At 27.6% G+C, this 60,948-nt stretch overlaps 2 protein-coding genes across 3 annotated transcripts in view; one reads left to right on the top strand and one right to left on the bottom strand.

Moving 5' to 3' along the window:
- The first annotated feature begins 4,460 nt into the window (after positions 1-4,460).
- Positions 4,461-38,397, top strand: LOC107445915 (uncharacterized). Its single transcript, XM_016060407.3, has 2 exons — positions 4,461-4,591; positions 37,628-38,397. Exons 1-2 carry the CDS (start codon positions 4,465-4,467, stop codon positions 38,155-38,157), a joined length of 657 nt encoding a protein of 218 aa, XP_015915893.2. The 5' UTR covers positions 4,461-4,464; the 3' UTR covers positions 38,158-38,397.
- A 12,293-nt stretch (positions 38,398-50,690) lies between these two features.
- LOC107445943 (ninjurin-2) overlaps positions 50,691-60,948 on the bottom strand; it is a 29,621-nt gene continuing 19,363 nt past the window's right edge. The window contains exons 1-3 of one of the 2 annotated variants that reach the window (XM_016060459.3): positions 59,142-59,347; positions 55,475-55,678; positions 50,691-51,101 (exon numbers count right to left, since the gene is read on the bottom strand). In XM_016060459.3, the coding sequence (XP_015915945.1) occupies positions 50,940-51,101; positions 55,475-55,678; positions 59,142-59,216 (441 nt within the window). In that variant the 5' untranslated portion in view covers positions 59,217-59,347 and the 3' untranslated portion in view covers positions 50,691-50,939. Of the gene's footprint in view, positions 51,102-55,474; positions 55,679-59,141; positions 59,348-60,948 lie in introns of those variants that run through there. The other variant, XM_016060458.3, reaches the window with a different exon arrangement.

Raw genomic sequence — 60,948 nt, 5'->3', positions numbered from 1 at the left:
AAATTAAAAAAGTGATTAAAAAAAACTTGACTAACTAAATAATTCTTCAAATAACAACAGCTAGAACCTTGCAATAGGTGTTAGAACTTGAAAACTTATACAATATGATAAAACAGTAAAATATTGACCATTTCAAAACAATCGCTTTTTGCATAGTTATCTAGTTAAAGTATTATATAACTACGATATTATATAAGTTCCCAGCTTAAAAGTCAAATTTGAAACAAAGAATTACGATATTAAATATTAATTATGCAAAAGCATAATTTTATGATAGCTATTTCTGTTAACCTCTCCCAGGTAGGTGACTTAACGTATTTTCGATAATAATGATGTTTAGAGATTTATGTAGACAACCAAAATCATTAACAATATGCATAGAAAACCACTTTTTAAAACTTATATGAATGGAAAGGCGTGTTGTCATGCAGAACTTGTGTATTATTCATTTCTTTATTTCTCTCGCATGCACTATTGCTTGCACCCTTTAGTCCAGGACACATTTTTAAAATGATTTTAAAATGCATTTTTAAATGTATTTATAATTCCTTTTAAGACATTTTAAAATTATAATGCATCGTAATGCATTTTTGAAATTATTTTAAAGCTGCGTGTATTGTTTTGGATCTTTTTATATACTGCTGTACCATACAAAACGTATTAAATTCTCTCAAATCTTCTATGATTAATTTTTTTTCTTCAAAAAATGCGAAATTTGAAATTATTAAGCCATTAATATTTCTAATTTCTGATATTATTATATATATATATTATAATAAATATTATAATAAATATTAGAATTCGAAATAGAAATTTTTGCTTCATTTTGAATAAGGCTGGTCTGCTTTAATATTTTTGGTTTAATCTGATACTTTCCCTTTTCATTACTTATTTTAAAAAATATGAAAAAAATCTAGGAATGTCTTAAAATTTTCTTAAAAATGAATTAAAGTAAATTAATTACAATACAAACACTTCAAATTTCATGCAGTTATCTTTGATAGGTTTAAAAAAATAGAAAAAACCACGAAAAAATTATCATGCCAGGAAAAACTTTCTAGTTTTAGCATCACTTGAAATTCAGTGTGATGAAAAAAGAAATTATGTATGATTTGTTTTACTTTGTAAGTGAGATAAAGATCTAATTTTCCATAGTTTGAGATATAATTTTATAATGTTTTAAGTAGGAAAAAAAGATTTTAAAGATTTCTGTAATCCACACCTAAAAATCATTGAATAGTAATTATTGAAATTGTTCAATCATTGAACCATGTTTGGTAGCAATTGCTCGAGAAGACAGCGACTGTTACGACGCACTTCATATTATTATTAGTTTCTTAAATTTATTTTTATTTATTTATTCATTGTTCTATCATGGATTTGTTGTTGCCATGTTGATAGGATATTTTTAAAAAAGTTATGGGTGATACTAACACTTAGTTTGACTTTCGAATTTAAGTTGTATTACTTAAAATAAGCATCGTATTTTGTTTTACATTAGTTAATATTTACTTGAGATCATAATGGTTTTAACACAAGAGTATCTAAACAATTTCAAATTTGGATTTTAAAAATTTTTAAAAGAAAAAAGTTCATTTAAAATATAGATATTCTCTCTTTCTGACTAGTCCTTAATCAGAGTATATAGTGAATCTCGACGAATTTTACTGTATTTGTATTAGAATTACATTTCCTATCTTCATTTTATTTTCTATATTATTAAGTAGAACTTAATGTGCTGCTGGCGCATTATTATGCCGCAGAAAATTCTTTTAATTGGAGTATAAATGCTACAATTTAGTGCCACTTTCTTTAAAAGATCTTTCTTTTATAGATAACAGTTTCAATAGAATTAGAGTCTTAATTCACACACTTAAATCACTTTCTCTTAATATAACTTCTTAAATAGTAATAAACTGAAAATAGGTTTATTTATTAATAAAAAAGTTTTTAAAAGAAACTAATTTTTTTAAGAAGAAGTATTTATGTTATAAACTCAAATTTAATGAATTATGCGATTCTTTTTTCATTCACATTACAATTGTTATTACTCTTTAATCCTTTAACGCGAAAATTTTATCAAACCTATTTTTAATATTTTTTTCATTAGTTCGTATTAATTTAGGTCAAAATAAGTTAAAAATATTATATTTAGCATTTTATTAAATTATGGTTATGAAATCATGAAATACCGGGTATTTTTTTTTCCTGCGTAAAAGGTGAAATTTTCCAAACAGTTCCAAACAGTTTTTCAAATTTGCAGTTATTTAGATCTAAGAGAAACAGTTATTCATCATTAAAATTTCATTAATTTAGGAAATCAAATATTGGTAAATTTTTGAATACCAATAAAAAAAAATTTACGCTCTACATTTTTTGGATTTTAGTGCAAAGATAATTCCGATCATCTAACAGATTTTTTCAGTAACTATTAGACTGTTTTTGATGTTTAAAAAATTTCAAAATAAATTTGAACCCAATTTGATTTGAATTTTATCCTGCCAAAATATTTGTAATACTTGCAATCTAGCTAAAACAGTCAAAAGTGTAGCCAAGAGTCCGTAAAAAATTTAGGCACTTTAACACTAGTGCCTAACGTTTAGCATTTTAACGTTAGGCACTGAAATTAGCTTTAAATTTGAATTTTAAAAGTAAAAAAAGTTCATAAACATTATTTTCTTTAAAAAAATATCTATTGAGTACTTGAGAATGTGATTCGCTTAAATTATTAGAAAAAAATTTAATTTCAGTTGCGAATTCGGTGCCAAGAAGGCACAGAATTCGCAAACGTGGTTTCGAGTAAAAATTATTTTAATGTTTGGAATAATGATTGGAATAAATGATTTTAATGTTTGGATAACCAATGTATTACATTTGTTCTTTTTAAAGAGCTGCATCAGCTGCGAAATTCTAAAAATGATTATCGATTCTTATTCTTAGGTGTTAAACTTTTCAGTAAATTCTAAACACGCTTTCTTTGCCAGTCCTAAAAACTACCATGCCTCATTAAAACTCATTGAACGGGGGAAGTTCTTGTGCGAGAATTCTATTTTTTTTACTCTAAATTCTTTTTTTCTAAAAACTATTTTGAAACGAACGTTTAATTTTTAAGCAACTTACAAACACTAAATAAAATCCTTTGCAATCCAATTATTTACAATATAGTAAATACATTTAATACAATAAATAAATTTAATGCAATAAATAAATTTAATAAAATAAATAAATTATGCAAATAACAACTTATACTTAAAATATAATAATTTATGCAAACACAAAAATTTTAAATTTAGAAAACGATTACAAATTGTGCCATTTATAAAATCGTTTGCTCATATTATTGTGTTTTTTTCCCAGTTTTAGATCATTATTTTTAGACCATCAAATTGGCAGAAATCATATTACTTACATTTAATTTTAAATTGGTAAACAGAGGAAGTTTTAATTAACGAATTTTTGTTTAAATTTTGGATCTTTATTTGTCTGGAAAAACAACTTGATACTGTTTTGTTTCTCAAAACATCTATCATAGTGTTTATCAATATGTTGTAATATACAAATATAATATTACATAATCTTACATATACAGCAATATTTTGTATTTTACGTTTAAACAAAGCATTCTGAATTTAAATAATTTTAGCTCTATTATTACCAATATTGATTAATTTATCTGCGAGTTTCAGTTATTTAAATTACTTTATTTTTCTCAAGATCTATTCATTTTTAGTACGAAAAAGACATTAATGTACTGTATTTTAATAATTATTTACTAATTACAAGAATTTTTTATACGATTCTATCAATTTTATTGAGAGTCAATTAACAGTTCATCTTAGTACGGACAAGTCTTTTTTAGGTAGAAGTTATTGTTAAAATACTCAGTTGTAATAGTTCTTTAAATTTCACTTAGAAAAAAAAATCGAGAGAATTTTCTTCCATCCATTAAATATTTGCCAAATGGTAATTATGATATATATTTTTGAATTTTTTAGTTTGTCTTTAACTTTGTTGAATTTAAATCAATGATAATTCTAGAAATTTTTTTTCATTTGTCTGAAATATTTGGATGGATGACTTTTGGAGATTTCTAAGTATTGCGTGGGACATATACCCAGCCCCCCCTGCAATTGACACCCGAGCTAAAAGCTATAATAAACCATTTTCTGAAATTATTCGATTTAAACATCAAAAAGCTGTTAATAAACAAGAAAATAATGGTTCGCAGTTTTAAAAGCTAACAAAATGATGCCATAATTGCTCCGATATCTGATATTCAATATTTTTTTTACGCAGCAAATTCGAACACTTTGCGAATACTTTTTTTTCGAGAAAAGTTTTAATAATATTTCAGAGAGTATTTTACTTCATGTTTCGCATCACCATCCGAAGCGGAGCACCTGAAAAATAAGGGACGAATCAGATGTTAGAGGGTAGGTGACGTCATAGAAGACGGGGGCTCGTATGAATCTAAAAGATGATTTCTTAACTTGCATTTCGTTTACCAAAGCTATAGTTGTCAACCTGTGGATCACAATGGTTGTACTACATTTGTTATACATTCATCTTCTTCTAGCAGCTTTTGTCTATGGTGAGAATATTCATTTTATTAATATTATTTCCTCTTAAATAAAATGAATTTGAGAAGATTTTTCACTTTTTAATGAACATTAAAAATTAACTTTTAAAAGAAAAACGTTTCGAAACATTTCTGGCATAACAATTCATTAGAATTTTTTAATAATTTATACTTTGACTTTTTTCCAAGTTATAATTTTTATTTTTAATTCAAAACTTGTATATTTGCCTAAATATATCTGTTAATAATGTATCATAATATGAGCAATATGAAATGGATAAAATAACATTATATAATCTCTAAGACTTGTAAAGTATAATGGATAAATCTTCAAAGAAAAAAATCATTTTCAGTTTAAAACGTGTATATTTGGTAAAATATATATGTGAGTAATGTATATAATAACATGAACAATATGAAATGGAAAAAATAATATTATATAATCTCCAATAGTTGTAAGCATAATGGATAAATCTTCGAAGGAAAAAATAAATAAGCAGAATTAGTAAAGGAGGACAGGAAATTAAGAAATTCTTAAAAATCTAAATAATTAATCACTGAAACTTACCTTCAAGATTTCTTATTTAATTTTAAATGATTGAAAAAAGCATTCACTCAATTTAAATAATCATCGCAGTAACTTCTATATTCTTTATCCTGAACGATGTTAACATGAATTTAAAAAAATAATTAAAAACATTATATACTTTTCATTATTATATTTTAAAGGGAGCAAGTTTGCTTGTTATTTATTTTTAAATATTAATGCACATTAAATGTTTGAAATATTACTTTTATCCAACTTACAAAATAAGCTTATCGAAGAAATATATGTATTAAAAACTTTGACAAAATTTTATTGAAACAATTTATTCTTTCTAAGGTCATTTCTATCTTATTTATATATCGACTCAATTTAATTACAGGTCAATACAGTTTGATTAAAAAAAATTTGTGCTATTGTTTTTAAATTAAGTTGGAAAAAAGTTTAAAAAAATATATACTAGGAATTCGAAGTTAAAAATGGATAAACTAGTATAATTAACAAACAATGAAAATATCTTATTAATTAATTTTAAACTGTATATTTTATATTTTATTCTAATATAACCAAATTTTAATAATGTGTAATGTTTAATTTAAACCATGTTAGTGATTTTAATTTCAAAGTCAGCTCAACAAATATGAAATAAATTCCAACTTTTAATTTCAAATCTAACTATTTGTTAATAAAATTCATTAGGTGATATAAATTGATATTAGTTTGAAAACAAAAATTCATAGTAGGAAAATAAAATTTAATCTTTAATATCTGTTTAAACCGTTATGCATCATTGCGCTTTATGAAATAATTAATCTTTATACTTTCCCAGCGGAAAATGAACAGAATCCTTTAGAATTGTATTATATTTTAATTTACAAATCTTGGTTGAACATTGAATAATTATTAATTTTGAATCGCATAAAATAAGTAGCCTCGAAAGTTACATTGTCAATAAGTTTATTATTACTTAAAAAGTCCTTTGAAGTATTACTTTATTTCTTCCTTAAAAGTAATTATAAATTATTTCCTGCTAAAGTAATATTACTTTATTCTCTTTTTATTAGTTTATTCTATGCTTTGAATTTAAACTGCAGTAAAAAGAATAATTTATCTTGTTATTAAATAATAACACTAATTATTATTGACAAAAATTATTTCATATGTATCTAATTCTAGATTTATGATATGTAACTGATTCTTACCAAGTTTTCGTCAGAGAAAATTTTGAAGTGCAAAATTTAAAATATTAATAGTACGCTAAGTTAGAAATAAATTGAATGGGTTTCAAATTATAAAATTCTTTTTAATAACTAGCTAAATGCATACAGGGTGCTCCGTATTCACCGCTTTTATGAATATTTGAGTAAGGGTATTACGGTAAGGATAATATTTACGTAAGGCTATTAAGGGTTAAGAAACGAAAGGTAAAATGTATAATATTTAAGTAAACAAACAAAGCAAAAAAAGAAGCGTTAATAAAATCTGATTGCGAAATACGGGATTCCAAGCATTAAAACCAGTTTAATTGCCAAATGAAACTTTAAAATGCTTCTAATAATCACTTTTCACTTTCTTCAGAAATGAAACAGATTTTAATATTTTTAATTTCATCTTCATTGTTAATGTATGCTATGATTCTTCAGATTTTCATAACATTTCTTTTTCACCCTTTAACATTAATTTGTTAACATTTATTAGTGTGGGCTTTTCCTTTAGCTTTGACAAGAGCGCTGAAAGATATATTAATGGTAGGGATTATGGAACACCTGTATATAAACATTTTGAAGGATAAAATAAGTTATAGGTTGAGTCAAAAAATAAATGTAGGGTAGGGGGGCGCTCCTATCTTAAAGAAGCATATTAATTTAGTTTAGAAGTCTAAAATGTAATTTTTTGGAGAAATGAGCCAAAACACAAAAACTTACATAATTTCACAGCTTCCAAATAAACTCTACAAACGAAATAAGAATTTAATAAAAAAAAACTTTATTTGTTATGTATTCTAAAAAACAAGCAAGCATTCAAAATATGAATTTGAACAAAGCAATTTGTATTAGTTAAATGTTTTATGAATAAACTTTGATTGCCCGATTGTAAGTAATTGAATGTAATTAAGTATCGATAATAAGTAACTGGGATCGAATCTACTTAGGTAATCGTAACATTCAGATCATAAAGGTATTTTCATTTTTAATCTGATTTTATCAACAAATTCTCAAAAACAAGATTCTGCTTTAATAATAATGCAATTTAGTATTCAAACTTAAAATGAATATTTAATAAATTTCTTCTTTTTATAATTTTTACCAAAGATATAAAAATATTTCTTTAAAAATTCACTTGCGCTATTCCCTCACACAGTAGTACTCTTTCGCTTTGTTTTTGAACAAACCAGCATCTGATTCTGAATCGTTAGTGGATTTCATTGATTTATTTTCCTTTACAAGCTTTGCAAGGTTTTTTCCTAATTCCATTCGAAATACGATATTATATATTTCTTGTACAGATAACATAACACACTACGTTTTCGCCGAAATGGTTGTTAAACTAAACCATACTGTTGATAATAAAAAGATTGATGAATCAAAGAAAATTAAATTTTTCATGATTCTTTAACAAAACTACGATTTGACATATTTCTTGCACATATAACATAGAACTCTCCCTTTTAGTAACAATGGAAACCATGATGTCTAAACTAAACTACACTGTTAATAACGAAAAGATTGATGAAACAGCGAAAATTAAAACTTTCATGCTTCTTTAGCAAAACTACTATCTTACATACTTCAGGCACAGATAATATAAAGCGCTCCCTTTTAATAAAAATGTAAACCATGATGGTTAAACTAAACTACACTGTTAATAATAAAAAGATTGATGAAACAACGAAAATTAAAACTTTCATATATCTTTAGAAAAACCAAAGCAACCAACATCACCAACTAACAAAACGCTTCTTTATTACTCGCATAAAATTATTAATTTTATGTAGTCATGCAATACAAAAATTTTATTTAGTATTGTTTTTATTGAAGTTCTCTTATATAGCTGTGCTATGATAGCATATTATTAAAATTGAGAAAGAAAAAAAGAAAAATTAAGCAGCGGTGAAAAAAAAATTTTTTTTTAAAAAGAACAACAGAAACTTTAAATCAGATTTTGATTAGAAAGGTATTTGGATTAAAACGGTATTCGGATTAAAAAATTCTTACAACCGAAGATTTTCATCTTCTGAAAAATATACTTTCAGCTTATTTAGGCTATGGATTTCGATTTGTACAGTTTCAAATTCGATTGCGTGCTTTATGATGTACTTGTAGTTTTTTATAATTCAACATTATGTTTTAAATTTGTTTTAGGATCAAAAATATTCCGAATTGTATCGATTTGTAAGCTATAAGCTGCGAAAGTTTCGGATCAAATTATTGTATTAAATACCGCCACTTTCGGTGCATAATTATTACTGTAAAAATTACGACATATCATATTTTTTGCTTCGTTACATGTTTCAGTAAAAACGGATTTTACTACTTTTTGCCGAAATTTTTTGTTGTGTATAGCATCTAAGCATGTGCACCAAAGTTTCCTTTTGCAACATCAGAGCTAACACATATTATAGTTTCTTAACTCATTAACTCAGCGTCTATTTAAAAGTGTAGCGCTGCTGCTAGATGTCAGTTTGAGATTGCCTCTTTTTTTTTTCTTTTTTTTTTTTCTTTTTTTTTTAAGGCAGTACTTGTCGACTACTTTTTTTTTTAAAGAGGCCATCTCAAACTGACTTCCAAGGCAGAAAGAGAAAGGCAGAGACTCATGAAAAAGAAACTATATTATTTGGCTTTGATACAGCAATGCAGCCAGAAAAAAATTTATCCAAGATTAGTGGTAAAATTTGACTACGGGCTGTATCAAGCTAGTTGTAGTAACATTACAAAAATATGATTTCTGTAAGCAAAAAAGAAAAATGTCGTAGCACAAATGTTTTATTAATCGAATTTATAATGCGAAAACAAGGAAGTTTTATCTGTCATCATATATTAATAATACAAATATTTGTATGTGAATTTTAAATCATAACACAGGAATTAGAAAGAAATATGCACTACCAATTTTTGTTTTCCATTTATAGACCACGTTTCGTGACCGGACATTATTGGGTGAAATATTAAGATTTTGAACAACGCTCATAATCTTAAAATTGCTTTTCTATATCATGAATTTTATCAGTATTATCAATAAATTATTTAAAATGAATGTTTTATTCCCCTGTCTCAGGATTCTGTTCTTAATAGCCACTAATATAATAAATTAAATAATTTAAATTTCGCAACAAGTTTATAAACTCATAGCGAACGAAGTTGCTAATCCTTTAAAATGACAATAAGTTGTGACAATGAAATTGCTAATCATCTTAAATGAGGTCAGCGAGTAACTACTGCCACGAAGGCTTAAGGATTATTTTAATTACTTTGATTCAAGAATTTGAATTTGTAAGAATTCTAAATGATAGATCTTGTTTTAAAATCCCTAACAATTTAGTTTCACTTAAAATAGTAAATTAAAATTGTTACGTGTAGATAAAGTGACATAACTCAAGTTTTTTGCAATTTAATTTTATGTATTATCATTATTTAATATTATGAATGCAATGTTTAAAATAAAAAATGTATTATTCTCAATTTATTTTTTAATATTACAATGCTGATTAAAATGTATAAAACATTAATGAGGATTGAGATTGTATCACAGCTTTATGTTTCCAACATAGGCAACTCTCGCCGGAATCCCTACTGTTTCAGGAACGGTAATGTTTAAAAGTTTTCAACCAGTTTATTACCATTTAAAATACGAAATTTAAAGTGAAAATTATTTGCTTAAAAAGGAAACATTGGGTTTTCAATACAGAGCAGTTTCTTCAACGTCTTTCAAAAGATGTCTGCATCTTTTTAAAGTTATGTATATTGACCACCAAAATATAAAAGAAGTTATACGAAATATTCTGGTTAGAGACTTTTTCACGCTACTAACGGTTTCCATTATACTTTACAAAAGCACAGAGTTGGCATTAAATGTCTCCAGAAATAGTTGGATAATAAGTTCAGTTGTTGTCGGGCATTTAATGTAAGCGATTTTCGTTTCTAAGCATTGAGAGGGAAAGGGAATCGCCCTCAAAAATTCTCCCACAAAAGCAAATTTGTCTTGTGGATGCAGGAGTTTACTTGTCTTTTGAGTGAAATGTAATATCAAAAATACGAAACACACATGAATGCCTAAATTCTAAGGCATAAATTGATTGCCTATTGTGGGTGAAAAATTATTAAGGGAGATTTCGGAATGATTTTTACTAATTTTTTCCCCATGCAATAGTTAAAAACTATTCAGATTTCTCGGACAAATTATAAATCGATAAAAACTGTTTAATTTTATTGTAACTAGATAAAATTTTAATTTTGTATACTACACAATAGTTGTAATAAAAAGAAAAGTAGGTAGGCTTTCAAGATATTACACAGTATTAGATGCTCGGTATTTTTATACTTAATTTTGACCTCAACGTCAACTTGATTTCGATCTCAATCCTTGCAAACCTAAAATTTAGTATTTCATTTCAAGTATCAATGCAAAAGCTTTGAAACTATGCATGATGTTCCGTAAAGACTATCCTTAATGTGTGTTCTTAGAATTCTTATCTAAAAGAAAAACGAAAAATTATTCACGTTGGAGTCCACAAATTAATATTCACGCAAGAAAAAAATTCTATCGAGATCTGACAAATTACAGTAGTGAATGATGTATGTAAGAAACATGAGGCAGGAGGTTGAAATTTGAATCATCTTTCGAATTTGTTCTGTTTTTTTTTTCCGCGAAAAAACCTATCTAGTTGATTAAATCTGCTCTTCTTTACTGTAATTTATCAGATTTTCATAGCGTTTTGTGTTTTTTCCTATGGTAAAATAGTAATTTGTAACCCCACATGTAAATAATTTTTTGTTTGATAATGATTATAAAAATCGTATTCTGGGCGATCATTACGGAAAACCTTGAGTACATACTTATTATTATTATACAATATTTACAACCTTTTTTTACAATATTTACATACTTATGATACAATATTTCCATGACTTATAGAAAAAAAATTTATTTCATTTATATCATTTTGGAAATAAATAAAAAAAATTTCAAACATAATAGCTGGCTGGAATATGTTATTAATTTAATTGAAATATTAATTCTAATTAATTCTGTATTAAAAGTACTTTCCTCTCTAAGAAGAAGCCATATCAGAAGCCTTCCTTATTAGAAGGTCTTCTTACGATTACTAACTAAATCTATTTAAGCTACAGGTTTTGAACATCGTGTTGAATTAAGATCTCATTGCCTGGAAAGTTCTGAAAATCAATATTGTTTATAGCATTTTTTTTAAAAAGCTAAGCATTTGAAGAATATGTGATAATTTTTCAAATTGCAGATTTACGTCACTTAAAAAAGTGCCTCGTTATAAAATTGAATTTGTAGATCTCACATTATAATTTTGAAATTGGAGATTTTCGAACAATTTCAACAAACTCTTACTACATGCTCAAAACTACTTTTTTCGAGAGTATTTGTTCGACTTCTTGGTCTACTGCACATATTTTTGGATATTAAAAAATTATCATATACAAATAAAATTTTGAGTACTGAGGTAAAGCCAAAGTTTGAAATATCTTTGCAAAAAATCGAGAGATATAAAATTTGAACAACCACAATTTCCTATTAAATTATTAATAATACCAAGAAACTGAAGAGGTAGGATAGTACCTGATTAAAAACTTAATTCGTTTCAAAAACATATAAATAGAAAATAACAGTCGACAGGCTTCAAGAGCTCAAAAACAGGTGCCTGTTTTCAAGACTTTGCCAGACATGAGTGAGAAAAATCAAAAGTGATTTGAAATATAAAACGAAAAGTTGCCTACGAAAAATGGAAAAATGAAGTTGAGAAATAAAACAAGAAAAACCACAATGACCGAGAGGGTTAAATCTGTTTCAGTTATGCTTCTCACCTATATTTTTCTTTCTTCGTTGGCAACTTTTCATTTTATATTTCAATTCACTTATGTTTCTTCTCATTTACATTTGGAAAGTCTTGAAAATGGGAGACTGTTTTTAAGAGCTTGAAGCAAGTCGACTGTTATTTCCTTTTCATACATTTTTGTAGCGAGTGAAGTTTTTAATCAGGTACACACCATTTCTGTTCGAAATCAGTTTTTTTTAAAATTGTATTATTACTCTAAAAAAATAGCTTTAATTTTGTGAAAAACTTTCCAGATTGGTAGAGTATCAAGTGATTAAACGCAGCGTCACTTCCTTTTTGTAAGCACACCGACTAATACTTCTTTTTACTTACAAAGAAAAGTAATTTTTAATGCTTGTAAAGTATACTAAATTCAGTTAAAAAAATATCATTAATTCCTTTCTTTAATTTTTTGAATTAAAAAATACGCACTTTTTCCGACTTGCGAATTCATATATCCTTAAAGAAAAACCTAATATTATCTCATAAGTATCCTAAAAAAATAATTGAAAAAAAAAAAACAATAATGCATCAATCATATCTATAAAAATAAATTAAAACTTGCCATGAATATCCCCAACAACTCAGTATTCCAATAAAACTATCGAATCATTTGTTTTAAAAAATAAGCTTTCAGTATTTACATAGTTGCTCAATTTAAATGATCTTCCTTCATACAAGCTCTAAAATCTTTATTTATTTATTTTTAAAAAAAAAGGTTTAGCCTTAGTGTAGAATGCTGTTTTCCATTGCAAAGAATTTCATGAAAGAGATCCTTTTCACTTTTCATGTTTCGGAAATGATATAATTCTATTGTTTGACCCTTTTTACTTAATAATTCAAAATTCCATCTTGTATCTTAATTTAAATAAATACCACCTTTATGGCTTGCTCTTTTTCATTTTCACAGTTAAAAATATCACAAATATTAAATAAATGACCACATTTTAAATGAAAGTCAATACACATAGCAAATTAAGATATGTAGCCCTCATTTTCTAAATGCATGGAATTATTTCTAATTAAGCAATGTTTAGTGCCATTAAGGTTTTAACAGATATCGATTATAATTATTTTTGTTGAAAATACTCAAAAATACAACGAACACAATAAATAGGAAATAAGTATTTTTTTCATTCTTTATTCAGAAAAGAAAATTGCGGAAAAACTTTCAACAAATAAGGAAGTCATAAGTAGAAAATGGGATCTGCAAAACTGTAAAAAAGATAACTTGAGATTTTTTTCATTATTTAAAGCTTCATTCATGTGTAAAAAAATAACTCTTTTAAGAAGTGAAATTGTTTTTACAAGCTTGCTTAACAAATACAAGCTTGTTTGACGGACAAAATTAGATTCGTTAAATAAATATATTCTCATCATTTTTTTTAAAATTGTCCCTGTTGTTTTGATTTTATGTAATTATATATATTTATATATTTATATTATAATAATTATGTGTCTGATTATACATGTGTTATTAGTATGTGTTTGATTAACATTAGTGCATAAATAATTGATTATAATATTTTGGAAATCGGCAAAAAAATTTATTAAATTAATTAGCCAAGTCATTGTTATACCAACCTTTAGAATTAGACGTAAAAGCTGTAGTTTCTCTAATTAGTTACAAAATAAGGTATGTAATTAATTAAAAAAATATCCAAATCCTGCTTTAATAAACATTACTTTAAAATGCTTAATCATCAACGATACCGAACATGAGTAAATGACTTTTTATGACATAGACCATACTGGTTGATCTGCAGTGAAAGTATAGTACAATGATTATATTAAGTGCCAGTACTATATTTCCAATGTTCGTACCACATTTCAAATTCAATACTTGTTCATGGAGAAAAAAATTCTGGTAAAATGACAGTACTATATGTTAATAACGTTACAGGGAAAAAAGAACATAATTCTTTTTATTTTTCTTTTCATATGGTAATGGTTTACCAAAATTTCTAGATTTCAAAATTAATATTCTTATTACCACACATTCAGTAAAAAATACAAAACTGAAAAGTAAATTTACGAGAACCAATGATTTTCATGCCATTCTCTAATGTATTATAATTAAATTACCAAACTTTACCACATTTACCAAATTTCATCGCATATAATAAAACATATTATTGTTCATTTTATCAAAGTAATTACCAAAGTATTTCGGTAAAAATTGTCGAGCTTTCTGGAATTCCCATAGGACCAAAAATACAGTAAATTTTACCATATTTCAGTAGTTACCATACTTTTTCCTCAGTGTATTTACTACCATACTAGATTTACAAAAATAGTTTCTTTTCTTTCTTGTTCGTAAAATGAAAATATTGTTACATCTTGAATAATTATTTAAACTTCAGTAGGTTACTTAAATGTTATGATGTTATTAAATTAATTTTTGCTGCTTAATTATAATTAATAAAATTCTGTGCCCAAAATTTATATTTTCTACAGCTATTGCATAATTGTAGTAAGTAAGGCAATAAAGTGCTACGCCACACTTTTTTCAAAAATTATATGTTTACCCCAAATTGTTTCGTATTATTTTTTCCTGATAGGCACTTTAAAAGTTTCCGAAATTTTCACAAGGTAAAAGCAAAATATACCAGAAAATCTTATAGCTTACTTGGAAATCATGTTGTTTTTAACCAAAAATGATCTTAAAACAAACGTGTGGTTTATCCTTACATTGCTTAAAGCCCTTCAATTTTAATGTACCCAAACATGTGACTTAATATGTGCATTATACATACTATGACCATATATGTAAGAATATCTAATTAGTTATTATAAATAAATACACCATATCCATATAAATAGATAAACTTTGCGTATTATGCATTTTAATAATATTTAGTTGGTAATTTAGTAAATTAAAGAATCGCTATTTATTTTATAAATATCTTTTCAGTTTTACAGTCAAATTTCTGTTTATCTACTACAAAGGCCTTTTAAGAACATAAGAACATTTATAGAAGTTAAACTCGATTAAATTGAGTTCAAATGTTTTATATTATATCATTCTTTAAATTTCGGTTATAATACTCTTCTGATTTTGGAAAATGACACTTTCCCCTTTTTTTAATTTCTTATAATAATAAAATATTTGAATTTATTGTCTTAGTTATAACCTGTAATGATATAATGATAATAATTTAATGACAGTGATTTAATGATAATGTCAATAACATGTAATGATAATTTTTATTTGTCATTTTGTTAGCTCTGAATAAAAATAGAAATTAATGAGATATTAAAAAATAAAATAAACTTCAGCATTTATTCAACTTTTATTTTTTGGTTCAATCTATATATGACTTCAGATTGTTCTAGAAAAAACATATCTTCCATCGTAACTCCTAATTTCCGTAGAAATGGAATCCATTTTAAAAGAGTAATTGAAAAATAATTTAACCGAAAGGAATTTCGTTAGATTACAGTTGAAACGAAATTGAATTTATATGTTGAAATATATAATTCTTTTGAGTAATAAAGTTCAGTAAATATTTTATTATATTCATTTATATAGTTGAATTAAAACTACTTACTTTAAAATATTTTCATTCATTTTTTGCAGTTTATCTACTGTTTGTTTATTCCTAATTACAAACAGGAAATTTAATTTAAGCAAATTGAACTGTAATAATTTCCTTTGTATGAAAGATTTTAGATTGCAATTGAAACGAATTTTGACACTAATTAAAAAACGAAAGTAAATAGAGTTCAAGACGATTAAATATATCTATTGTTTAATTCTCAACTTTAAGACAAAGAAATTCATTAAATACATTATTGAGTAAATAATTAAAGTATTATTTAAAATATGAGTGAAGTGTTTCTGGTAATAATTTTTATTAATTTATAAAAGAACAATAAATGTACAGAGTATTTAATTAAGTACACCATAAATATTAAAAAATAAATCTTAGTGTTACTTCCAAAATCGGTTTCTTTTCACTAAAATTTCTCTCTCTGTATATAGATGTAGATAGATAGATAAATAAATAAATAAAAACTTCTAATTGAAAACACTCGCTTACTCAACTATGTTCTCCAAAATTTTTATAAATGGAATTTTTTATGGTAATTAGTAAGTTATATATTTAGAAATAGTTTATTAACTGTTATTGTTAAACAGTTTTGCTTTTAATAACTTTTTCCACTAGTTTGGATTTACTGAAAGCAACTCCATTTTCTACACTTCCCTATTAACTTCGAAAAACTTCTTATCAACTGCACGTTGATCTTACTTTCTTTATTTACCTCAGACACTTTTACTGAAACCCAATTAATCAAAATATTGACAAAATCAGCTGCCTTTTCTCCAGGCTCAAAGTAAATCAGGATAATATACTACATTACCACATTACCATAATCGTTTCCATTAGCTTTTTATCGACGTGTTAAATATTTAGTTAGATAAATTAAAACTTGCCATGAATATNTATACAATTCAGTAATCATTCTTAAGAACTGGGAGCATACTTCACAGATTTGGCACAATCAATGGTAAATAATACAAATCTGTCAAAAAACATATGGTTATTTTATTCTGAAAAAATACGATTTTGTGTCTGATTTCGTAATTTAAGATATCGTGTGCTCTTATTGATAAGCCTAATTGAGGTTGCTAGTCAGTCCTGTGAACTATTAAACTTGAGTCCTAGTGCGTGAAACCCCAAACATTAGATCAAAAGTCATTCAGGGTGTTACTTTTTATATAAATTTTTATTTATATATTTATTTATTTATATATTTATTTAATTATATAATTATTTATTTATATATATATTATAATAATAATAATAATAATAATAATATTCACAGTCCAATGTGTTTTTGTTACAGCCCTAGAAATGCGACGTGTAGTTTTAACAAAAGCTCTTTTTCCTTTGTGATTATTTTGTCAATTGTCTTTAACTTTTATCGTTTTGGGATTTGCGTTAAATCCAAGCCATTCCTATTTGTCACAATTTTTTATTATTTCAACCCAAAAATAGATTATGCATTTTTTTGTTGTTTTGATTGTAGCATGTGAAAAAAATTTCTTTGAAAAGACTTACAGGTGAGGTGTAAGTTATTTCTGTCAGCTCAGAGCCAAAATAAAGTGGCTATCTTTGATTTTTTTTTGTCTTCAGAAATGTGTAAAAAGAAAGTCTCTCGTTATAATACTAGTTCAGTTTAAAATATTTATATAATTTGCATAAGAGCTAAATTGTTCTTTACAATAAAAGTAGCTTTGAAGCAATGGTTTACATTTGCCTGAAAAAAATTAAATAAGACGGAACACCTAAATAACTTTTGATCAATTTACCGAATTTTCACTTACTAGCATACAATCATAATTATGAAAGAATTGACTATATATATACCTATTAATTAGTGACAACGAAATCAGACATTATTTTTTTTAATCAAATAAATTTTTGTTACTTCAAAAGGGATTTCATGTGCCTTATTATCTTTCTTAAAAACTGAACTTAGCATTTTAAAAATATTTTATTCATTAAATGACTTGCTAAAATAAAAATAAAAATTGCTGCTTTCTACTTTATATCGCATTTAATAAAATAAAGTATATAAAGCTAACGAATAATTTATTACCTGAGATAATAAATCATTTTTCTACAATAGTTTGTGAGTGAATGTGTAAAGCAGAGACTGAGGCATTGCGCTGTCTTAATGAAATGACAACGACCACAACAAACTAAAGAATTTTTAAGAATAATAATGCCTTATTTTTGGTAAACAAAGTATTACATACTGTCTGGGCCGAACTATAGTAGTAGAATAGACTTGAGCATTAATAAATTGTTTGATTAAATTTATAGTAGTTTAAATATTGTTGAATATTTAGAGTGTTTGTCTTCTGCTAATGTATGTAAACAGTAAAGTTTTCATTTCAACTTCAATTTTTAAAAGAAAAGCTTTTTTTCTAGTGCGAGGTCACATTTTTTCTTCATTTTTGTAAGTAAAAGATAGATAGAGCCCCTTCCAATGCAAAAAGTGTTTGCATTATTATAAATTTCTTAAAACAATATAGTTTTTAAGCAGTTGAATTAAAGGTTTTGAAAAAAAATGAGAAATTTATTCTGTACTTATTAAAAGTTAATATTATAAAAAATAATTTGATACCATTTATGTAGTTTACGTTGTACTGAAGAAAAACTTCCTTAAAATCAAGAATTGATATTTAATCATTTAAAAACTTTAAATGGAATTCAAATATCCTACATGTGACGTTAACTATATTACTTGACTATGTTGACGTATGAAATTTGGCATTCTGCAGAATGACTAGTCATAGCAATTGCAAAAAATGCCTAGTCATATAAAGAATGCTTAAGTTGAAAAACAGTTAAGTTGATAAAACAGTTTTTGAACAGTTTAATCAAATTTTCTGGAGAAAAAAAAGAGAAATTTATTTTGCAGTTATTGAAAGTTAATATTACAGATTTTTTTGATAACATTAATGTAGTTTGCGTTATATTGAATTGAAACCTCCTTAAAATCAAGGGTTGATATTCAATCATTTAAAGATTTTAAATGGAATTAAAATATCCTACGTGTATTCAGGAGTTAAGTCACCGTCGGTTAGCGTTATTTCTTTACTGTATTTTTAGAATATGTAAATGTCAATGAGCAAAATCTGGTATTCTTTAGAATGCCGAGTCAGAGTATAGAATGCATAGTCATTATATAAAATGTCTAGAATTATATAAAATGTCTAAGACGATTGGAAAAAATCAAAAGTCTTTTTCTATTTATTGAGTAGGCAAAGTATATGATAATTCTAAAGCATCATTAAAGTAATGACAAATAGTAAGGCAATTTAAGTATTGAAGTGCTGTAAAACTGTAAAGTACAGTAATTTCGGTAAAACTGTAAATTATAGAAAGTACTGTAGAACAGTAAAGTAACGCCAGGTATTCTATGCTATGTATTTTTAGATTGTATTGATTTCATGCATTGATATTAACATATAATGATATTAAATAAAATTTACAAGTAAATCGAATAAGAATTGAGGCTATTATCGAGATTATGAACATTAAAAAAACGATTTAAAAAAATAAGCACTATTTACAGTTTGCATCTTATTTCATACATACGTCAATATAAAATACATTTTTTCTTATTTAGATGAGTTTTAACTGATTCTTTCAAATTTTTTTTAAACTATAATTCAGTCAAATTATGAAAAATAATAAAACCAGTTTTTTTATTAATGATTATTTATTTATTTATGATTAATTATTTATTTATGATTATTTATTTATTTATGATTATTTATTTATTTTTGATTATTTATTTATTTATTGTTTATTTTTCAAATGTTCAGCAATGTTCTCACTTAGGTAGTATGAAGTTAAAAATGAAACTACATATTTGTTGTCAATGCTTGCATATTTAATTCAAAATAACCCTCATTTTATAATTACTTCAATAAATCATTGAATAATTCTATAAACCATCATTAGTGCTTAGATAATATTTCTTCCAAATTTTAAAAGGACCAATTCCTAACATAAAGCACTTAATGGATCTTTATCAAATAATGCGTTGCGAATGATTACGGACGGATTAATTTAAACAACAAATATTTTTCATTCCTAATGTCTAACATTAATCTCACTTTTCTGTAATGAAATTGACTAAGTCGGTATTTTTAATAAATGTAGAAATACATTAAAGTTTTCAATAAATTTCAGTGAAAGAAATTGAAGTTCAAACTATGCACCAGACATAATTTAATTTTCGTATTCAATTCTTATAAAATATATGAACTAGATTTGTGAAATATGTATGCGATTGAAGATGCATGGTCTTAAATTTATTTTGAGACAAGTGGAGTACTGAGAAAATTTATCAAAACGGCCAGAATATAGTAAAATTTAACGTGTTTCCGGCTTTAAGGAAATACGAAAAAACTCAGTAGTTTTGACCGAAGAACTTTGGTAATGATTTTGATAAAATTAACAATAAAATATGGTTTTATAATAAATAATAAAACTTGGTAATTGTGAGAAAATTTAATAATTTTATCATTATACCTTAGAGCATGACATTAAACCATTTATCCCTAATTTACTTTTTAGATTTGTATTTTTCACTTATTGCGTGATAAGAACTATTTTTTGAAAACCAAAATTTCCGGTAAACTATTAGCATATGAAGCGGAAAATTACCAAATTAATGGTTTAAGTATCGTATATTTAGGCTATTATCACCAGAATTATGTTGCTGTTTTTTTAAGCCAGAAATGTCAATACCATGCTGCTCTAGAATAGTTTTCTCTCTGCAAAAAATGAAATAGTTTTAAGGTCTACCAAAAATCTTCATTTTTTAATAAACTACATCTTTTTTAAAACTGTTTTATAACAAATAACTTATAGTTAGAATGGAAGAAATCATTTATTGAAATAATTTGTTGACATAAATAAAAAGATTTAAAATCAAAAACCAAAACGTTCGTTCGTTTTACGTAACTCAAGGGGGTAAAATATGGTTTGATTAGTTTCTGTAAGCTCAATTCCCATACATTTTACGTTCTTGTTAAACATCTTAATTTCAAAATCTAAAAATAGGATATGGTGACTTATTCAAATTTTTTTTTATCACTGCTTTACAAGGTTATTTTAATTTGAATAAAATAATTTTAGCTACCCATAGCCATAAAGTAATTTATGACTGCCCTGCTTATTAGTGAAGAAATACTTTGAATCATAATATAATATAATTTTGGTGGTGTCAAGCTGAAACTTACAAGTTAAGCCTGCTTAAAAGTGATTGCAATGCTACGGTTCATCTCAAAACAGAAACATGGTTCAATTTGTCATCTTATTTGCACGATATTAGTGATAGGGTTAATTTTATGGTTCAACGTAGAACTCACTTTTCTGGAAGTGTAATAGTACTTTATTTGCATCGTCTTGTACTGCACAATGTGCTATTGAAGACTATCTATCAGACTTAAGTCTATCCGAAGACATACCATCACAGTTTTGGGATGACTCCCCGGCTTTTGCAACTCAACGACCTGCTCGTGAGGAAGTGTAGGTATTAGGGGGGAAAAAGGTAACATCGTTTTTTTAATATTAAACTTAAACAAATTATTTATTAATTAGCTTTAAAGATGAAATCAAACTTGTTATCAACGCGAATTTGTTATGTATATAAGTGCGTAAATGATTGAAATCACTTGGTGTTTTTGATTATCATTCAAATTCTTAAATGTTTTGCTCCTTAGAAAACGTTGTAGCAATAGCGCAATATTAAGCGAGGACGGGGCAATACCAACCACTCCAAATCAATATTTTTTTCCTGGTTGGCCTTCCTGATCTGGTTGTTCAGAAATCTACTTTAAAAAAAAAACTATTTGCGGACGTACAATGGACTTGGATAAACATTCTAAAAACTTTTTTTAGCAGCTGTTGCGTTTTGAACTCAAACTCAAAAAACTAAAAATCATACAATGCCAGAGCTATATTGCTTCTGCTATTCATTTCCTCCAAAACTGCAAAAAAAAAATTATAATAGTATAAAAATAAATAAATAAAATAAAATCGACACAAAATGTAAAATAATGGTAGACTTAGTAAAACTTCTGCTACAATTAGTTTCACTATTAATCCTTAGCTTTTCCTCAATAAGAAAAAAAATTAACTGTTAATTGCTAATTTTAGCAAAAAGACAATTATTTATTTAGAAGTAATAATTTATAATTTTTTAATAAAAGCTCTAATTCAATGTTTAATTATTTTTTTACCTAAAAATTCGGAAGAAAAAACTAAAATGATGCGAATTTTATTAATCAAGCAAAATTACCATCTAAAAATGACACACTTAATTTTTCAGTTGTAGCATTTTTGATTCTATTACCAAAAATCTATTTTTGCTTTATACTTACTTAATAAAAAAGTAGGGAAAGTGATGTAAGGGGGGGGGTACGGAATGAATTCGATGCTTGTTGTATCGCAAAGCAAATTCTAATCGTACTTTTGACATTTTTTTTTTTTTTGCAAATAAAAAGCAATGTCAATAAGTGTTTCCCTAAATGCATGCATACAAAAAAAATTTCTTTCTGCTGAGAGTCATTATATAGCATTTTTCCAAAGGCAATCTCAAAAGTAAGCTTTTAAATATTTGAAATATTTTTAAATTTCTGTCTAGATATGCTTTATGCTTGAACCACATTATTCTAACAACGTGGTTTGGAAATTCAGTGGTTTGGAATTCCTTTGGAGTTCTCAGAGTTTTTGGTATTAAGTTGCATACGAGAATAATTTAAATCCACCGATGCTGTTTGGGTGTATTTGCATACATTGTAAAAAATTGCAGATGAAATCTTGACAAAAAGTACCGGCACTCAGAGTGGCATTACTTTTTACCGTAAAATCTATTTTTATCGTCTAGTTTTACAAAACAAAAAATCTAATAATTCGTAATTTTTGCAGTGATATTTACTATTAAATCCCTGAATCACTGTAATTAAATATTACTGTAAAGTTGACAGTAAAAAAAATTACGATAAAAATGGATTTTACAGTAGAATGGATTTTTTGAATGCTACACTCAGGTTGAGAGTACTTTCTACAGTAATTTGATCCGGAATTTTTTACAGTTTTGTGGGGAATAGTACAACATTTTATCTCATTCCTATTTATTTTCTTCAAAGTGCTTCTTTAGAACCCTTTATATTTAAAAATGATAATATTTTTCTCAAATTTAATTAATAAATCTTGAAATAAAATTAACTTAATATTATTTCATGTGATTTTCGTAGATTTCCTAGAATTATCTTCGGATAAACGAATTTTATAATGGCGTGCAAAAATTTTTCAATTCACTTACAAGTTTCTTGAGATATGGTGAAAATTCACAAAAAGTTAAATTAACATTAAGGGAACCAATTTTTGGACCTCTCTCTTGATCCAACTAATGGAACCATATTTCACAGATTGCGACTATCCTTTGTAGTTTAAGGGTCAGAAATCTGAATCCGTCTCCGTCTTAAAAAGGGAATGGTTATTCAGAGAAAGCAAATTTTTATATCTGATTTCGTAATTATTGTTATCTGCATCAATTAATTAGCATATTTGAGGTCACCCTCTTGAGCCATTAAGAACGTGAAGATTCAATTATTAGATCAAAATAAGGTGACCAGCGACAACAGCATAATTTTGCTGTAGGTTTTATCCTCATTTACTGCTAGTCTAAAAAGTAATCAAAAATGAACCCCAACCTATTCCTATTTCCTTCCCTTTCAATGCTCAATTACTCATCCCTAACTGCATATTGATTCTTGATTTGAATTTGCATTTTATAAAATAATTCAATTTATAGTAAATTTGTATTTTTATTTGAAGTTTTTTTACGGGAAAAAATCAATCATTAAAAATTGTGAAATTTTGCCTTTTGCGAAGAATTTCAAAAATTGATGTTGTTGTTGACGTATGCCTGTTAAGGCAGAGGGGTGCTGTTGTTCTTGTTTTCCAGTGGCGCCATCTATGGCCAAGAATTCGACTTCTGCCACACAGATTTGCCACACCCGTTTATAGGGCGGATCCATTCATACATCCATTCATTCATCCACAGATCGTAATTTTGACCTGAATCAGAGAACGATCGATCTCCAATCCAGTACCCCCAGAGGTTTTGATTTGTTATGGGAACATGGAGGACTTTGCGACTTGACAGATTTAACGTGCATCAGTCACCATTTACTACACGGGGAATCTTCGACAGACGGGGTTCGAACCCACGAACTCTCGGACATGGACCCAGCGCCCTACCGACCAGGCTATCCTGGCCTTCAAAAATTGATAGTTTTTTTTATTTCGTGACATAGTTTTTTTTGTCGTGTTTTTTATTTTTATTTCGTGTTTTTTGCTCTTTCTATTTTAGCTGTGGACATTGTGCAGCATAGCACTGTTTATACTTGAAATGTATTAGTATTAAAGATCAATTTATTTTTTGTTATATTAAAATTCCAAATGTTCTTTTGCCTTACATTTACTTTCACTTTTGTATTTAGAAACATTCTTTATATTTCAGTAAATGCATTCTTAAATTTCAAGGTAACTAATTGAGTGTTGCCTAAAGAAAAAAAAGCTTGCGTATAATTTTTTTAGATATTCTTTACCTTATTTTTTATAAAAAAATTATAATGAGAAGGATATGCTTCTTGTATTAATATTAGAATTGCTAGGAAACAGCGGAACCAAGATAATTTAAGGGCTTTTTCATATCCAAATGGTATCTCCAGGCTAATTAAAAACTGTACTTTGAGAAAGATATTCTCTTACGAGTTTTTCAAGTAATCCGCAAGAGTTAGATGGTAATAAATTAAATGTTTTTGTTCATTAAAATGAATCGTTAAGAGTTTTTATTGAGTCAATTAAAAGTAGGGAAACAAAATCGTTGTGGGAATTATTTTTTAATAATTGTTGGCATAAAATAACTCTCATTGAATAAGCTAATATGTGAAATGAGGTCATAATTTGGTCATAAAATCAACTTTTTTTTTCTCGTTAACTGGATTGTTGTTAGAAAAAAAAAATCTTAACAATTTTGAAATTATTTGATTATAAATTTATATTACGCTATTTTAAATTTACTTCATATTTTATTCTGTAACACTTTCTTTTAAACATGCTTTTAATAGTTTTTTCATTGAATTTTGTGCAATCCAATGCTTTTGATAAAAAAAAATAATAAGGTGATTCTTGAAAGTTCAGGGTTATTAAAAAAAAGAGTTCTACTCAAAAGAACAGCATGCTTTGATTGGTGAGTAATAATTTAAACAATCCTGAATTTCTCTCTAGTAGTATACACCGAAAACAAAATTGTGTATCTTTACTACTACTTTATACCAAAGTGGTGGGCTTGCCTCACCAAAGTTACAAGGTTTAACATCTGTACCTTGTTTTCTAGAGGTTCAGGCGCAAGCGTATTCAACTAACTAACTACAAACTCAGTGGCGTGACAGCCCATAGAGAGCCAAGGCCTACTGTGTCCATCTCAGTTTTCTTGACCTTGGCCTCTGGGGTGCAGGAGCAGATGTTCCGGTTCAGTGATCAGCCAAACACGAAACCCCCAGTGTTTAGCTCCCAACAATGCTTGGTACTCATTTATCGATCCACTGAAGGGATGGGGCCTCCCTGGCCGAGCGGTATTGTCCGTCAAACGCTCTGCTAATTGTGGAGGTGGCGGGTTCGAATCCCGCGCAACCCTGGATGTATTCTTTGGGATGTTCTTCTCTGTATTATGCTATCTGTCCTTCTACTTGACAAAGATTTAAAAGCCTTAATTGAGCACACAAGCCTGCAAATGTATGTTGTACCAATAAACTGAAGGGATGAAAGGCTGAATCAACCTTGCCCGGCCCGAGGATCGAACCCAGGATCTGTGGCACGGGAGCGTGAAGTGCTACCACTCAACCACCGGGTGTCATTCAACTAACTAAAGGGGAGTAAAACACCACAGATTGGTGCTTCACTACACTAAGAACCAGCATTATCTAAAGAAGATTAAGTGAAATTAAAATAGATAATAGATGAGTGAATTGAAATTTAAATAGATGAGAGATAAATTAAAATTAATAATTAAAATAGATGAGTGAATTTCAAAACAAAGATATTGCATTTGTAAACAACCGCACTTTTATGGGTGTGTATTATATTATAGCTTACAGATAAATTATACAAAGTATACACAGAAGTATTGATTTAATTATTCACCAGAAAACATTTTTTCACTGCTTATGGATTAATTAGACGAAAGTATCTAAATAAAAATTATTCGCAGAATATATTTAAATATATTATGCAATTTTCTTTGTTTTTATCATTTGGCAGTAAGTTTGAAAATCGTGCCATAATTGACATCTTCATTCGTAGCATGAAAAGAGGAAATTTTACAAGACAATCTGGAAAGATCATCTAAATGCTCACCGCCAATAGCAATTTTAATAAAATTTTATGAGAAGATTTTAACCCCATTAAAATGTTTGAGGAGTAAAACTCATTTCCGATGCGTAAAATACGTGTTTAGATGCTTATTGGCGAACTCTGCCAAGGACCAAGGATAGTTCCTGTTGTAGCGAAGTACAAATTTCATTTTGTACTATTAAATAAGATTTATTAAAAATGACACCATGTTGGGAACCATGCCCATAAAAGTATCTTTTCTTTTGCCTGTTTTCTTTTCTCATACAATCATGATTCTACGTATGAACGTTTTTTGTAAGGCAGTATCACTTGTTATTTAATTTTGTTTTATGATACAAAATAATATTTGTAGAAAACCCATTATCATTTTGAGTTTCTTTCAAAAAGTACAAATACTACTTAATTGCTTAAAACTTTTTACATTTTTTATGTATTCAAATTAGAATTTTTTTATTAGTTGCCAAATAAAATTCTCTACAAAATGAAAAGAAAAAAAAATTTCAAATTTTTTCCAAGCATGCGCATTATAGCAGAACTACTTTTATTACGTATATCTTGAGCAATTTCAAAAAAAATTTTCTTAAATTTTAAAGCAATTGTTTTTTTAAACTAGATTTAAATTGCTCTGAAATTTTCGTATGATTTTTTTTACATATTTTTATAGTTATAGCAACAAAAAAAACATAAGTAAAAAACGTAGTTTTTTTATAAAAATGTCTATACTTTTATAATTTAGCTAGGCTAACTAAATTTTGTGCAATTATTTCATACAATAACCAAAATAAATGCTACAAGTTACAAATTTATTACTACATTTATTGGCATAGGATGTTACAAAACACTATTTTCCGCTTCTAATTTATGGTCGGTCCCTCCACCTCTAAAAGCTTTAAACTTCATTAATTATTTAGAAGAAATCGCATAATCTAAACACTTCTGAAGTTATAAAATGATTTTTTTTTTAGTTTTTCTTGAGAAATATGAAAAAAATGTATTAGTATAGAAGTGTTTCCATTATTTTGTCCATCCCCTGTATTATTTATCTATACGATAAAAAATTCATGAATTAAATTCTGAGTTTTAACTTAAAAATTCAAAGAAATGCTACACAGGATTTAGAAAGTTATGATGTTATAAATTAAGAATTTCTGTTATTATTTTTCTTAATGTGTGTGATATTTTCTAACTTAAACTAACAAATTTTGTTTTTATTTAAAATGTCTGCTTTGAAAGAAATAGATACTTTGCAAACATTTCATGTTTCAAAGATCTTGAGTGGTCTTAATAGTAAGTTTAACAATCATTTTGAAATGTAAATGAAGTAGCAATCATTTGTGACAATTAATCTTTTGGAAGATTTAAACATTTGAGTGACTTTAAGCTTTAAATCTTGATTCAGTAAAGTTTTCCTGTCATTCTGAAATCCTAAAGCTTAAATTAAGTTTTAATGGCTGTTACAATCAATCGTCATTATTAGTTATCGTTAAAACATATGGTATTTATGAAAACTACAATAATTTTAACAATGGTTTTATTCTAATCCTCTATTTTCAGACAGTATTTTAAATCGTCATTTTCATATTTCCGAAAATCAAAAAAGAGGGAATAAAATTGTTTCATTCTAAATATATAAACAATTGAAACATCATTCAATTTGTGATTTTATAAAGTATTTAATTCGTAAGTAAATTGTCTGTTACTTTCGGGACTAATATGCTATAGTTTCCTTACATGTATACGTCACCCATATTAAGTTTTAGTGGCTGTTACAATCGTCATTATTAGTTATCGTTAAAACATATGGTATTTATGAAAACTACAATAATTTTAACAATGGTTTTATTCTAATCCTCTACTTTCAGACAGTATTTTAAATCGTCATTTTCATATTTCCAAAAATCAAAAAAGAGGGAATAAAATTGTTTCATTCTAAATATATAAACAATTGAAACATGTCATTCAATTTGTGATTTTATAAAGTATTTAATTCGTAAGTAAATAATCTGCTACTTTCGGGACTCATATGCTATAGTTTCCTTACATACGTCACTCATATTATGTCGATAGAGATTGTAGATGCCACCAAAAACAGTTTAAAACCCATGTGACATTAATGTGAAAATGACAATGAGAAAGCTGAACTATTATCTGCAGAATAAGCATGGATGGTGAAAGTGTTTAGGTTCGTTCTTAAAATTTATTATTTTTAGTCAAATGTGAAGAAAAATTGTTATGTTTCCATATACATCTTTTTTTTCTTCATAAAATTGTCTATAGAAAGCTATGGTTTAAGATTATAACAATTAGAACATGGTACTTTATTGGTACTATCTCATTAAGACACCTTTTCTAGATTTTGCAAATTTGTTAGCATTTTTATTTTCGGAGCTAACATTGCTGTTTTTCTTATTTTATTTATTCATTTAAGTTTCACAAATTCCTTTCCGATCCTTTTTAATTTACACTGATGGCATTGACATTAGATATAAAAAGAATGAAAGTAACAATAATTGCTATGTTCTTATCCTAATTTTAAAAAGATTGTCTTATATTAAGAACCATTACGCAACAAAACTCACTACGGAATATGATAAAAACTTTTTTTTCAACCAAAAATATTTTTAATCAATCTGAAAAATATTTCAAACTCCAGATATGGATTTAAAGTTTCAATTTTTGGGTAAAATTTAAATTTTAATTTTTTATAACATTAATATATAACAAGTTTTTGTTATCAAGTTGAAAAATCGTAAGTTTATAATGCAAATTAACAAAAAAAAATTATAATAAAATGTGAAATTTAGGTTTCTTGGAATATACACGAAAGCCTTAATTTTCTTTTAGAATATCCATATTATCAATTTTAAATTTTCAACACACTCCTTAAGATATGTTATAAGATTCCGAGTTATTTTAAGTTTTCGGTTGACCTAAATGTTACATACCTTACTTGATTTTCTGCGGACGTTTTAAATACTAGATTTAAGAATTTTGCACCTGAAATCCAATTTCTTTTAATTTATGCTTTTAAAAAAATTAAAATTTATGTTTTTAAACTTTTTTTAAAACATTATATGAAGTATAAGTTACCATAATCATTTATACAAAACTCTTTAAACTGATATTATGAGAATAAAAAGCAAATGATAGCACGCATATAGTTTTTACCATTTCTTATTTTTTATAATAGATTTAATTTCACGAATAGATAAAGTTTTTTCATAAGTGAAAAAAAAACTTAAGAGTTGAGAATTGTAAAGATCACCAACTTTTAAGTTCTGTCTACATTGAATGTCGTCTACGAGAACAATTTAATGTTGAGTTTCATATAGTGAAGAATTACTTCATGTGAACAAGAAGTCAATTTTCCATATCATTGAGAACGCAGGTGGTGTGAAATATAGAATGGAATTTCGTTGAAGGAGAGTTTTACATTTTCAAGAAGAGGTGCTTCAATTCTCTATACTTTCCTCAAATTCAATTCCAAAAATAGAGTAAAGGATAACGAATGAGACAACAGTAATACATTTCGATGCATTTACGTCGACATTTAAAGTGCGTTTTGTTGGAATTTCTTTCCCACCATATGATCTACACTTAACTTTGGAGCCCTTCACAAACCTTCACGAACATTTGGAGAAACTTTTGAGCAGCTAGTACGAAAAACACATTTTCTTCTGGTGGTAAAATGCTTATTCTGATAGCCTTTTCTTTTATAAAACAAAACATGAACACTGGTATCTAATATTAGACTTTTAGACCTAAAAAGAATTTTGGGCCTCAAAAAAAAGAAAGAAAAAAAGAAGGAGATTGAGAGACCTAGTAATGGTCACGACATTTCTTAAATTTAAAAACGCGCAATCTGTATCGCTATCATTATTATAATTTTTTTTATTCTTTTTTTTTTTGCTGATTTCTATATTAATTACCATTTTCTTAAATTTGAAAACTCATTATTTATATCACTGTCGTTCTTAGTTTTTTTTAATAATTACAGAATAAATCCTAATTTTTTTAGTTATATGATGAAAAATTATTAATTTCTATTTAGCTGAAAATTATTTTCCTGATTCAATACGAGAATCAAAATTTTCTACTTTATTTAAATTCGAAATTATTTAATTTATAAGTTTTGATTAATAAAAATTAATTTTTTTAAAAAAATTAATTTTTAAATCATTTTTATGTAAAAAAAATTTTATTAAAAAATTAATTTTTAAATCATTTTTATATATAAAAAATCTTTAATAAAAAATTAATCTTTATCATTCTTTTTAGCTATAGCAATAGTTATTATTAGTGATTGGTGATTGAGGAATTTTAATATAGCGATGCATCGTCTGAAAATATTAATATTTAAGGGTTTATTGTTGTATTTTCACCGTTAATTAATTTGAATCATTTTTACATGGGTAAATATATCTGTTGCCTTAATAAATTTTATCAACATTCAAGCTAATATTGTATTCAATAATTATCGTTATAGATAACACTGCCAATAATATTGTATTCAATATTCATGGTTGTCGATAATAATCACGATATTATCAATATCGATAATTATCTTTATATTCGATATTTATCATAAGACCTGGTATTCAAGAAATATTGCGAATTTTTTTAAAAATTATCCCTTGCGCGATATTAAAAAAATTGACATTTAACAATATATCGATTATCACCAAAAGCTTTAGCAATATTGAAATCGATATGTCTTTTTTTGCTTAACTATAACATTGCTTTAAATTGCTGAAATTTTGTAAGATATTAAGTCAAGCCATGTTCTGTTCAAAATTATCATCATGAAGTAAGAGTAATCAACAAGGGATCCTTAGATTTAATACTCTCTTATGTTTTCAGAAAATTTTAAACAGTTCAAAGTTCTTTATATTATAAACATCAAACATTTCAATCAAGCAGAAATTTTTGATTATCAGATAGAAATTATACTCAGTTATAGAGGAATATGTTTGATATAAAGTTAACCAGAATCACCTGGATTAGATTTCTAGAAAAATACATTTTTTCAGAGTTGATGTGGGTGATACGGGATAAGACAATTCATCTCAGTAAGGCCAGGGCACTGAACTTAGATTCATAGACAAATTTCATTAATTTTGACTAGATTTGTTTTTGCTAAATGCGGGATGCCCTTGACACGATAATAAAAGTTACACTTAAATACTAATTTAACTAAATTTAAGAGGGAAAAATATTTATGTTAAAATTACTGTACTGTATAATAAAAGAATTTTTCATAAAAAAAAAACAACAACATACTTCTGGTATTAAAAACCAAAATATACGGTATTTAAGCCATTCATTTGGAAACTTTTCCATCCATATTGTAAAGGTTTATCATAAATTCTATTTTTCAAAATTATAGTTCTTTTTACCCCACATTTAATAAAAAATATAAAGCTGATAAGCAAATTTAATCGAATAAGTAGATTTTATGCCATGTGCTAAGGTAGCATGATAAAATTATCAAATTTTACCTCATTTGCCAAATTTTATCACATATTATGAAACCATATTATATTGCAAATTTTATCAAAGGGCTTCGGTAAAAATTATCGAGATTTTTGGTGTTCCCCAAGAGCTATCAACACTGTAAATTTTACCATATCCTGGTAGTTTTAACCATACTATTCTTCTTAATGTAACTTCGATGCTTGTGCATGATTCTGCTATATTAATGTAGTGTGAATGTATTAAATTGTGGGAAATTTTGAAGAGCCCCAATATCATTCAAATTTACTGTAAACGTAGTATAGTGCCAAGTTGAAGCTCATTATCAGGTAAATTAATTCTTTTTAAAATTTTTTGTCACATTTGTATACATAATAGTCATATTTTTAATAATATTTGTAACATGTGTAAATTTAACATCATATTAAAACTGCTGTAAATTTGCATGCGAATATGGTTAAATGTTGATCCGATATTTTTTAGTGAAAAAGCATATATAAATAGTATGAAGTGAAACATGAAGTGAGACGGAGAGAGTGAAGTGACTGGGTGTGAAGGAAATCATTAATATAATTTTATAATTATATATTAATATAATTACATATTATATAATTATAATTATCACTTTTATAATTCATTTTATTTAAACTGTTCATTTATAGCAACAAATGGAATATTCTAGACATCATAATGGAAATTGTAGATATTACAGTAGGATATTATAATGAAAAATGGTATTTTATTATTTTCTGTTGACATAAGAACACTTATAACAAGTTTGACACTTTTTCAAAGTTGTTAAGAGAAAATGAAACGAAAATATACTTTTAGCATGTTTATAAACAAAAATTGTTAATTGGTAGAATTACCTACTGAATAGTTAATTGGTAGAATTACCTAAGAAAATATATGCTGTTTTTTATTAATCTTTAGAAAAAAAAATTTCTAAAATTGGTCTAATGTTGGAAAATATACCATTCAATACTATAAGGTAGAATTTAAATGTTACTACTTTTATTAAAATTAAAATTCCTTTTCAATCTTAACTAGTACATCTACTAAGATTGGCAAAAAATGCTAATTGATAGAAACTGCAAAAGGAATAAATTGCGTCAAAAATTATTTGCTTTAAGTTCCAAGTACTATTTGATATTTAATGTTCAACACTGAAAAACGATCAAAAGTCATCGAAACTACTTGTGTCAAACAGAAATTCCTTTGAAATATCTTTAAAAATCTTTTTAATTCAACAAAAAAGAATACTTCTCACGCTAGTAAATGAAGATTTATTTTCATGAAACAACTTGAGCAGTACAATGAAATGTTCGAATAAAATTTTATTTCCCGATTAATTCGACCGAATGTTTCCGAATCGGTAGACCGATAAAAGATCTACATCACTTAAATTCGGCAAAAAACGAATTTTTGTTTTATCAATCAATAATTCAATCAATTAACCCTCCTCCTAAGTGGTTCTTTAAATTGACAAATTTAGTCTCATTTAATATAAGCTTTTTGTCTAATTTCACGTAGAAGATGTAGTTCCGCAGAAATAAAAGTAAAGGATAAAAATGTTTGTGAAGCATAAATAAAACCAAAAGTTTTGAAATACTAAATAACAATCACGAAATATAATACATTGAAGAATAGATTAAATCTCCTTTATTTGTCCCTCATTCTGTGCTGAACGATGAACAATTATTTTCAAAATAAATAACAAAAAGATAAATAAATAAAAAAAAATTTTTTTAAATCTGGGCATGAAGGAATTTTAATTTGGAAAAAAATCAGAATTATTTTAATTCATATTTGAATTTTTATTTATAAATAAGCTTGTTTTCTGACGAACAAATAATTCTTTTTTTTAATAATTATTTTATCCCCAGCTACAGTAATCAGTAATCAGCTGATGATTAAGCTGGGTTGATTTTTACGAAAATGAAATTGAAAATAACCTTTGAATAAATTATACCCTTAATTATTATTCTGAGTGTTACAAAAAGATTATTTAGTAAAATTATTATGATCAATCAACGCTCCATGATCAATCAGTTTGCTATTTCATTTGTTTTTTGCGACTTAACTCAGGATGTTCTATAAATATTGGTACAAATTTGGAGGAAAGGTAGAGCATATCACGAGGACTGAGAATCGCTTAGCAACTCATCGCAGATAAGTCATTGTATGCCATAAAGAGACTTTACTGTTATGGTCTAGCTGATCAAGTGCCTTAGTGTTATTTGTCTACTGTTATTTGTCTAAATTATCGTAATTTTATGCTAGTTTTATGTTTTCTAGTAATTACTGTCAAAATTTCATTCAAATAAGCTCAGACATGACTATTTTATTGTAATTTAATCGATTGGTGACGGCTTGGCGATATTGCTAAATTAATTTCAAGATCATTAAATTACGATAAAATAGCTTTTCGACCTATAAAACAAAACACCCATTTAAAATTTAAATTTCAATTTACTTAGCAGATAAGTTAAACAAGGAAATATGGTACTAAAATTATCTAATACTTTTTATGGAAATATTTATGTAAAGAAATTTTTGTATTTACTCCCTTTCTACTAAAATGATTGCTAGATTTTTTTTAATCATATTTCTCTTTCTTTATCTCTCTTTTTCTCACTCTCTGTCTCTCTCCTTTTATTCACACTCTGTCTATCTCCTTTTCTCTCTCTTTGCCTCTCTGACTTCTTCTCTCTTTCCCTCTCTTGTTTTACTCATAGTTTATGTTTGTGCTTTAAAACCAGTTTCGATCTACTAAAAATTGGAAAAAACATAGCACAAATTGGAAAAAAAAAGTGAGATAATAATAATTATAATGAAAAACTCGAGCAATTATTCTAGTAGAACAGGAGTAAATACAAAAAAGTTATCAAATGAATATATTTTTATAAAAAAGGGATTAAATAATTTTCGTCCCAGTTTTCCTTTTATTCTTATGCATCTGCAAGGTAATTTGAATTTCAAATTTCATGTCAGGTGTTTTGTTTCATAGGTCGAAAAATATTTTAAATCAATAAAAAGTACTTGGTTTTCTAAGTCCATAAAATCAAATATAAGTGAAAACGTCAAATGTCCTTCAACTTTGAGCAAGTTTGTTGAGGGAAATCTCGATTTTTTTTTGTTTCATTGATTTCTTGTTTTCCCCGTCATAGCATAAATAGAACAACCACAATAGAACCCAACACTATACGTACAATGCGAATATCGAATACTTGGATATTTGTTAAAGAAAAGAAAATAGAAATGGGATGCCATTTTGAAAATTGAAAAATTTGAGATCCTTGAAAACGAAACAGAAGAACTCTTTAAAAATACTTTTGTTTTAAATTTTGAAAGTCAAATTTTGTTTATGGTGTAGGAGTTGAATATTGTTTTATTCCGAGAACAGATATATATTATTATGATGTACACGTTTCATGAAATAAATTGTTGGATTGAAAATTTTTTAAAACAGAAATTATACTAAGAAAATATATGCAAATAAAAGTTTAAACTTGAATTATTGAATTACATACATAATGTATATATATATACATTATGTAATTAAATATATAATTACATTATATAATTACATACATAATGTATATATATAATATATGTGAGACCTACAATAAATTACGGAAGAAAACAAGTACTTTGGAGCACTCTATGCCAAAATAAGCTTGTTACTTGTATAGATTTTTTTTGATATTTTTAATAACTACATAAAATTGCGTAAGCCTAAAGTAAATATTAATGGAGATATGGACATTTTTTATAAAAAATAATTTTTATGCCTTACGTTTTTCTGTTGCAACTTTATAAATATAACAAAACAACCAAGCAAAAATCTTTGGAGCAATTTAAAATTAATTACAAAATTATTTATTTTAAGTTTTAAAAAAATTCGTTAAAAACAGCGCAAGATATAAGTATTCAAGGTAGTTCTTTTATATTGCGCATGCGTTGAAAATATTTAGGAAAGTCCTTTTATAATTTCGTAATAAATCGTATTTGGCAACTAATGAAAAGTATTTTATTTGAATATCTAAAAAATTTAAAAAGTTTCAAGCAACTTTCTAAGTAGTTTTTGTACTTTTTAAAGGAAACTTAAAATGATAAGGGGTTATACACTAATCAAGAGGAAATCTCGTCACATTAAGAGAAATCCCTTAATGTCACCCTCTTTGTTACTACTCTTCATGTTCTAAAACTTTTCACCCATATAACTCAAGATTTCTCAGGAGCTATTCGACCGATTTTTGTATATTTCCTATTAAAATTGCATTCTTTAAAATAATATAAAAAAATTGTTAACCTTACAATTCAAAATTTTTTTGACTATTACTAAATAAAATAATAAAAAAATAAATAAATATTTACTAGAAGTTATATTTTACATAAAATTATTATTGTGAGGAAATTTTTTTAAATTCGCTGAAAAAGCTCTCGAGATATGGTGAAATACGCAAAAAATAAAATTAACATTAAATGGTCCAAACTTTAGACCGCACACCTGATCAAACTATTGGGACCCAATTTTCCAGATTGCGGCTCATCCTTTATATTTTAGATTCAGAAATCCAAATCCATCGAAAAAAAGCATGTTTATTCGGAGAAAGTACGTTTTTTGTCTGATTTCGTAGCTTTAAATATCGTCCTCACTTATTAATTAGCATATTTGAAGTTACCCCCTCGAACCATTAAAAATAAGTCCCAGAAAGGGAAGATCCGATCATTAGATCAGAAGTTATTCAAGGTGGTCCGTTTTTTTGGCGCACTCAGCAATGCTAAAGAAAAATAATAAATAAATAAAAAAAAAATGAAAAATTTAAACTTTTAACTTAATGTTTTGATTTTGACGTACTCAATCTATATGATACGTGGGGATGACCTCAAACATGCTGATTAATAAGCGCAGGTGATATTTTAAGTTAAAAAAAAACAGGCACAAAAACGACTTTCTCTGAATAAACATACCTTTTTTCTTATGACGGATTTGGCTTCCATTTTAAATTTGAATGAATTCGATATAATAGTTTTTGAGAAATCGAATTTAAGAAAGTGTAATGTTTAAAATTCGATTTCTCAGTATCGTAGTTTGCCATATAAAATCATCTTTTTTAAAATGATATGAAATTTTTTATTCCTTTACTATTTCAAAATTTTGGACCGCTTTCCTGACTAAACTATTCAGACCATATTTTCCAGATTGCGGCTAGATCCTTTATTTTCAGGGTAAGGAATCCAAATTTGACGAAAAAAAAGGTATGTTTATTCAGAGAAAGTACGTTTTTGTGCCTGATTATGTAACCTAAAATATCGTTTGTACTAATTAATTAGCTTATTGCAAGTTACCCCAACCATTAGGATTGAATCCTATTTCGTGTAAATCCGATCATTTGATAAGCTATTCAGGATGTTTCTTTTTTTTTTTCTTCTTTTTTGTCTACATTTGCTTAATGTGTGTGAATTTTCACGAAGCAGCAAAATATTTGAAGTTTGTCCGATTTCATTGAAAAAATTCATTGCTTATTAGTGAATAGTATTTATTAATTGGAGTAAAACAATTTATTAATTGAAGTAAAACATTTACATTTAAAATATCGTATGCAATATGGTATTGCTCTGATCAGAAATTATTTTTTTTGTAAAAGTGTTATAATGAAATTGTGAATGTAAATCCAATATCAAACTGCATCTGAAATTTTTACGTTCTGTACTTGAAATGACTACTTTTTCCCCCCACCAAAAACGCTTTTTTTTATCCTAGACCTTGTAGTCTTTTTTTTTTATCCCACACCCTGTAGTCTCTTTTTTTTATCCCAGACCTTGTAGCCTTTTTTTTAATCCCCGAAGACGAAAAACTGAAATCAAACTTAAATCAAAAATCCTATTGTATAAATAGCTTTAAAGAAAGCACTTGGGCCCTACTTTAATAATGGCTACACTGTAGCTGTGAGTCTTCGTTCTTTGAATAAAATATAATTATTTAAACAATATTTTCTTTTCTATTCCAGGTATTGACTATAAATTTCCTCATACATTCTACGACATACAGAATCCGACCAAAATAAAAGAAGAGGAGTTCAACGCTTTAGAAGATTTGGGTTCATCCCTTCAAAAGGAACCTACCTTTGACGATAAGGATATATTATCATTTTATCAAGATTATGATCTCCAAAACCAGAACAAGAAATCAGACTTCAAACCAAAGTATGATCCAGGCTGGAAGTTTATTGGCTTGGGAAAAAGACCTTTGTATCAGGATTTTGCAAATTCTAATGGAGCTGGTCCTTCACCAAAAAATGTGAATCCTTTATGGGGAATTTCAACATTAATTAATTTTGAATTTTTTAATGCCTTGAGAGAAGGTTTGGAAAATCCAGATAAAGAGCCTGTAAAAAAAGGAGAAGGAATGATTGGTTCGAATGGGATTTCTGCTTTAGATTCCGGTGATCATAGATTCCACAAGATTGGTTTATATGGTAGTGGGAGACAAAAGAACATGTATGATCCTGGATGGATGCTGACAGGACTTGGGAAATAATCCATCTTAACTTTTTTTTTCTTTTCAAATATTTTCTTCACATTCTGTTTTCTCAGAAAAGCATCATTGGAAAAACACCCTTTTTATTTGGAAGCCCGAAATTATGTAAAATTTTCTAAATAATCTTTATAAATGTGTTTCTGGAACAAGTTTATAACTTTTTCTTAAAAATTTATTCAGAGATTGTAAGTTGAACTTTTCATATTAGAGTGTACTCGAGTAAAGAAAATATAGAATTGATTTTGTGTTATTATTTTAATAAAGTTTTTAATTTATTTTTAAGTTTCTTTTCTATTTTCATAAAAACATATGTTTACTTCTGGACTTATAGAATTCAGAGGCTTCTTACGTTCTTAAAAATAGTGTTCGATGAGGCAAAAATCTTACATTTAAATAAAATTGAAAAATCCGCATGTACTGATTCAAATATAATCGAATTACTTGTGTGGAATTTTAATAAACAAGTTTACAAAACAAAAATCTGAAAGATAATAAAAAATCAAAAAGACATTGAAGTGTAAAGTCATAATTGCCAATGGCCAGTCAGTTATCATTAATCTAAATATTTTATAATTTTATGCTCCATTTGTTCTGTTTTTAAGCTTTAAATAAATTTTATTATTTTCTTCGATTTAGTATATTTGTATAATATTAGGAAAGAATAATCTTTTGTCTAATATCAGAAAAATGCTGACTTTAGAAGTTTTATATAGATCTATATTTCTGATAAAATTTTGCGATACAAGAAAATATGAAATAGGAAATGTTACATTTTCAAATATATAGGTTACCAGTAAATTTTGAAATCTGACCTTATATAGAACACATAGAAGTTAGATAAAATGTCAAAAAACTTGCTAGCAAAGTATGAAAAGATAAAAAATTCCACACATTGCCAAAATACATGTCAACAAAGTATGAAATATGTCATTAAATACAATGCCAGCGTTTCTTAAATTGTCAGTAACATTTATATGATAATAAGCTTTCCATATAGCTATCTTTTTTATTTTTAAAATATTGAGAGACTACTATTAAGAGGTCCCATTTAAAAAAAAAAAAAAAAACATTTGTATTTTTGAGGAATGAACGTCTTTTTAAATAGTATCTTTATTATAATCTTTTATTTATATACTTTGCCATTTGCACTTTAATAGATTGCTTTGACGTTACATTTTATGCCTAGGTAATAAAACGTTGCATCCAATGCCTGGGTGAGTAATTTTATTAGTATAATATATATTTTATTTACTATCAACATAATATCTTTCATATTTTGACTAAAAGCGTAATTATATAAAATGTCCAGGTATTTTATAGAATACCCGTTTTCATACATACACGTTTACACGTACACACGTTTTCATGCATTGTCGGAAACATATATACAGTCGGGCTTCTATTTAACGAACTTCCATTTTGCGAATTTCTCTATTGTGCGAATTTTTCGAGGAATCAAGAACATTTTGAAAATTTCTCCCAGAAATAACTTCCAAATAGCGAAGGGAATTTTCTATTTAACGAACTTTTCTTAAAGATCCACTTTCCCTATTTCCCAAAATATTTCGGAACATTTCAAACTTGTTAGCCTTCTCCGTAGGGAGCTGGGCCCATGACCAAGAGTTCGTGGGTTCGACTGATGCACGACTGTCGAAATGGTTACTGATGCACGCTAAATCTGTCGAGTCGCAAAGTCCTCCATGTTCCCATAACAAATCAATACCTCTGGTGGTACTGATCTAGAAGTTTCTTTGTCTTCTGTATTGGTTCAAAATTACAAGGCTACGGCGTTGAACATTAGTAGTCGTAAACCCAAAATTGTGTCGGCTGTTCAACGTAGACGTAACGGAAATGCCTTGAATTGATTTTCGCAGCCACTTAACTTTTAGAGAAAGCGGTAAAATCCCTTTCCCCTTTTATTTGCATTTCACACAGGAACCTACCAAAAATCAATTTACGAGAAAGCATAACAGAAATTTAAAAAGCATGGAATTATGATGTTACAAATCGTACTATTCGTAACAGTTTTGCTGAAGTTGGACTCTTAGTCAGCGCGGAGTATTTGGAAAGTGAGGAAGACGAGGATGACATTCCTTTAAATCAGTGTTTCCCAAAGTGCGGTACGCATACCCCCTAGGGTACGGGAACAGTTTAGCAGGGGTACGCGTTCTTATGCGAAATATCTTGCAACAAACGAAAATTTCAATTTTTTTTTAAAAACAAAGCTAGCCATGAAAATTTACGATTACGTATTTTTCTATTGGATATTTTTTGCAGAGTTAACAGTTAATAATTAGTGGTGTCAACAGCCAGTTGTGATTTTTACTTTTTGTGCGATTTTTCATAGTAAAAAATTCATTCATTTTTTTATTAGGGGTACTCAGCGTTACGAAAAATTTAGAAAGGGTACACAAAAGTCATAAGTTTGGGAAACACTGCTTTAGAAGAACTTAAAAAAATGCGGGTATAGCTAAGAGAGAGCCACGAAATTAATGATGATGTACTGATTAATGGTTTTCTTTTTATCGATTCTGAAACTGCAACCACAGAAACATCAACTGAACTGGGTATTTTGGACAGTGTGAAAATAAAAACAATTAGCCATAAATTGTGAGGAAGACGAGGAATATGAAGACGGAAATGATGAAGAAATCACCACACCTTCATATGATAAAATGTTAAAATCATTTGAAAAAATTTCATAGTAGGTAATAATTTGACAATGGGGTAACAATTGCTATTTTAATTATCTCAACGAATTTTCCATGTAACGAACTTTTTATCCGGATTTGGCGACTTCGTTAAATAAAGGTCCGACTGTATATATAAAAGAAAGTCAGTAAATCGGGAAATTCAATAATTTATTGGGTAGTTATGTAACAAAGTAGACACATTTTAATGAGAGTAACTAGTTTAGTTTTAAGCGCCTTACAATTTTTTTCTTCAAGAGGAGCCTGAAATGTAGTATTTAATTTATGTAATTGCTAGTCACTTTTTGGGAAGTGGCTAATAGTTACATGCTTTATTATAAGCGTAGTATATTTTCATACTTTGACTGAAAGTGTCGGGTAATCTGTTAAATGGCCAGGCGTTCTATTAAATGCCAAGATTTTCTACATCACAGTTAACTTATATAGATAGTCTTTAACATGGTTAACATATATAGATAAACCATGAAATTCAATCTTTTTTATTTATTTAAGCCCGCTACCATTGTTTCGCTCAAAAGAAACCTGAAACCTATAAAGTAATGATTACTATATGTAACTGCAAACCTCTTTCTGAAAAAAGGCCAGCAATTGCATTCTTTATGTACTATTAACAAAATATACTTCATGCTTCAGTTTAATGTTCCAGGGGCATTCTATTAAATGTCTAGATATTCGATAGAATATGAAAGTTTCATACATTGCCTTTAATATATACATGATGTTCCGTAAAAGCTGCCGTTAATATGCATATTTAGAATCCTTATAAGAGTTGAGAACAAAAATATATTGAGAGTAGCAAATTAATATTTTAGCGGAGCAAAGACCAAACATACAGTTTAAATCTGAAAAGTCACAGTTCAGGAAGGCGAATGCAATAAACATCAAAACAGCTTTAATTGAACATTGAAACTTGAAGGTGTTTCTCATAATCATCATTCAACTTCTCTTTGTTTCCTCCCACAATCAAATTTGAACGTAAAGCAAAATCAGTGAATTATGAAATTCCATAATTTATTCTGAATTTTTTCAACAAAGCAAATAAATTTTTTTAATGACTAAATAGCTTACTTTTAAGTTTGTTACTCTTTTTCTCCACAAATGAAATCTGAAATATAGTGGTACATTTATATAATTGTTAGCATTTTTCTGGGAAGAAGAATATGCTCAACAATATTTGAATAATTTATAAAACATATTCTTTGACGTATAATAATCACGCTGTAAAAAAGTTTAGTTTCCACCATTTTTGTTATTGATGTAAACTAAATACATTTTTAAGTACAGATCTGCAGTTACCGTGCCAAAAATTAATAAAAATTTACAAAATAATAATTTTTTAAGGAATTAGTGTGAATATATTAATGAAAATGTGCTTGTTTTTTAAATGAAATGTTTTTGCTATAAAGCCATAAATTAAATTGAATGCACATGAAAATATGTGCTGTCAGTCAATAAACAAACAAAAAATAAGTAAATGAATAAATAAATAAGATTATAAAAATGAAAAGCAAATAAAAAAAATATGTCTGCCTGCACTGTAAAAAAAGTTTAGCTCACCTCAACACCAAAAATGGTGGCAACTATGCACCAAAACTTTTTATAGTGCAAGAGTACGAAATTTTAAATGTGTGTTGTAGTAGACATAGTGTAAAAATTTTAAATATGAAGTGCAATAGAGCGGCGATGCAATAGAGCGTTCACCCCCCAATGAGGAGAAGCAGGTTCGAATTCCAGAGGTGGATTCTGTTACCGGCTCTCCCCAACCACAGCGCTGACGTTATATTTCCTCAGTGATAGACGGATCATGGGTTAGAATCCCTTGCCATCCGGCTAACCCTGGGAGGTTTTCATAGTTTTCCTCTCCATATAACGCAAATAACTGGTTAGTTCCATCGCAAAGGATTTGTCCCAATGCTTAATCTAGGAGCTCCCTTGTCTTCTGGTCGGGTTCAAAATTACAAGACTACGAAGTTGTACATTGATAATCATAAACTCAGAATTGGTTCGGCAGTTCAACTCCGGAAATAAAATAAATGTGAAGTAAATTACATAACATGAGAATTTCCACTAGTCTTAGATGTAAATTAGCTATTACTTTTCACGAGTTCTGTAAAAACGAGTTAATTCCGGCATATTACAATAACTCAAAAGGTAAGCTTTTGCAGAGACAGAAATACGATTAAAAAACTATTAAAAGAAAATATTTATAAACGTGTAATTTGAATTCTGAGCAGAGAAATCTTCTTATGTGCTTTGATGTAATTCTAAATTACAGTTTTGAAAAATTTCCATTTGCATTTAGACTGAAAAAATAAAGGAACCACTTACCGTCAAATCTTTTTTTAATAATAAAATAATCAGACAAATTCAAATATTATTACCAACGAAAATTAGTTTTGGCGTTCTTTTTCCGGTTTTCTTGCTTTCTTTCATTGGGAAGAAAATTGAAACTTAGTCTTTATAAAATAGAATAAAGAATTTCTTCAGGCAAAATATTTCTCTTATGAAAAACATTTATTTTCCTAAATAGACAGCTAGATATTATTCTCAAAGAAATACGAGTAAGAACTGATTTTTCAAACTTTTGATTTTAAAGAAAATGTAATTGAAAGCTATTGCACTTCTACATTTTTAAGGAACTAAAATATTTTCTTACAAGCAAAGTTATGTATATTAGAAAGTATTGAAATCATCATAAAGTGAAAGAGACTAAAATATAGTTTATGTAATTTTTCTTTTGTACAGTTGACCCAGTTTGAGGTTTGCGGCTATAGGTTTCAACTCCGTAATCTTGTAATTTTGAATTCAACCCAGAAGACAAGGTAACTCTTGGGTTAAGCATGGGGACAAACTAACTCTCGTGGGCTGATCCACTTTTGCGTTAAATGAAAAGGAAACCCTTGAAAACCTCCCTAGGTCAGCCCAACTGCAATGGGGATTCTAATGTATGATCCGTCAATCTCTGGACATATTTTATGTCAACATTGAGGTTGACGCTAATCGAAAGAACTCGGGTCAACCAGCCTGCGGAAAGGCAGCGCTGATTCTTGACTCTCACATATATCAGAACTACAAAAGAAAAAAAAAATATATGTACTAAATGCTAATCCGGCGTGAAAAATAATCTTAAATAAAAACTATTCACTGCACTAATTCTATAAAATAGAAAAATGAGAAATTCGGTGAAATAAAGTTAATTTCTTATTCCCTATATAATATAAATTTTTAATAAAAATTTTGTTGTTTCGACGTTTGGGAAATTTATTGCAATGATAAAAATTGACAGAAACAAGTGTTCGGATGAAAGATATTTCAAAAAGTGGAGTTATTCAATGCCTGCAGTGAATAACTCATATATAAAACAGAATGTTTGAATGTTAAGCTCTTACGAAACACCAAATATGTTCAAATTTTGAATTTTACCATTTAAAGTTAGATTGGTAAAAATCTTGTTAAATTTGAATAACTTACAACACACAATTTTGTGATTTAATAAAATGATGAAAAATAATTAAAAATACTAAACTATTTTTGTATTTTTTATAAGAAGTTCCTTATTCATGAAAGTGTTCTCAGAGCACTTAAAGAATGTATTTGTGCTTGATGTTTCACTTTTGATAGCTTATTTATTTATTTTATCGTAAAAATTTTCAGGTTCTCAGAATGTTCCATTTTTGGTTTTTAATTTTAAGTTTCCAGAGTTTCAGGTTCTTAATTCTTGCTTGGTGCTCTGTAGAAGAATCGTTATTTGTAAATGCAAAACTCCTCAAACTTTGATCCTTTCCTGCTCAGCAAATTTTGATTGAACATTTTAGGTAGGCAACTGTGCAACATAAGCAACTGTGATCGTTGACTACGAACTCTTAAGAAACGTACTTGATCCCCATGTTGTTTAAAAATTGGTTAAGGTTGTTAAAAAATGATGGTTTTAAGAAACGGTTTAAGTTTTTAGTGGGTAGTAATATATATTGAATGAGTATTGCCTGCGTGGCAACATATTGCAACGGAACTGGTTAAGGCTGAAAGCCCTTAAAATGTTAATATTGTTTCCCGCTTTGAGTTCTGCTTTAATTTGCATACATTAACGTTTATAAAGTTATGTTTAAAATACAAGCATTTGTATTATTGTTTACTTTTCAACGAGACACACTATGAGATAAAATCAAAATAAAAACAAATTTTGTGGCCTATATTATTGCTTATGAAACTACTTTGTTTTGGTGCAGCGGAAGGAACTGAAAGAAATATTGATCACATAATTGGCGGAAATTAAACATCCTTCAAACTGTTTCCTAACATAAGAATAATTCATTAATGTACGATAATTCTATTAAGGAAGAGAAAAAAGTTTCTTAAAAAGTCGATTCTGAAGAAAAAGTGCGCAAGAAAACAATTATCGATCTAATAAAGAAACATAGTCATAATTTTGGAACTAATACTTTCTGTTTTTGGTGTGCCATATTTATTGATTTATTAAAATAACAGTATAATGTCTACAACAATGAGTGAAAATAATGATACTCCAAAAAATATCGTAAGTCATTGTCTTTTCTAACCTAAATTATAATACAATACCTCTTATAATACTATTATAATACAATTATATGCAATTATATACGATACCTTTTGATATTGATAATATGATATGCAGTTTTTTAAGAATTTAAATTTGTTTTTTAAAATATGAGTATTTTAACATAGTTTTGTTAAATTTAGCTAGTTGAAGTCCAGAAAAGTTTCACAAAGGCGGTGGAAAAGAAGGTTGATTAGATAACTAAACCATATATCTTACAATCGCTATAATTAGTGTTTTTATCTTCCTTCAAAAATACCTCAGTTAATCTTAATTTTTTTTTTCTCTTGAATTGCCTTAAGCACAGTTACTTGTGTTAACTATGAAAACCAGCTTTTCTGCTTCGAATTTAAGTAATAACCAATTTTTTTATTTCTTATTTCTAGCTTTGTCCACTATTGAGAAAAGTTGCTAGTTATGCAAATTTATAACATTCCAAAATCGTGAAACAATTTTGTTCCCATCATATTTTACGTAATAAAATTTTTTTGCTTTAAATTATAGAGAACGAAACAATAAGTGTGGGAAATAATTTTCCAATTCGCAATAGCTGAGATGGCAATTTTTCCAGTTTTTTTGTCCTCATTTTGAGCAGCGCTTGAACTTTTGGAGATTATTTACATACATTTAAATTATTATATAAAAAAAGTATTTCTTGTATTTTGTTAGAAATATATTAGCAAGTATGAAAATAAGTCCTTTTTAATTATAAAAGCATGCTTGCTAATATTTCGGAGACTACAAAACTCCACAGAGGAGAAAAGTTACGACCCCCGTATCCCGCATTTGGTTACACCCCCTGAGTTCAGATTCAAAAATTATGATGAAGAGTAAAATGATATTTGAAATGACAATAGATTTATGCAGTTTTTCTTCAAAATGTTTACTACACAGAGTAAACTAATTTTACATTTGTTTCCAGTTCCTGCATAAATCGAAGTAGATCATGATGGTACTTTTTCTAACTGTATCCGATTTCTTCATTCTAAAACTTTTTTACTAGGAATACGAGTATAAACCTTTAAGGAATATTTAAGCAATCGAATTTTTTATATTTTCTCTAAGTATATTGATATTGAAAAAAAAATTAAAATAATAAAAACAGGAAAGTAGTAGAGTAAACAAAGTTTTTTTATTGCTATATTTCGATTTCAAATTCATTATTTTAAAAAGTAGTAATGAGAGCTCTTCCCTGTTTTTCGAAGCTCTGTTGCCAAAGAAAATAGGAAAAAAAGCATATTTTAAGTGCCTTACACTTAAAGCAATACGACGATTTTAAACTATATATATAATCTTGCCGCGAAGAATTATCTGACCATTATAACAAACAAATAACTTAAATATTTCAAAAGTTATTAATTTTTTTAAAAAATGCCAATTTGGCGACATTTTTCCACTTGGATGAAAATTATGAAAATCACTGCCTTATACTAAGTTTTTGCAAGTTTTTATGAGCCCAAGTAATGCAGCATTGGAATAAGAGTTTAAATATTAAAAAATTAGATCACAACTGCTTTTCATTTTCACAAAACTGGCTTTTCTTCAGATTGACGTTTTGCGCCATTTTCAAAAAAAAACGTTTACAGTGCTGGCTTTAGATAGGCTAAACTTGACGTAACAGTGATGAGTAACAATTGCAAAATCACAGAAATTTTAAAAATAACATATTATTAGCAAAAAAGCATAATTTCATATTACGACGGAGCTTTCGAAAAACAGCCTTAAGTTAAATCACTTATTGATAACTAGAATTTCTGTATGTATAAGTTACGCTAATAATTCTTAGGCCACAGGTAACTCTCATTTTGCTTTTATAACAATTTTAGAAGGTCACAACTCCAAATAAATCTACTTAAAAAAAGCTCAAAAATAAATTTTCGACAAAAATTTTGAGAAATGAAATATGATTCAACTGTAATCTGCGAACAAATGAAATAAACGCGGTTATATATTTTCGTCTCCAATTGTTCATTTCATTCCATCCGTTTCATCTTAGTTTAGATTGAAATTAAACATTTAAAGGTTAAATTATTTATTGAATTAGCTTCAAAAATGATAAAACTGTCTCAGCAAACTACTCTAAAATACCCAATCACATTAATGTAAGCAAGATAACAACCAAAGAAGCTAGAAAAAAAAACTATTTATTTATATATAATAAAAAAACGTAACAAATTTAGATTGCTTTGGATCTAATTATTTGTGAAATGAATGAGTTCATCATTAAAAGACTAAAAATTAAATTTGTTAATTTATGTTGAATTGAATTCCTAGTTAATGAGTTAATGAAGTTTGACAGATTTCGAAACAAATGCCCAAGATTTTTATTATCTAGGGAAGAAATTAATGAGACGTTTTAGCTTCTTAATGAAATTATTAAACTATCTGTCACTTGTAACCCCAACGGTTTCCACTCTGTCTTGTTCTCTTGGAAATATCATGATATGCGCATACTTTTAAAGTTTATTGGGCGTCTTTCACAACAACACTTTTCTTATTTATTTTATTCAAGAATTAATATATACTTTCAAGCTGCAAGCTGGCGAAACTAAATATTTATAATAAAATAAGTGTCTTAAACATTAAAACTCATAAAAGCATGAATCTCATTTTATGTTTACCATATTCCAGACTACGGTTGTGAAAGCGCAATATTTCGTAGATGTAAAAACTACCTTTCATAAAAAAAAGTGATATAGAATTTAGGCAAATGATGATAGTGTATACTTTATATACCATATTCCAGACTACGGTTTTGAAAGCGCAATATTTCGTAGATGTAAAAACTACCTTTCATAAAAAAAAGTGATATAGAATTTAGGCAAATGATGATAGTGTATACTTTATATACCATATTCCAGACTACGGTTTTGAAAGCGCAATATTTCGTAGATGTAAAAACTACCTTTCATAAAAAAAAGTGATATAGAATTTAGGCAAATGATGATAGTGTATACTTTATATACCATATTCCAGACTACGGTTGTGAAAGCGCAATATTTCGTAGATGTAAAAAATGCCTTTCATAAAAAAAAAGTGATAAAGCATTTAAGCAGATTATGATAGTGTATACTTTGTACATAAATAAAGCAAAACAGCTTAAATAAATGTAAAAAATAGACATTCTATTGCTTTGGTTTTATAAACAAGAACCTTCCTCAGTGTCGAAACCCAAAATGACAGAAGAAAGTAACGAGACATGCAGGACCCGCGATAAACATTTGCCACCTCACCAAATGCGATAAAATAGTAACTTTTGTACCGAAAAGTAAAAATACTTATTCCCCTTGATCTAAAAGGAAAAAAAAAGATTAAAGGGAATTTTTCTGAACAAATCCTGTATTTTTTTATTCTATTACGGTAATTTCCGTTAGATATGTCCCATAACAATTTAGAATTATATTAAGTCCAGATAATGTAAGCAATAAAAGATACTATTTAAGCATGAGACAAATTACCATTAAATAGAGAAGACCACTTTCGTTGCCGGATCACGCGATATCAAGTGGACAAATTTTTCCCTACATTTTGTATCAATAAAACAGATCAAGTGTTAGCAAGGTACATATTATCATTCAACTACTTCTGCAGAAAATATTTCATCTTGTGACAATACTATATACAATAACGGGAAAATAACATAATGTTGCTTCAGGTTTATTCGTATGTTACTGCTCTAGTCTATGAATTATCAAAATTTAACCCCAACCTGCTCCTTTTTCTTTTCCTCTAAGATGATAAAACAATATCTACATTTTTCATCCTCTCTCCCACTCATTGACTCCCTCCCCAACTGCGAAATGACTCTTGATTTGAATTTTCACTTTATAAAATAATTCAATTTATTGTCGATTTGTATTTTGATTTGAAGTTTTCAATGGGAAATATCAATCACACATAAAAAATCGTTAAGATTTGACTTTGGCTAAGAATTTTAAAATTTGGCTAACACTTTTGATATTTGGCAAATTTACTAGCTAAGAATTTTAAATCGGTAGCTCGGGTCATGGACAAAGATGCTGCAATAAGAAAAGAGTGGTTTAATCAATAAAGTAAGAGGAACCAGTTTGAACAAATTAATGAAAGAAAGGACAAACAAAACAGATGTGAGCAGATTGGGTAGGAACCTCAAGGTGCAAGATGTAGAAATTAAATTAGAACAGATTTCCAAACATTAGCAAAGAATAGGATAGTATAAAGATCATGAATTGAATTATTAGCATATTTTAAAAATATGGAATGATTCCCAGAAGTCACGGTCGGTAGATGAAGAGCAGTGTCTAAAAATTTTTGTTAAAGAAAATTCAAGCACGATAAAGTAAAAAAATTGTATACATTATAATATAAAATAAACCGGTTGGTAGTTCGTGAGAAGTATATAAAATTAATTTAAGAAGCTTATTGCGTAGTATGCTACAATATAAATATTTTATACTTTATAATTGCGTAAGTTTTCAATAAATAAAAAAAAATAATGAAAAATACCCTTTTGGTAAACGAGTTCTATATAAGTTAGTGTTGAGAATAACCTAAACATAGTTAAGGTTATGAATTGGAGAGGAGTGACCAAATGTAGAGTTGCCTGGCGAAAACTTCTGGTAAAGACCAGGGCCCACCTAGAGCTGTCGAGCCACTGAAGAAAGACCTTAGGGTAAAAACTTTCGAACATTCTCCGAAGTAAACAATATGAAGCTTTTATTTCTCAGATTAGGTTGAACGCTCTCTTCGCCTATGTCGATTGTTAAGAAAAAGCAAAAAAATATGTTGGGAAGAATTTTTAATTTTATTAACAGTTTTCACTTTATCTTTCAGTGGTTAGGCAGGCTAATAAGCTAATTAGTACTTAGAAATTAGCATATTGAAAGTGAACAACTTGAATCATGAATATTGCAATTTAATATGACTCCAAATGCGACTATTAAGTAAAAAAATATTCAAATTTTTTTGTAATGCTTATTATCATCCTATTACTTTTAAAAACTTAAATAGTGTCTTTCTTAAAAACTTGTAAAAAAAAACACATTTTTCTTTTAACTTAGTAACCCGATTAAGATGAAAAAAGCCGCAGTTATGAAAATTCTTTCTTAGTGTTAAAAGTTCCCGTCTGGAAATTATATAACCTAATCATTTTTTAAAATCTTATATTATGAGCTCAATGAAGAATGTAATGTCACTTAGAAAATAGAAGAAGTCTAAAATATAATGTTGTAGATTCAATATGCAATTGTTAGAACAAAAAATTCAAATACTTTCCTGCTAAAAACTAATTTATTAAAATGAAAACCTTTTATTAGCTAATAAGACAACACCATTGTTACAAACACCGCAGTAATGAAAATTCTTTCACAGTGTACAAACACTGGATACATTGAAATGACAACTATTACATAAGCAAATGGCATAACACATTGTTACAAACATTAAACAAGATATTTTTAAAAACATGATTTGGTTTGTAAAAGTGTAAAAGCTAAAAATGTGATTACTCAAATCTTCTTTCATCTTGGAGTAGATCCAAAGGCAGACACAAAAACGTTTGATACAGTAATAAGAAAAATACCGATGATTGTAAGGTTGTTGATAAGTTCTGCTTTTGATTGATGGCTTACTAAATTGATGTTATATCGAGTATTTAAAATCAAAAGAACACCAACAATCAGCTGAAAAATTAAATTTTTGTGATAAGTTTCAAACAGTATTAAATTTTAATTTCAACTTAATAACAGTTATTTTTTGTAACAGTTATTTTTGTAACAGTTATTTTGTAACAGTTATTTTTTATTATCAACATACTTTTTAATAACAGTTATTTTTTGCTGCTCTGGAAAAAAAGTATAGACCAAACTATCAGAGCATGGTAAATTTTACTCTGTTTCTGGCTCTAGGGAAACACTAGAAAGATTGGAAAATTTTAGCGAAATGCATTGGAAATGATTTTAATAAAATTGACAATAAAATGTGGTTTTATAATTTGTGATAAAAGTTGGTAAATGGCGTAAAATTCGGTAATTTTATCGTTATCATGATACTTGAGGGCATAGCATAAAAGCTATTTATTCGGTTCATCTACTTTTCATTATAAATAAGAAATAAAATTTTGAAAACCAGAATTTTCGGTAAACCGCGACCCTATGAAGGAAAAAATTACAAAATGAATGCTTTAAATACCGTATATTTTGGTTTTATTAACCAAAATTATTATTGTTATTATTTTGCCAGAAATGTCATTACTATACAGTAAGGTAATTTTACTAGAGATTTTTTTCTCTGCATGAGCTACAATAGACGTTACATTTTTGTTACTGTGCCAACAATATTAAACAGTACAGCGAAAACGGGATTATTAATTGCTATATTGCTTCTTTTTCGGAATTTATGATAACATTTTATATATATTCAAGTTTAAGCACCAATTCCACTTTATTCCAATTTTATTAATAAAATTATTTTAAGACCAGGAATTTATTTTCGGAAGACTCATCATTTCAGTATTTCTGTGAACAGATATTCGTTGAACCAATTGATGGACTAAAGTTGCGTAAAATGTCCTACAAAATACGTTTTCAAAAGGATTCAATTTGATTAATTTCCCGAAAATGTGAAGCATGGCGAAGAAGTAGTAGAAATTTAATGTACAAACGAAACTACATAAAAGTTTCTTAAAAAAAAAATCGGGGATAACTTTTTTTAAGAAAAGATAAATTATAGTTGTATTATGTTTAGCCATTATAATTATATTATGTTACCAATATGCTGCAATGATAAAGGTTACCCATAAGCCTTTATCACTGGTGAGATTTTTCTCACCACTCGAGGCGAAAATCGCTTCTAAGTGCTTATTACTCTAGACTTCTTGCATTTTCCTTTTTGCTTTAAGAACAAAGGAAAAAATCGGAAGGTTAAATAGAGGATTTCACAGTGAAACATCAAAAAGTATGGTGTAGTAAAAAAAAGCACAAAAGTGCTGCGACTAGAAACTCAATGTTTAATGGAATAAAGCAAAAAACGTTGCATATTACTCAGAAAATACAGGATGTTCTGTAATCTTTGTTCTCAATATATATATTTAGAAGCTTTGTAAAAACTAAAGTAAAATGTATGGGCGTTGATTTGCTGAAGTTAAAATTTCAAAGGAAAAAAAATATATAAATCTGTTGACTCACAGACGGGAAAGGCAAGATTAATGCTGTTTCATTGCTGGAAGAAATTTGGAGGTGTTTCTAGCAACCACCTTCTAATATATCTTTGTTTCCTTTGGCAAGCAAACAAATTTGGATGCTTTCAATATACATTCCTAGATAATATTTCGTTAGGTTGGGATAAAGTTCTTTCTTTTTTTCCCAAGCTTAAGTATTAATTTGAGCACCATAATGTGCATATATATGGCAGTATTTTCGACAAAGGTTCTAAAATTATATTTTAAGAGACGTGATTTTAAGGGAAGAGATTGAAATTAATTAAAACTTAAGCTCACTATTTCAATTATTGTAATGAAAAAAAAATTATATACGTTTTTATTTCATTCGACAAATTGTTTCAATTATTTTTAATTTAACCTTCGGAATATATATATAAGTGAAAAAAATATTCTGAATTTTTTTTTCCATTTAATTAATTCTTTGCGACTTAAACAATAAGCAAAATTTAGAATGGAACACCAGATTAACTTTTATAAACCTATAAAATTTTTATGAACTAAAATGCAATCAGTATGGTTTAAGCTAGGGATGGGCAAACTACGCCCCGCGGGCCAACTGTGGCCCGCCGGAAGATTTTATCCGGCCCACGGACCGAATTTTAACTTTTTACTTTCTCTATTTTTGTTCTACAAAACATAAATTAATTAAAATAGTTAGCATTAACAGCTTCAATTGATAAAACGTTGAAAGCAAAAGTTCCTTATAGAATAGCCGTAGATTAGCTCCAAATAGTATTTGTCTTTCTCGAGGAGCAGACATATGGAATCTAATATAGGTGAATTGTACTTCACATGAGGCTTACTACGCATTTTAAGTTCCAACGAGCGGATTTTTCCTCCGGCGTGAGTTCTAACATAATTTACTGCGTATGGCAGTGTTTCCCAAACTTACCTTTTTTGTGTACCCTTTCTAAATTTTTTTTAGCGCTGTGTACCACTAATTAAAAAATTAATGTATTTTTTACTATAGAAAAATTGCACAAAAGTTAAAAATCACAACTGGCTGTATGCACCACTAATTATTAACTGTTAACTCTGCAAAAAATAGCCAATAGAAAAGTACGTAATCGTAAATTTTCATGGCTAGCTTTGTTATNCATTGTAAATAATGGTGAAATTATTAAATGTATGAAATGGCTACTGCCTTTTTGAGTTATTTGTAAACATTTTTAATCCCAAAATGGCAACTAAAAAATGCAAAGTTGATGTAGAGTGCCATGCGTTCAATGGTGAATTGACTTTATTTTATTTCAGAAGTTAGAATTTTTATTTTAGAAGTTTTTACTCGGCCCACCAAACTTTTTTTTTCTAGATTTTTGGCCCACGACCAAAAATTTTTGCCCATCCCTGGTTTAAGCTAATCATGAGAATGCTAATTAATTAGTGCAGATGATATTTTAAGCAACGAAATCATACACAAAGACCTCTTTCTCTGAATTTTAGAAAGATACTTTTTTAAGATAGGATTTAAATTAGAGGCACTCAGTATATGGAGAGTAGCCGCAATCTGAAAAAATATGATTCTAATAGTTTTGTCAAGAAAGTGGACCCTAAATGTAAATTTTACTGTTCGGACCCTAAATGTAAATTTTACTGTAATTTTATTTCGTCATTTATCTGAAACTATTTGAAAGAGGAAAAAAAAGATTAACACATAATCATAAAACTTCTTCATTCAAAGATAAATTCCTGCAAAATATTTTTTAAAGAACAATAATAATTTTTTATTTCATAATTTCATAATGGTCGAAAATTCTTTGGATTGTAATGCATACATCTCATTTTAACAATGAAGTTTTAAATGACAAAATACAAAATTTTAACAGAATGATTTTAACGTTCAAAATTTCAGAATTTGATATTTTAAAATACATGTTTTAAAAAGAATTGGTAAAAATTTGTGTACCTTAAAATTTAAATTTTTTTCGATTATTTTTAAAATAAATTTCGAAAAAAGAAATGATTATAAGAATAATTTTTTGCATGAAATGAACCTTAAAATAGTTTTATAAGTGTGCGTAAAATTTTTTTAACTGCCCCAATAATTCCTGAGAAGCGCAGTTAGCAAAAAGTGAAATTAACATTACGGGAACCAAACGTCCGACTGCTCTCTTAACTAAACAGTTGTGGCCATATATTCTTGACTCCCGTAACTACCCTTCCCTAATATTTTGTGAGTCAAGAATCTACATGCATAAAAAAAGAACATTTGTGTATAAAAATATGTTTTTGTGACTGATTATGTAACTTAAGATATCATCTGTTCTATTTAATTAGCACGTGAATATCCAAGAAACTATTCAGGTATTCCTTTTCTTACTTTGCGCAATGTGTAATGGTTTAAATTTTGAAAAGGATGTACCCTAATGTATAGAGTGAGTTGAGTAAAAATATGCGAAAATTCACTGAATTCTGTTATTCAATACAGTTACAAATTTGAAGAGAAAGTAAAACAAATCTTAATTGAGATATGTACTGAGATGTCATCAAACGCTTTTAAGGGTGCTTCACAATAATGAACTGGAGGTTCGTGCACATTTGAAACGGCATTTTTATCTATCTAAATTTTCTTAATTTTATGTTAATTTTACTGTCCTTTATTAATATTTTATAAAAAATGCATTCAAACAGGCTCAGAAATAGCTATTTTACATAATTTAATTATCTGCTGGTGATTCACTCGTCATTAAATTATGATAAAAACGGTTATTTCTAGCATTGTTCTAATACAATTTTGATAGTAATTACCATTCAACGTCAAATTAAAATGTTAAGTGCAAGATACACATCAAATGTCTCATATGTTTTTACCAGTAGTGAAGAAGAGAAACTAACCTGTAAAGCTATAGAAACTCCAATACATATGACATTTACAAGGTAGAATCGACTGTCAGCTCCTTCCTTTAAAATGTATTTCAACTGTGAAGCATTTGCAGTGAGGAGGGCAATATCCATCATACCTTGAGCCACGCTTTTCTTCGTGGCATACAGATTGACATCGATACCTGGTTTGTAGGGTCGAGCACATCGAGGTTGCTCCTGAAATTATTGGATTAAGAGTCTAAAGTTAAACAATAATGAAAAAACAACCAAAAAGAAATAAACAATCAGCAATTTGAAAAGACGTAAATAAAAAAAGCCCATTAGAAGTAGAATACTGTTAAATGTCAACAATTAAATTTTTAACACTGTTAAATGTTAACAATTAAATTTTTAACAGTGTTTTACATTTTACATTTTTTTCCTCAAATAGAGCTGTTTTATACACAATCAGAAAAATTGATTCAATAGAAAAATTATTATCACCAATTATTTTATGCCTAATTTCGGAATAAAAAGAAAGACATCAAAATTATAGTAGGATGCTATGACAGAATTTTTGATATTCCGATTTTTAGAAATTTCATACGTATTTAGATGCAGATTTAAAGCCACCATTTGCATCTTTAATTATAATATGTATTTTACTGCAGACTTATAAAATCTTAAAACACGTGGTTCAAATTTGGGACTTATATATCGGTTAAAACGTGTTATTTAGCATATCCGTCGGTTAGGCTTGCAAAGTCTCACAATGAAACTCTTTTAGTTTTTCTATTTATCCCATAAAGAACACAAGGTCCAAATTTTAGCTTTATGGGACATGGGGGGAAACCATTTGTTACTACTAGGTTCCGAGATTCAATTTGTTTTTAAAACTTTGCACTTCGAGAATAAATGTATCTAATAGCGATATCAGTTAATGATTTTTATTATAAAAATTATTATAATTATTATTATTTTAATAATTCTAATTATTATCATTATTATTTTTATCAAGATAGTTTTGTTACGTCACAATGTAAGTAATTGCCATAAAAATGAGTGCTTAAAGCGTTTTTTCCTTAAAATTAATGTCTAGAAAATGTATATTCGTACATAATTGATGCTCTACAACTTTGCATTTTACTTTTTGTGAATAATTAGCACCATTTTTATGATAGAAACACCAACTCGCCAATTTTTCCCCAGGTGGCCGAGTAAGCTGTCTCATATTGTAATGCGTAACTCTTTTCTAATATCTAAATACCACTTTTATAACTATAGCGGTAGTCGTTCGACACTTTAAAGTATGGATGTAAGCCTCAGTGAACTTTGAATTGAAAATTTAAAATTCATATAAATGAGAAAGATAAAGAATATTTATTTCAAAACTTATTTGGAGGAAGAACTATGCCTTAGCAAACTTTGGAGCGTTTTCTAAAAACAACGTTTACCATACTCCCGTCGTAAACACACAGCATTCACTTAAAATTATTTAACAAAATTCCGTTGAAATTCGATATTTTTTTTCACTTAAAAAAAGTTACTGTCACCGTCACCAAAAAGTTACTGTTATAGTCACCGTCACCAACGGTGGCATAAAATTTTATCTCTCGCTTCTCACTCTCATTACGCTAAAACTATGAGATAAAAATATTATGAAATTTTACTCATTTTTAGGGAAATGTATTCTGATATAAAAATGTTATTGATGCGAACATTAATCTTTTTAATTATTTAATGTTGAAGTTTTTTTTTCAGTTCTTTCAATTAAGCTAAAACTACTAACCATACAATTATTATTTTCTTCATTTGCAGCCACAAACATTTATGTTTGAAAATGAGCAACACTACACTCTTTGATTAATTTTCTAATAAGCTTTACAGTAATCAAATCGTAACTTTGTGTATTTTTAGAAAATGTTTCAGTTGGCCGAATACATTTTTAGTTTCACAAGATTTCTTGTCTCAAGTAAGTATACTTAAAATGATGTAAAAATAATATGTAGGGACAAGTGACACAACATGGAGTACAATGCAAGCCACTCTTTAGATATTCAACTTCATAATTTTACTCGAAAATTAGTAATGAAACATAAAATAATAACAGCATAAGAGCAGCATGATAAATGCAAAAATGTGAATTCAGTTGCATAAACTGAATACAGCAACGTAAAAAGCCATAAGCAGTTAAGAGGCGTTTAAAAATTCCCCTAGTTCCCCTTTTTAATGTTCTGTTGTTTTTAAAAAATATTAGGTTTGGAAAGATATGCTAAAAATTTAATAAAACAGTAAAATAGGGAGGATAAATTTAACAGCATAAATTTAAAATAATGACAGCAGTAGAGTAGCATGATAAATGCAAAAATGTACATTCAGATGCATAAACTGAATACAGCAACATAAAAAGTCATAAGCAGTTAAGAGGCTTTTAAAAATTCCTCTAATTCCCCTTTTTAATGTTCTGTTGTTTTTAAAAAATATTAGGTTTGGAAAGATATGTTAAAAACTTAATAAAACAGTAAAATAGGTAAGATAAATTTTTTATTCCTTACTGTGAACAATGGTATCGATATCTAATTAGTGACACAAAAAAAATGATAACTCTTTTAATTTTTACAGAAGGAAAATTCCCACATTTTCGAAAGTCATATTTGCTGACCTTAAAAGCACACAACTCAGTTAAAAAAAATCATGGATTTCTAATAATTTTGATTAAAATAGCTCTTTTTGCTTACACTTACTTCAATTTTCAGTAACTTTCATTAGTTTAAAAAATTTTTTTAAATTAAAACTGCCTGATACGGATGTAACACAGCATGTTACATTACAAGATAATGAAAATTGGAATAAGTGTAAATGACACCAATAATTATTTTATTAAAAGTTATTAGGACTGCATGATTTAAAGCCAAAAATTGTGGAATAACCCATAAAATGTCTATAATAACTTATATGAATATCTCGTAGTAGTATGTTTTCCTAGAAACTAATTCCTAAAAACTTCACTCCTTTACTCATATTAATTTCTGAAATTAACTTATTTAAAAGGCTGAAAAAAAGCATACCCTTTCTTAATTGGCTTGTAACTGCAATTATAATTAAAAATAAATGCAATATTAATTATTAACATTTTGATATGTTCCTGATAATAAAGAAATGATAATAAATATTTTCTTCATTTATTTAGTTTGTATATAGAATAAACAATAACAATAATTCGTTATTACAGATCACATCCACAACATTTTTATCATTCACTAGGAGATTATTATTTTTTCATTATTATTATTATTACTATTATTATTATTATTATTGAAATTAGGTTATTCTGTTTCGATACAAACAGATTCTGGTTATTGTAAGGGACCTAAGCAACGGGCTCTGTATCTAGAAGACCCTACTTTATGCTTAAGAATGTAAGGCAAATGGCAAATTAATTATAAGATCGATATTCGTTTAATTTGAAAGCTTTAACGTACAATTTATAAAAACTATGAAAATATGTAGACAAATTAAATACTGTCCCAAAAAGTTTTCGGAGTACAAACATAAAGTTTTAAGCAAAGACGGCACAAATTTTATGCTGCTGTCCCAAGCTCAAATTTTTCGTACAGTCAGGCCTTGAATGCAAAATATCAATCTAAATTTTGAGAGTTTCACCCTGAAAATTGCACAGAAAATGTTTTAAAAAACATACCATTGAATCCTGATCCTTATTGGCAACAGGAATTTTCAAACCTCTGAAGGTTTTTTTCAGGTTAAATTTCTTCATAGTAAACAAAGGATGTGTCTAAATTCCCTAAGTGTTAGCTGTTAACATTCTTTTAAGATCTTTCCTGTTTGTACGAATTATAAACTGAAAGTATCACTTAATTACCTTTTCACTGCATAATAGCTCGTAATATGCTGTTCTTTCCCTTATCTTAAGAGTTTTAAATCTTGAAGTTAATCGTTGGAATGTTTGAGGTAATTACAATTGAATCAAGGTCAGCGATCATGGACAAACATTCAACATATAAAATGAAACAATGAAGTAAATGTCAGTTCTCGCATGCTTTTCCTTACAAGAAGTGATAGTATTTTGTATATTAAAGACTTCCTGATGTACTGTCCATTCAGGATAATTCAGAAGACAATTTCGAAATGAATTTGACTTATTTCTTTAGTTGACTGTTTTTTTCTCAAGCAATTAAGTTATGTTTGACAACAATGTCGACACGTGGCTCAAAAAAAAAGAAGGGTTATTAGGTTGGTGCGTAGGAAACATTGATTTTTAAGTGAATATATAAAACTGCATATCTCTTGTCAAAAGCTGTTTATTTCGTCAAAATAGGCTCTAATTGCTTCAATGCACTTTCCCCAACAAGATTTTAATGCATAGATGCCTGTCTTAAAGAAATTTTGACCTTTATATAATAATATAAAAAGTTCAATGCAGTAACAAGGAAAGTTCAAATTCACAAATCATGGGTGGCACGTGAATGGAATTTACATAGCCCCTCTTACACTGTTTACCACACAGCGAAGGTTTATTTTATATTTTCTGTTTGGTTCTTACACTAACAATTAAAGCAGCTATATTGTCCACAGTCAAAAATACATTGAAATGAAAGAAAAAAATGGATTTACATTGTTCTTGCACAGGATTCCTCGCAAACAAAAAACTTTTAATTAGCGCAATTGGTAACGGATATATAATCAAAAACTTCAAACACTTTGTTCGAAGTTCAAACATTCTAAGCTGAAGCATTTTTAACACGTTCTTATTCACGTTATAATTTTATTTGTTAAAGAATATTTCACAAAAAATAAATGAAACTGTATTAACGTTCGTCATGGGTGGCAAATGAAGTATTATACTTAATATTTTGCAGCTCCAAAAATTTTATTTTGTTTATATATAGAGAAGATTAAACTTAATTCGAAACGTCGTACCACCAACGAAATATTCCTCAACTCTAATGTATTATGCAGGTAAACAAAAATATAACCTTTTCGGCAAATAAGTACTCAACTAAATAATAGAAAACAACACGAAATTATTAAAATCTTTATAAGCTTATACCAATACAGTTTTTTTATGAAGAATAACCTGGGTCAGAACTGAGGGGGGAAAAAGTATAGTCAAAACTACCAGAATATGGTAAAGTTTACCGTTTTCTGGATCTTTGGGAGCACCAAAAAGCTCGGTAATTCTTACCCAAGCGCTTTAGTAAGGATTTTGGAAAAATTAACAATAGTAGATGGTTTCATAATACATGATAAAATTTGGTAAATGTGGTAAAATGATGTAACTTTATCATGAAACGTTAAAGCGTGGCATAAAACCATTTATTTGGTTAAAATAACTTTTCAGTCTTGTATTTTGTTACTTAATGTTTGGTAATAAGAAATATAATTTTTTAAACCAAAATTTCCGGTAAATCGTTACCATATAAACGAAAAAATTAACAAATAAATGGTTTAAAATAAAGTATATTTTGGTTTTATTAACCAGAATTATG

The sequence above is a fragment of the Parasteatoda tepidariorum genome, chromosome X1, assembly GCF_043381705.1.
Source record: "Parasteatoda tepidariorum isolate YZ-2023 chromosome X1, CAS_Ptep_4.0, whole genome shotgun sequence".
Lineage (NCBI taxonomy): Eukaryota > Metazoa > Arthropoda > Arachnida > Araneae > Theridiidae > Parasteatoda > Parasteatoda tepidariorum.
This window is presented reverse-complemented; position numbering and strand designations above follow the sequence as displayed.

Excerpts from the sequence above, each read along its gene's own strand:
- LOC107445915 (XM_016060407.3), top strand. The coding sequence starts at position 4,465 with ATGAATCTAAAAGATGATTTCTTAACTTGCATTTCGTTTACCAAAGCT. Across the intron at positions 4,592-37,627 it reads TCTAGCAGCTTTTGTCTATG|GTATTGACTATAAATTTCCT; the intron begins GTGAGAATATTC and ends TTTCTATTCCAG.